This window comes from Mytilus galloprovincialis, chromosome 9, assembly GCF_965363235.1.
Source record: "Mytilus galloprovincialis chromosome 9, xbMytGall1.hap1.1, whole genome shotgun sequence".
Classification (NCBI taxonomy): Eukaryota; Metazoa; Mollusca; class Bivalvia; order Mytilida; family Mytilidae; genus Mytilus; species Mytilus galloprovincialis.
Genome location: NC_134846.1, coordinates 14655610 through 14727698, shown reverse-complemented (window position 1 = coordinate 14727698; position 72089 = coordinate 14655610). Strand labels below are relative to the sequence as shown.

The following is a 72089-nucleotide window of genomic DNA, read 5'->3' as shown; positions in this document are numbered from 1 at the left end:
GATAGCTAAACAAAGACCAATGAACCATGAAATGAGGTCAAGGTCAGATGAACCATGCCAGGCAGACATGTACAGCTAACAAAGCTTCCATACAACAAATATAGTTGACCTATTACTTCTATTTAAAGAAAAATAGACCAAAACACAAAAACTTAACACTGTGCAATGAACCGTGCAATTGAGGTCATGGTCAAATAAAACCTGCGGGACTGACATATAGATCATAATATATTCCTATACACCAAATGTAGTTGACTTTTGGCATATAATATTAGATAAAAAGACCAAAACTTAAAAACTTAACTTTGACCACTGAACCATGAAAATGAGGTCAAGGTCAGATGACATCTGCCCGCTAGACATGTACACATTACAATCATTCCATACAACAAATATAGTAGACCTATTGCATAAAGTATGAGAAAAACAGACCAAAACACAAAAACTTAACTATAACCACTGAACCATTAAAATGAGGTCAAGGTCAGATGACACCTGCCAGTTGGACATGTACACCTTCCAGTCCTTCCATACACCAAATATACTAGCCCTATTGCTTATAGTATCTGAGATATGGACTTGACCACCAAAACTTAACCTTGTTCACTGATCCATGAAATGAGGTCGAGGTCAAGTGAAAACTGTCTGACGGGCTTGAGGACCTTGCAAGGTACGCACATAACAAATATAGTTATCCTATTACTTATAATAAGAGAGAATTCAACATTACAAAAATTCTGAACTTTTTTTTCAAGTGGTCACTGAACCATGAAAATGAGGTCAAGGACATTGGACATGTGACAGACGGAAACTTCGTAACACGAGGCATCTATATACAAAGTATGAAGCATCCAGGTCTTTCACCTTCTAAAATATAAACCTTTTAAGAAGTTAGCTAACGCCGCTGCCGGATCACTATCCCTATGTCGAGCTTTCTGCAACAAAAGTTGAAGGCTGGACAAAAAACGAGAAACACTTATAAATTACTTAAACAAACGACAACTACTGTACATCAGATTCCTGACTTAGGACAGGTGCAAACATTTGCAGAGGGATACATACATGTATAATAAGCAAAAGTTTAAAAGTCAATGACCATGAGTCGACCATGATGACTGAGGGGGCAGGGCCAAATAATCTCCACAGAAATGAGATGTGCCAACTCTAATACAGCTGCATACCAATTATGATTGGACTACCACTTGTAGTTGACCATAACCTAACTAGACCTTATCACTAGATGCCCTGCTCCCCCACTTTTTGTGGGAAACATTTAGAACTACTCTAGTGAGGTGTACATATACTGGTTGATATTTAAGTCTGGTTGTTTTGTAAGTTTATCCTATCTGTTCTTTGTTTTGTACATAAATCAGGCCATTAGTTTTCTCTTTTGATTGTTTTACATTTGCCATTTAAGGTCTATTCATAGCTGACTGTGAGGTATATACAGGTAGGTTTTGCTCAGTGTTAAAGGCTGTATGGTTACCTAAAGTTTAAGCTATGCCATTTGATATTTCTGGAGGAGAGTTGGCTCATTGGCAATCATACATTTTATTGTACCACATCTTCTTATTTTCATACACAGGAGTATAAGGACCAACCATGTTTCACTGGGACTAGTAGATTTGTAGTCTTTGCAGGCACTAAGACAGATACAGAATCCTGATAATGTTCATGAACAAATTTACCAAAATCTCAGGAATAATTTACTGGACAATGGACATGCTTTTGAAGTTATATTAATGAAAGTTTCATAAATGATAATAAATATTTCAATTTAGCAATGTTTTGCAGTAAGAATCATGAATGCAGGATACATTCTGCAGTATAGCCTCAATGATGATATAAGGTGTATAAAAGATACAACATGCTTTTTAAGTAACTTTCATATAAGATTTCAGACTTATCTACTATCATGACTATATCATATATATTTCTACATACAATATAATAACATGCTATATAAAGAACTTGAGTAAGGCCATTGAAAAGTAATATTTGATTCTCATGTCTGTCATAGGTTTTAGAATGTGTGACACCAATTCACCTTGTTGCATCTGTAAACACTGCCCTCCCCCCCCCCAAAAAAAAAAATAACAAGTCCTCCCCAATGAATCATCCAATCAAAAACAAGAGACAGTTGAGCATCAAAATAGTGGTAGTGGTTGCTGCTACGTAGTCAGTGAACTGTTTATTTACAAAGGGGTGGCTAAAAGGTGCCTGGTCATGCTGGTAGTAATATAAACAATAAGCAAAATGACTGAAAAACACCCAATGTTTTACCCATTTGAGTTGATAAGAACTTTGCTAGCCTATTAATGTTTACTCCACATCCTTTTTAATCATTTGTTCTTAATGTATATTAATTATGATTGGAGAAGGGATGAATCCTTTTTAGTGGTTTGAGTGTGATGTCTGGTGACACAGGTGATTTACAGCTATCTATACTTTTTAATGGTATAGGGACTGTGACTTTCATTGGAGGGAGGAATTTCAGTGAATCACCACTTAAATTTCTGGAAGGGAGATTGTACAGACAGAGAATCAAAATATTAATTTTTGTAGCCTTATTCAAAGTTTCAGAATCTAAAGCAGTATGGGTAAATAATTATTTAAACACAAAAATAGTATATTATATCAGAATGGCCAGTGGCCAGCTGTTTAGAATGTTGGCTATAGATCAAAAATTTTCTTCAAAATTATACCCATAATGCATTAGATTTTGAAGCCTTGATTTAAGCAAGCAGGATAGTTTACCTTGTGTGTCATATTTCCCATTCATCCATAGGGTTATATAGGGGAGTAGTACTGGTACCATGCTCCTGGTCCTGGTCGGTATTATGAGAGAAGGAGTAGAAAGATACATTCTTATTAGTGTTAGATGAACGATTAGAGAGGATATGTTTTACATAAGAATGCGCAGCAGCTCCAAGCGGACTCTTTGGACTTTTAGTAGAAGCCAGAGCTCCAAGTGGACTCTTTGGACTTTTAGTAGAAGCCAGAGCCCCAAGTGGACTGTTCTTTACCTCAGAGTCTGATAAGTTAGATGTATTAATTTTTCTTCCTGATTTTCCACTCCGATTAGCATCATTTTTTGAGTCATTATGAATTTCACTGTCTTGACTAGAGGAGTCTTGTTCCATAGTCCAATCTGGGAAATCAATGGACTCTCTAGGAGATATGTCACTACTACGGACCCGGCCCACTAGTTCATCTCCAATGTAGTCATCCCATTCAAAACTGTCTATGAAAGGATCAGACATATTGTATTCCTCTAAAGGTTCAACAAACTTAAGTTCCGAGGCTTTAGTCTGAGGTTCTTCCTCACACAGAAGTTCATCTTCCAGGATTGTATTTAGACTACGAGTTGATGTATATTTAGAAGGAGGAGCAGACATGCCCTTTGAAATGTAAATTTCACGTGCAATATCCATGTCATCTGATGTTGGACTAGATATACCACTATTTTCATCTACAGAACTTTTCACGTCTGTCGATAATAATACACCTGATAGAGTAAGTTTTAACAGTCTTAATTTCTCAGCCTCATCCTCTTCATTCTCATCTGACAAATCGTCAATGTTGTCTGTTTTACTATTCGTTTCAGAATGGATATCTTCAACATTGTCACTCTTTGGCAAGTTATCTAACATTTCTTGTTTATGAACACTATTAGGAGTTTCGCCATATTTTTCTTCAAAATCTATAATACTATCAACACTATTAAATTGTCCTGAAGGATCTCGTGAATTTGTAACTTCATTATTAACAAAACTAACGCTATTCTCGTTTTTATGTTTTTTCTCTTCGTTTCTATCTGTACCACCGGGAATGACACTTTGGGATTCTTTACTTTTTTTATCTACCGTTAAATCTAATTGTGTCTCACAAAAGCTACTGTATGAACAAGGGTCGTTCTCTATTTTTGTACCATTCAAACAAATGTCAGGTATACTGTTATTAAGTTTTACCGGGTCCTTGTCAGTAGAAGCAATAACTTGGTCATTGTTTGTAGCTTTAGGAAGTTTAATATCAGTTTGGTCCTTGTTTGTAAGGGTTTGAGCACTAATAGATGACTTGTCCTCACCTGTGGTGGACTGAGAATTTCTGACTTTATTCCTGTCATTAGTTGATTTGTCAGTATTTTTCTGTGAAAAAGAATTACTGTCTTTATTTTCATCTTTGGCAAACACTTGAGGAGTAGAAGGTTGAGAATTATTGACTTTGTTTTTATCCTTGTCTGACACTTGAGGAGTACTAGGTTGAGATCTGGTGACTTTGTTCGTATCTTTTACTGACGATAAAGGAGTACTAGGTTGAGATCTAGTGACTTTGTTCGTATCTTTATTAGACCCAACAGGTGTACTGGTAGACCGATGGACCGTAGGTCTGTTAGGAGTACTAATAGGACTGTCGTGTCCTATACTTCCACTGACAATTTCACAATTAAAGTTATCCCCCTTTTCATCAGCATTGATGTGAGTAGGCAAGGAATTGGAATTAAAATCTGCTGCACAAATGTCATCCACAACATTATGTTTTATTCCCGAAATATCACTGGCATGAACTTCTACTTTAACAACTCTAGCTTCCCGTGTGGACATCTTGGCCCACTTCCTCTCAAACTCTGCTTCATCTGCAGCCTCTTTTTCAGATTGAATCTTCTGAAGCTGAGCATGAATCTCCTCTATCTGTGGACGATGTGATGAATCCTGCCAACACAACTGCATCATCTGGTACCTACAATGTATAAGTTACAAACAAATATTAAAGTATATAGTTACATTCCAGTTAAAATGCTTCAGAGTGTTATCAGAGCAAAGACATTCAGGATGTTTATATTTTAGACACAGTATGCAAGTTTAATGTCCTATCAAAATTGTTAGACTGGTTGTTCATATATCTCTTCTTATTTAAAGTAATACACACTTTATTAGCTCAGTTGTAATGGCTTCTTAACTTTTTTTTTAAATAAAATATTATGTGAAAGGGGAGGGGGTAAGGATGGGATGGCATAATGAGTTCCTTGAAAATAAAAGCTGAATCCCTGCAAAAAAATAAAGCTTTCTTTCTAGGATCTGAAAAAAAATAATCATTATTCCTGTCTCCAGAAAAGGGGTAACCACAAATTCCAACAAAATTAAAGACCCTATCCAGACATCCCTTGATAGATAATTTGGGACATATATATTTTTATTGATTATAATGTGTGTTTAATTTTCTATCTGGAGTATTAATTTTTGTGTAAGTTTTGGGGGAACAATTATCATAAATATCATTACAGATACCTACCTGATTTTTTTTTTTTGGGGGGGGGAGCAAATAAATTAGTATACTGAAAAAATGGGACTTTCACAAAACAACAAGAGTTGTCATGATTAAACTTGTTGTTTTGTAATCTCATTTACAAAATTATAATATACAGTATATGTGTATAACTTTTGATAGATCTATTCAAACATTCTTCAATATAATAATTGTCACATCCCCTATGACTACCTTAACATATCTATCAGTGTATACATTTAAAAATGTTGTTAATGATAGATTTTTAACCCTGAATTTATTGAGAAAAATTTTTTCCCTAAACAAATTCTGTTTTTAAATGTGAGGCTTGGCAATCATTTAGAATATCGTAAATTAAGTTGTCAAATATTATTAAAAAACAAGAATGTGTCCAAAGTACACGGATGCCCCGCTCAATCATTTTCCATGTTCCATGGACCGTGAAATAGGGTAAAAATCTAATTTGGCATTAAAATTAGAAAGATCATATCATAGGGCACATGTATACTAAGTTTCAAGTTGATTGGACTTCAACTTCATCAAAAACTACCTTGACCAAAAACTTTAACCTGAAGCCAAAAACTTTAACCTGAAATTTGCACTATCATTTTCTATGTTCAGTGAACCGTAAAATTGGGGTCAAAACTCTAATTTGGCATTTAAATTAGAAAGATCATATCATAGGGCACATGTATACTAAGTTTCAAGTTGATTGGACTTCAACTTCATCAAAAACTACCTTGACCAAAAACTTTAACCTGAAGCCAAAAACTTTAACCTGAAATTTGCACTATCATTTTCTATGTTCAGTGAACCGTAAAATTGGGGTCAAAACTCTAATTTGGCATTTAAATTAGAAAGATCATATCATAGGGCACATGTATACTAAGTTTCAAGTTGACTGGACTTCAACTTCATCAAAAACTACCTTGACCAAAAACTTTAACCTGAAGCCAAAAACTTTAACCTGAAATTTGCACTATCATTTTCTATGTTCAGTGAACCGTAAAATTGGGGTCAAATCTCTAATTTGGCATTAAAATTAGAAAGATCATATCATAGGGAACATGTGTACCAAGTTTGAAGTCGATTGGACTTCAACTTCATCAAAAACTACCTCGACCAAAAACTTTAACCTGAAGCGGGACAGACGAACGAACGGACGAACGAACGGACGAACGAACGGACGAACGAACGGACGAACGGACGCACAGACCAGAAAACATAATGCCCCTCTACTATCGTAGGTGGGGCATAAAAAAGATTTACAAGAGATGTAGTTGTTAAATCTAGTTCTTAAATCGTTTTTTCAAATAATCTCATAAATTACAGCTAATTATAACAACTTATTGAGAATGTTAAGGAAATATGATATAAAAACTCAATTTCAATCAATTACATTAATTATGAGCTGAGAACTAAGTAACACAAACTGATCATAAAAAAATTTAAAACTCAGTCTAAAATAGTTATCACAATATGTTAAGTATTAAAATAAATATGTTTCATACACAAAACTGACCATATTAATTCCACAATTACTTGGAGTAAGTAATATAAACCTTTGATTAATTCCATGTTTCATACTTTATTGCTTTTGACATTATAAGATATACTTGTTTGTAAAATCATACTCCAGTGGCATTAAACTATACTATCTACTTTTCAAGGGTATAATTCAATGCCTTCAAGCTTAAATAAATATGATAAACTGTCATAATCATTTGTATTGTTTAAATACATGTTTAACTTATAGCTGTAAGCTTCTATTATAAAAAATATAACCTACAGTTATTCTAAAGTTCATCTTTTTCTTCTTCATATTATTAAGATTATAACATATTAAAGACTGTTTGTTCAAAGGACCTGTTGTTAATTTCCATTTTTCTTTCTTAATAAAATTAATATATAACTAAGACATATGTCTTTTCTAAATTATTTTCTAAGAAATAAACATCAGCATTTACTGTTAATTGAGTTCCAATGTCCCCCGTGTTGCACATATTTAATCTGTCCAAGGGCAATATCTAAAATAATAACTTTTTTTGTTCTTTAAAACTTGTTATAAATATCTATCAGAACTGAAATCTTGAGAGCAAATGCATTGCAACTTCTGACATAATTAATATTACCAAGGGACATAACACTCTTTAAACTATTTATTCAGCACTGATTTTTTATACTGTTCAAAACATTGCTGATATAATGCTATACATGCTATAATATAAGTTTCATAAAGTTCAGTCAAGAATTGTACACATGAGAGCGCTAACAATACAATTTAACATCTCAGTAATATTTTCAAGAAGCATAACTCTTTAAAAGTAGTTCATCTGCACTGATTTTCCAACTTGATAGAGATATAGATATATTGCTGATAAATACTTTGATATTAGTTTTTGAAAAATCTTTGAAAAATTGTATATGTGAGAGAGCTAACCAGACCTGACGAATGGATGCTTGATATTTCAAAACAATAAACATTAACTTATAATGACTTACAACTGTGATTTGATAGGATCGTCTGTGTGGGGTAACTCTATACATGTTGGATAAGCTTTAATCATATTCTGTAAGACCATTTCATCTGTGAGATCTTTATAGGGTTGGTGTCCATATTCTGTTACTTCAAACATGGCTACTCCAAAACTCCTTCAATCAATAAGAAAAACATGTATCATCTTTATTATTAACCTTCATGTGTTAACTGCAAAGTTTATACTAAAGATTAATTTATTTTCCTATGTACCAATTTTCATAGATTGATGAAATCTTACATTTTTCAAGGACATTCAATGTCATGGGTTTTCAAAAGCATGCATTCAACCAAATAGAAAATTTGAATTTGTGGTTCACCTTTACCATGTTTACCCATCAATCCATGAAAATTAGTATCCCCAGAATAATGAATGTACAGTATGAAGTATGCAAAATATCTAGATGTATCAAATGGTTCGCTAAATGTTTGTATTTCATAATGATTGTCAGTCAAAATTGCAATTTTTCAGATTCATTCGTAGTGTCTTTCTTATTTATTTATACTCCAAAATCATTTTTAACACTTTCACTAAAATTAATTTGGCTCATTTAATTTTCATAAAATTTTTTGACAAAGTATTTACTTTGATCCTTTAACAAAAATATAAAAATCAAAGAGCTGAAAGCTCTGAAGAAAAATGACGCCACTGTCTCTAATATTGGGATAGTTTTTATGTGTCTTGATTTTCACATACCGTAGGAGTTTAACAATGCAACATGTCTCGTAAGCATATAATTGATATTCGTATATGTGTGTGTGTGAAGTGAAGGTGACAACTGGCTGTTTTTTAAGACAAATGAATAGGTCAAGACTACCTGAATTGTACAAATAAATACCGTAGAAAGGCTTGTATATTTCTCACTGGTACATAGTCTGAATCCGGGTACGTTCGCGCCCACTCATGTTCGCCCCTTTCACTTTCACACCCTACATGTTCGCACCCAATCTTAATTGGTTTTGTGCTTAATAACTCTGTAAGCAAGTGTTTTCTTATAAGTATAATTGTTGTCATTGTCTCAAAATAAAGTGAGGCAGCATTTTTTTTTGTGTTGAATAAATCTTAATCATGTTTTAGATAGCGTATTGTTAAAAATTATAATAATCCTTTCTAAATAAAGTGGTATTTTGTCAACGTTTTATTTTGTGTTGAATAACTCTTAATCATGTTTTGGTTAGTGTATTGCTATAACTTTGTTTCATTGACTTCTTTCAAAATGAAGTGAGATTCTGACTGTTTTTTTCTGTGTGTTGAATAGATTTTATCATGTTTTGGTTATAATAGTGGATTGCTATATTTTGGTTCCTATATTTTATTGTTTCGTTGTTTCAGATCAAAGGGACCAAGCTGTTAAAAACAATTATCTTTTGTGTTTTTCCTTTAAAATCTTCAATGTTTTACTCATCCCAAGCTATAAATACATTCAGTATTTACACCAAAGCAATTTAAAATAACAATCATGATTTTCCAATTATTCAACTTGAATTTGAATTAAAATTGGACGCGAATGAGTAGAGTGCAAACAGACCTTGGGTGCGAACGTGCGAGGTGCGAACGTGTAGGGTGCGAAAGTGTATTGGGCGCGAACAGACCTGATACCACATAGTCTGAACCCCCTTCTCCCACAAAATATTAAGTAAATAATCTTTTTGTTACTGTTTATATCAAAGGTCTAATGAAACTCAGGTAATTTCAAACATTTGTCACAGAATTCTAGTCAAACCGGCACCTGATTAAATTGGCACCTGGTTAAATCGACACCTGATATAGTCAATTCGTCACCCATGTTAAATATAAATTTTAACAGTATTTTAAGCAAAAAGAGTAAAAATAAGTAAGGGGTTGCCAGAATTTTTTTCAGTATTTAAGCAAAAAGAGTTAAATACTAACTTTCACATTTTTGGGTGTTCATGTACATTTTGTATATATTTATTTTTCTCAACTTAATGACTTTTTTGGTGTATTTTTAATGATATATATATGAGTAGTCAAAATAATTATTACGTCTGGCAAGGCTTTTTTAATTTTATTCTGGGACACCTTTCTATGACCCCAAGGCTATGTTAATTTTTTTCTTGGACGCCTTCCAACAAAGCCTTCCTACGAACTTCGTAGGAAGACATCACAGAAAAAAAATAAAATAGCCTTGCCAGACGTCATAATTTTTTGGACTAATACATGAGATATTCGATATTTTTATGCATTATTTAAACCAGTTGAGCATTTTACAGGATTGTTTGCTTAATGCTTTTTAAACTTTACTGACAAAAACACCTTAAATTTGCTTATTATTTGGCATGAAAGTTTGATTTATTGAAAGGGACTCATAGTTTTCCATTTTATTTTAATAATTGTCTAATTGTTAAAACAACAGCTTGGGTAAGGGCTTCGTTGTTTACCTTTATACACAACAACATAATTTCACTTTGGTTTCGTTGTTTACCTAAATATACAACAACATATTCACTATGTACTTGGTAACAGTTATTAATTAATTGAACAGAAAATATTATAACAAATATTATTGGATGCCGAATTGACGTCAAATAGGTGCCGATTTGACTAGATGCCAATTTAACCAGGTGCCGACTTGACTTGTACGTTTCAATTCCTCTGCGATCGTTTGCGGTATTTTCTTGAGAAAAACCTATTTTCCATCATCAAAGAGAAGAAGTAACTGCTTGAAAATGATTCTGGAACGCTTCATGATTGTTAAAATAAGTTAAATTCACTCAAAAAACAATTTTATAACTTGCGATGTTTAAACAGGAAGTTTCAAAAGCACGTGTAAAAGAAGAAATTAACCGTGAGAGTGGAAATCTGTACATAACAGATATCACTGTAGTACAACTTTGAAAGCAAAACAGTTCCATCCTTTTGTAAAACAGTCTTTAATATACCTATCACATTAATGTTTGAAGGGTCTTAAGCTTATTTAAACCATAAAAGTCGGTATGAAACACCAAAACGGAATGAACAATAACCGATTACATTTTGTAGTTTACAAATTCTAAACTGGTTCCCGTCAAACTACAACACTTTGTTCGAGTGTAGTGGAATACAAGCAGAAACCAGTTAGTTTGTAAACTGGTTCCTGGCTGATTACTACACAATGACCTCTCATGCATAATGATAACACAAGCAAATTCCAGTTTGTATAGAAAATAGTAAATACGAAACCAAGCGCGGTAGGCAGAGAAATGTAATGAAGTTCAGGTCGCCAGTAATGGAACAATGACTGCGTTATTTTCCAAAAATCAGAAATTTTTAACCAACCGTTTTGTCAGAAAAATTACACTGGTTATATAGCAGTTTGAAAAACACCAATTTTGATCATTGAGAAGCTTAATATTCCCTTAACAACACAACGTAATTAAAACGTCAGGCTGACTTTAAAGAGTTATCTCCCTGTAGTGTTACGTACCACCTTAACAGGCAATCGATTTATCATTTCTTTCCATAACATTTGAAAATTGTTGTTTTTGTTTCCATGATTTTTTCTTCAGAAAATTTTTACTTTTAAAAATTAGCTACTTTTTTCAAGCTGTCCTGGTTTTTTGTATGCTTTTTTTCATTAAAAGAAACAGAATTAAATTTCATATTTCCAGTTTAAACAAATGAAAACTTCTAAAAGTGAGACTAACATACCACATATTGGACTGTTTAGTGAACTCTGTAACCTGCCAAATAGAATTAGTTAATGATATACTCTCTGGAGCCATCCATCTGATTGGTAAAAGATCCTGGCCATTGTCATAATAATCCTCCTGCAAAAATACATTTTGTTAATAACTCCAGGTACTCCAAAAGAAATCAATGAATACATATCTTATTTATGAACTACAATTTTTACTTTTTGCTTTAATTTCCAGGGCCTACTTCACTTCGTCCAACTTGGGTTGACTAAAGTTAAAAGATCAATGCTAATGTGCCCAACCTTTCTGAATGGAAGTCAAAACTCTTCAATCGAGTTGACTATCAAAAAGGAAGTGAAAACTTGAGTATAAAAATGAAAGGAGTAGGTTCAGTAAGACCCCTTTTTGGCCCCAAAATTAAGCAGTTTTGCAAAATTGTGAAAATGTAATCTGTTAGCTATTTTTTGGAAAGTAGAATGCTTCTGCTACATAAATATGTGCTGTTTTTTACAATACAATGCACATATATCGTGTACTAGCATCATAAAGTCATGCTAAATTACTGAAATCTTCACAATTATAGCATTTTAGTTAAATTTTAGACAGTTTCCGTCTTAAATGGAAGTGGCCGCATTCGTGTTCATTCATAACATTGAAATGTAAGTTGTATTTGATGATAATACATAACATATATAAAGGTTGAGGATGAACACGGATGCGGCCACTTTCATTTTTGACGAAAAACCATCTGAAAAGTGACGTTTTTGGCATATTTGATAGTTTTTTCATATTTAAGCTTCAATGGGAGCGTTTTTAATGACTGAATCAGTTAAAATCTTTTACATAAACTAATCGAATCAATTGAAATAGACACTTAAGTGTTTAAAAAGTGTCCTAAATATCTCGTTAGATGAAACTGAAATTTGGGGCCAAAATCGGCCCTTACCGGACCTACTCCTTTAAAAAATCATTATGTTTCAGAAAGAAAATTCCTGATTCTGTATGTTTTTCAAAGAAAAGTTTGTTAATAAAAAAAATTGTGAGAAAAAAAAATGATTTCTGTTTTATTTATAAACATCACCGTAGTGTTTCCTGCAGCTTTTAAAAAGGGCAGGGTAATTGTTAGCTCAGAGGGCACATTAAGCGCGATGGACCACAATTTTAGGGCACTTACTTAACATAAACAGGCAATTTCTATAAAATGGATTCATTTAAAACATACTAGTTTAATACTATAAAAAGGACATATACATCTGTAATCAATCATTAAAACAAATTGTTAAACAAGAAAAAGTGTTTAAAACATATATATATATGAAATATTTAAAACAATAAACACAATTAAAAACAAAATCAGTTCTTTAAAAACAAGAAAGCACTATGTCATATACATGTATATAAAAATATTGCTTTGGTCATATCAATTGTCATTGACAATCCTCCTTTTTTTCCCTATAAAAAACAGGTTGACACATTCCCTGATATCCAGGGTCATTTTTAGTAACCAAAATTTATTAAATTACAAAAAAAAATAACTTTACAAATTAACCCCTTCCCCTCTACACCCTTTTCCAAATTAAATTAATATAAATACAACAATTTTTACTACTTTCATGGCACTACCATATCAGCTGTTTATTTTAAATGTCTATAAATAGCCAGACATAGTTGTCTGTTACTTAGGTGTTTTCCCCAAGTATTTTTCCCGCCTAAAATGATCATGTGACATGTTTGTAAACAAAAGAAAACATTTGATCAAGGAATTCATTTATTTTCTGGATTATTCTGCTTTTAATAATTTAGTTTGGAATTTTATTCATTTCATTTAAGGTACAGTCAAGCATTTGTATTTAAAAAATAGTTTGCAAAGAATTTTTACTTTTCAATTTGACAAATGTCTCATGATCGCCGTTCATTGGCTTGTTCAACCATGCAAACAATGTAAATTATGTAAATTAGAAATCTATCAGCTGTAAAAAAAAAATATCTAAGCATCACATCGATGTTTTATCATTAATCTTCTAGGCAAAACGATGTTTCTGGGACTTGGGGGATACAATCAGGACCCGTGATTAGTATCTGTATTCACCATTCAATCTATTGCAGTTTGCTAATCAGCTGATTACGAAATCGATTACAAAATGGCGACCTAGTGAACTTTTGTTTTGAAGGGAAATAACTCGAGCGGTATTCATAAAATATGTCTTTCAGTACCGGTTGTTAATTACGACGATAAAGGCATGGCGTGAAGAATTTCGACAAAAATAGGGCAGGGCGCCAATTTTTTTTCCCAAAAAGGGCAGGGCGTCGAGAAATCGCGGCAGGGCGCCATTACACGCCAAAACCACTTGTAGGAAACACTACACCGGCAGTTGATACACACATAAACAATATTTGTTGATTTCAAAATACAGGCAAACAAAATTCCCCTTGTCAGCCCCTTTCTTCGGCTGTATTTTGTCAAAAAAACAGTTATCTAGTATCAATTTTTGTTGTTGCAATTATTTGACGCCATCTTGAAACTCTGCTAAACCTGCCCGGACCCAGGGTTGATGTCGAATTAACTCAGGTAGGTTCAAATGGTCAAACTCGGGGGGTTTCAGTTGTCAGTTCTAACCTGAGTTGGGACGAATCAAAGTAGGCCCAGCATTTCTATTGAGTTAAAATAATAATTGACAGGGGTCAGCTAATTTCTATATCTTTTGAACAAGTGACCACTCCGTGGCAGCTGAACAGGGACAAGTGAAAACCCAAAAGAAAATCTCCTATGCATTAAATTTTCCAGCAACCATACCTTCTTATTTTTACAAGCCTTTTATTTGAAAAATATTTAGATTCTATAAATTTACTAACATGTTGTCTGAATGAATAAGGAATATATTTATTCTTTTAAATGCCCATGACTTTCATTTGTATTTTTCAGGTCTATAGATGTATGAATAACCAGATTAGATTTTTTTTGATTTTTTCAGGCAAAATAACTGGAGAGTATAATCAAATGTAAATTTGTAGATTTGAACATGTTTTGCAAGATTATTTCTTTAATAAATCTTTTTATTAATATTTAGTTTGTAGGTACAGTCAAGCATTTAGTTTTGTATAGAAAGAATGCTATCAAATATGGTCTAAACTTTAACTAGAAACTAGGTCATGTGTGTCCGGTGAAAAATCCCTTGAAATTTACCTACCTGACAGGTAATAAACAATATTAAACATGCATCTATAATGATACAAATTAGAACTTTGAGGAGGTAGGAAATGGGTTATAAGAAATGGCCATTTTAACTTCAAAATCTTCATTTTTATTTCCAAACTGTATTTCAATATCTCATGATTTGTGGTGTCCAGCTTTCCATTGTATATACTTACCCTAAAGTGGTCTTCAGCTACACCATAATCCCCAATCTTTACAGTCATATTTGACATCACCACACAATTACGACACGCAAAGTCACTGTAATTAAATAATAAATTGTGGATATATACCTTCATTGTTTTACTTAAGTTAAACACAACTATATTTAACATTTTTTTTCTCCTTTGGTTAACATCACAAACGTCCAAAACTACATCAACAGTTGAACAGAAAAAGATAAATAAGGGGAGATAATACAATTTGATTCCACATATCTTATCTAGATGGGATTTAAGTTTCTGTATAAATTCTGTCTCGTTTTATATCTTTGCAACATTGAATTGATAAGTTCAGTAATATAAAAACTATAGAAAGTTAGTTTTTTTTGTTTTTTAGGCATATTCTTTAGCTAGCTTGTTCAATGAGGCTGGTGCAAAGAAGAGTGATAATACATCACTTGGAGAAAGAATAGGCCAAACAGGCCCCCAGTCTGTATACAGCTAAATTACCCTTTAGCAAGTATTGTTCTTTAGATACTCACTGATGAAAATATCCATTTACATGTAAACACTGCAATCCTGATGCCATGTCTGTTAAGACCTTAGTCAGTATAGTAAGTGTATAAGTACTATAGATACTCACTGATGAAGATATCCATTGACATGTAAACATTGTAGTCCTGACGCCATGTCTGTTAAGACCTTAGTCAGTATAGTAAGTGTATAAGTACTATAGATACTTACTGATGGAGATATCCATTGACATGTAAACATTGTAGTCCTGATGCCATGTCTGTTAAGAACTGCATCCTCACTATACCATCCTTCATCGTTTTTACAATCTGTCGTTCTTTCCTCAGATAACTCTTCAGATCTCCCTAAAAATAAGAAATATAGCTTATCATACATGTATCTTTAAACAGGAGACTCCAAAGAGCCTGAAATGCTAACCTCCAATGCAAATCAGGTATCAATTTTTAACTTTTCTGTTTCAGGAAGGAATTACTTATGTGCAGACTAATGGCTGACAACAGTACCAAAATATGCCCTTTACAGCTGTAAATAAACTGGTGGTCTTAAAATATAGACAAGACAGCTGAAAATATCAGACATATAGGTTGACCCATTCACTACTGATAATAACAAAGTATATTAAGACAACATATTTTTGAGATGTCCTTTGTTGCGTATTTTTCAAAGTTTAGTCAGATACTATAATTGATCTGTATATATTTTAAATTACACTGTTTTAATTGATGCTGTGATTTGTATGTTGTTACAACAGGGTCTGTCTTAGATTATTGGTTTCAGGTGGATGGAAAAAGTTGTATTTCTGCAATATAAGTGAAACGTAATTTGAAGTTGATAGAAACTGAATCGATAAACATAGTTTCAGATTTTCTAGCTTTAAAGATATTATGGAAGGTCCACCCCAAAGATTTTTCCAAATCTCATAACCTGAAATATTTGTTTGCCCATTTTGTTAAGTGCTGATAGGGTTCATATAGTAATTTCAGGTTTGTTTTTTTAAAGAAACCCTTTCCTCACTGCTTAAAATTATTTTAGAGACTTACCATGCTAGCATACTCAACAATAGTTAAGAAAGGAGAGGCTTCTGTACATTGTCCCAGTAACTTCAACACATTGGGATGGTCCATCTCTCTGAAATAAGCAATATTCATTGTTACATATGAAAACCTTAATAACGTTAATCCTCTAAACTTCATGAACAATTTTTAAAGTAAGTGTAAAAAACATGGCTACTTAAAAATGGTTCATCAAATTCAATTCAATCAGTCACAATATATATTGGCATATATGATAAACTCATGAATGGTTTGTTCTAAACAGACTACTGATGGGAGAAAAAAGAATTTAACATCTGAAATATTGTACTGTTCAATCTTCGGGAAATGGTGGGAGTTGTCTCCTCTATTATCTTGTTTACAAGGTATGAAATGTAAATCTTCTTTGGAGTGAGTCTGGTGCATAAATGACATAGTTATATCTTTTATTATATTCTGAATACAATATCAACAATAAATAGTTTTTTAGCAATAAGACATGTATTTAATTTCCATTGCATTCATATTTCATTGGAAAAAAACATGTTTATGATTGTGCCATTGTCTCACCACAAAACACAACCAGATGCTCCGCAGGGCGTAGCTTTATACGACCGCAGAGGTTGAGCCCTGAACGGTTGGGGCAAGTATGGACACAACATTCAAGCTGGATTCAGCTCTAAATTTGGATTGTGATTAAATAGTTGACACAGCATAGGTTTCTGACACAGAATGAATGTGTTCTAATGAACTTAAAATTTTTGTTTTCTCTTAGAGCAATTCACTATGCTGTTGAATATTAATCCTCTCAAAAAAATGTTTGAAGAAATTTTCTTTTTTATTTATGAAATTTCAAATGAGAAAAATTGAACCCAATTTTTTTAATCACTTCCCCCTTTCCCTTATTCCAAAACTAATCTTAATTAAAATTTCTAATGGAGTTTGCAACAATAACTACTCATTTAAATACATCATTAAATATTAAGATGTAAAAAAACTGCTTGTTATCACTGAATGGTAAAGATTATTTTAATTTATCAGTTGGTAGTAAAAAGTGAATATACATTGTATATTGTATATAACAAAGATTTAAGTTGATTCTGGACAAAGAAAGATAACTCCAATTAAAAAAAATCTTGCTATTGCACAATATTTTGCAATTAGATATTTCTTGCTTACTATTCTGGACAAAGAAAGATAACTCTAATTAAAAAAAAATTTGCTATTTCACAATATTGTGCAATTAGATATTTCTTGCCATTGCGCAATACTGTGCAATTGAAAAGACTTGCTATTGCACAATACTTAATATAATAATTTTAGATCCTGATTTGGACCAACTTGAAAACTGGGCCCATAATAAAAAATCTAAGTACATTTTTGGATTCAGCATATCGTAGAACCCCAAGATTTCAATTTTTGTTAAAATCAGACTAAGTTTAATTTTGGACCCTTTGGACTTTAGTGTAGACCAATTTGAAAACAAGACCAAAATGAAGAATCTACATACACAGTTAGATTTGGTATATCAAAGAACCCCATTTATTCAATTTTTGATGAAATCAAACAAAGTTTAATTTTGGACCCCGATTTGGACCAACTTGAAAACTGGGCCAATAATCAAGAATCTAAGTACATTTTTAGATTCAGCATATCAAAGAACCAAACTGATTCATTTTTTGTCAAAATCAAACTAAGTTTAATTTTGGACCCTTTGGACCTTAATGTAGACCAATTGAAAACGGGACCAAAAGTTAAGAATCTACATACACAGTCATGACAGTTAGATAAGGGCAGATTTTACAATAAGAAGGAATTATTGTTTTTTGTATCCATCAAAAAAGCAATTGCTGAAACTGTGAAACAGACTGTGTAATGGAGTAATGCATTATGTTATTGAATAAAATGTGTCTTTCTGAGTAAATAAAAATAAAAATTACTCTGTGTTTGTGTTTTATGTTAGAATTAGAGGGTTTTCAATTTCAAAATATTGGACATGGAATAGACATCATGACCTACTTTACTGACATCCAGCTTATTTGGAGTGGAATTTTGAAGTATTATTTATAAGTGGAGCCTAATAACATGGACTTATATTTTAATAAAAAGTCTTCTTTTGTGTTTTAATAATAACTTTAAGGCAGATTTTTATTGGTAAAGGCTAAAAAAGGTAATTTAATAATATTGTTGCTAACGTCACGTCTTTTCCGTCCATTGTGGTATGTCACGATCGCAATTTTCTTGTTAGTTCTCAGACAGCCCATTGTAGTTATTTTTATCCCGGGTTTTATAAATAATTGAAAATAGCAATCATATTAAATTTGGATGACGTAAGGGGGTCAAAGGACTTGAGGAATCAATATCATTGGCTGTTTTATTTTTTGCGAACGTTACTGTTCGAGGTTTCCGTCCAAATCAGTGTCACGTGAGCAACATATATTTATATCTGTAACTCTCCTGTATAGGAGTTACGATATCGCCCTTTGCAGAAATAGATTCGGAGTCAGTTCCTTCACATGATGGGGAAGCAAAGAAGGTAAGTTGTATGTAATATCGTTACAAGAGGACCTTAAATGTATTCCGTCCATCAAAAAGACGTTCGCAACAAAACATAATGTCATGATAGTAGATGTTGCTAATGTTACTATTACGAATTGGTTTCTTGTGTATTCATTTGATATAAAGTACACCTGCAAATGACATTCTGTATATTTAGAAATTCTAAACCAGACTGTACAATTTTATTACTCCAGGCATATATTAAACATCACTGTGTGCATACATTTTAACTTTTAAAGATGTTGTTGCTCATGTGACATGTCCAAATGTCGCTAACGTTACTCATTTTTGTCTCCGTCACATTAGCAACATGAAAGTAGGAGACAGAACACAATACTGTAAAATCGGCCTAAGGCATATCAAAGAACCCCAATTATTCAATTTTGATGAAATCAAACAAAGTTTAATTTTGGACCCTTTGGGCCCCTTATTCTGTTGGGACCAAAACTCCCAAAATCAATACCAACCTTCCTTTTATGGTCATAAACCTTGTGTTTAAATTTCATAGATTTCTATTTACTTATACTAACGTTATGGTGGGAAAACCAAGAAAAATGCTTATTTGGGTCCCTTTTTGGCCCCATATTCCTAAACTGTTGGGACCTAAACTCCCAAAATCAATACCAACCTTCCTTTTGTAGTCATTAACATTGTGTTTAAATTTCATTGATTTCTATTTACTTAAACTAAAGTTATTGTGCGAAAACCAAGAATAATGCTTATTTGGGCCCTTTTTTGGCCCCTAATTCCTAAACTGTTGAAACCAAAACTCCCAAAATCAATCCCAACCGTTCTTTTGTGGTCATAAACCTTGTGTCAAAATTTCATAGATTTCTATTAACTTAAACTAAAGTTATAGTGCGAAAACCAAGAAAATGCTTATTTGGGCCCTTTTTGGCCCCTAATTCCTAAAATGTTGGGACCAAAACTCCCAAAATCAATACCAACCTTCCTTTTGTGGTCATAAACCTTGTGTTAAAATTTCATAGATTTCCATTCACTTTTACTAAAGTTAGAGTGCGAAAACTAAAAGTATTCGGACGACGACGACGCAGACGCCAACGTGATAGCAATATACGACGAAAAATTTTTCAAATTTTGCGGTCGTATAAAAACATACAGGCTTATCAAAATGTGCAGTTTTAATGTCCAAATCCGTTACACAATAATCAAGGACCTTGTATAAATAAGAATAAATACGCCAAGGCTTTTTATTAACAAATAAATTTTCATAAAAAGAATTATGTTCTTTAACAAAATAATATCTCCTGCATTACAATGTAGGTTGTTACCTGTAGACAGAGAGATCCTGAAGGAATAGTTGTATGCGTTACCTGTAGACAGAGAGATCCTGAAGGATTAGTTGTATGCGTTACCTGTAGACGGAAAGATCCTGAAGGAATAGTTGTTGTTCTGTAGAGTTAGCATCATCCTTCATCATTTTAACAACAACACGTGTACTCCTACTACTCGTCACCATGTTGTACGCTTCACTTACAAGCACCTACAATTAATATATCAAAATTTCATTATCTTTTATTGAAATTGACATCAAAAGTTACAGACGATACTTCATAAAACTAATGATGGAATTATTATAATTATTATAATCAAATGCTAATTTATATGAAATTTATTGGTGTTCAAACCTTTCAAACTCACTCAAGCACTGAATAAAATACATCATTTTAACCCAGATTAAGCTTTATTCTAAAACCATACCAAAATATAATCAAAGTGCTTGTGAGGGCTATCGATTGTTTTGATTTTGGATTGTACTTCAATTTGAATTAAAAATTTTTACTTATGCAACATTTTTGATAGAGTTATCTTCCTTTGTCCATAATTGTAGGAATAACAGGTGGATCCATAAGCCATGCAATATGTTTTGCACATTTTTCAAAACTGTACAGACTTTGACATGGATAAGATCTAAAACTGATCTTCTTGTGTCACTGTTTTTTATATTTTGTTTAATTTAAACTAAAAATAGCAGAGAAAAGGCTTGGGTAGCAAAATTTAGATCTCAAAGCAGAGACAAAAGGGTTTTGATTGTGCTTTGTGCTATCTTTGCCTACACCATCATGCCCTTTAAAAAAATTTTTTTTTTTTTAAATACGATAATAAATGATTTGATTTGGCGGATGCTAGGCTTTGTTTAACCAGAGCAAATAGCATATCAATCTACATTTGTGAACAATATAATAACCATGGAAGGATAATTCATTGAAGGTCATAACATGTGACAATATAATAAACTTGGAAGGATAATTCATTGAAGGTCATAACATGTGACAATATAATAACCTTGGAATGATAATTCATTGAAGGTCATAACATGTGACAATATAATAACCTTGGAAGGATAATTCATTGAAGGTCATAACATGTGACAATATAATAACCTTGGAAGGATAATTCATTGAAGGTCATAACATGTGACAATATAATAACCTTGGAAGGATAATTCATTGAAGGTCATAACATGTGACAATATAATAACCTTGGAATGATAATTCATTGAAGGTCATAACATGTGACAATATAATAACCTTGGAAGGATAATTCATTGAAGGTCATAACATGTGACAATATAATAACCTTGGAAGGATAATTCATTGAAGGTCATATTACACTTTATTTTCTACTACTAACCTGACCAAACCAGCCAACACCCATTTCTTTTATGTAGGTCAGATGACTTCTAGGAAAAGCTTTAAAGGATGCTGAAATAAAATACATAAACTTCTGTTAATACACTTTATGAACACAAATGTATACCGGTTTGTTGTTTTGTTGTTCATAAGTGTTTCTCGTTTCTTGGGTTTTTTTTATATAGATTAACCCATAGGGTTTCCCTTTTGAATAGTTTGACACTAGTCATTTTGGGGGCCTTTTATAGCTCGCTGTTCAGTGTGAGTCAAGGCTCCTTGTTTTAGACCATACTTTGACCTATAACTGTTAACTTGTTACAATTGTTACTTAGATTGACAAGTGTCTCAATGGCACTCATACCACATCTTCTTACATCTATGTAAGTGCTTAACCTCAATTGCATAAAAGTTATGTACAGTGTGTTAAAAAGTAATAAGAACCTTTTTCATTGCAAGGTTTTGTAGTTATATTAAAAAAAAATGTTTAAAAATATTCTTGACCCTTATTGTTCCTTGCTTATAAGGTTTGTATTTTTCAATTCTGAAAATGAAGATTTTCTTTTGAAGAGGAATCTTCCAATTATTTTTCACGTCCTCATTTAATCCCAGACAATATATTTTATGCACAAGTATTGATATCAAGTATAAATTTATGGTGATGCCCTAATTTAACACCCACAATAAGTAAAGAGTTGATGCAGTGAAACTGCAAAATAGCAACCAGGGAAGAATATAATATATTCTAAAATAGTTAGATGAAGGCCTCAATGTATTTATCAAACATGATCCAATATTTTAGCATTCATCTGTGTTGGAATACAGAAAGTCTCTGAGTATTCAGCAATTATTGCAGCTAACATACAGACGTGCATGTCAGTTTTTTCTTTCATAATAAAGGCCTCACTATTGTTACAAAAGATTGCATTGAGTGTGTAGCCTAGGTAAAGGTAATATCTTTGGTTAGCTTGCTAAAATGTAGCTGAACCCTGAAGTCATTATTAGGTGAGGTCTGTATACGACCCTCCTTTTGACGAAGCCTAGTCCTACAGACAGATAGATTGGTTATCTATTGGACTAAAATTGAGAATGGAAATGGGGAATGTGTCAAAGAGACAACAACCCGACCAAATAAAAAACAACAACAGCAGAGGGTCACCAACAGGTCTTCAATGTAGCGAGAAATTCCCGCACCCGGAGGCGTCCTTCAGCTGGCCCCTAAACAAATATATGCTAGTCCAGTGATAATGAACGCCATACTAATTTCCAAATTGTACACAAGAAACTAAAATTAAAATAATACAAGACTAACAAAGGCCAGAGGCTCCTGACTTGGGACAGGCGGAAAAATGCGGCGGGGTTAAACATGTTTGTGAGATCTCAACCCTCCCCCTATACCTCTAACCAATGTAGTAAAGTAAACGCATAACAATACGCACATTAAAATTCAGTTCAAGAGAAATCCGAGTCTGATGTCAGAAGATGTAACCAAAGAAAATAAACAAAATGACAATAATACATAAATAACAACAGACTACTAGCAGTTAACTGACATGCCAGCTCCAGACTTCAAATTAACTGACTGAAAGATTATGATTTCATCATATGAACATCAGGCACAATCCTTCCCGTTAGGGGTTTAGTATCATACCATCATAACATATATGAGAAGAACATAACCCGTGTCATGCCAACAACTGTATTTTAGAATAAATGTGTTTAGTTCCGATGCAAAGACCTTATCAGTGACTCAATATTAACGCCAAAATATGCAATCTTTAATGACTTGACAACAGTATCGTAATTATATCCCTTCTTAATAAGTCTATTCAAAGGTTTTGTAAGTTTCTGAGGTGAATACTGACACCTTTGTGCTTTATAAAGAATAGTACCATAAAAAATTGGATGTGAAATACCTGAACGTATTAGAAGTCTGCATGTTGAGCTATATTTACGAATGATGTCTTTATGCCGATGATAAAATTTAGTAAATGTTTTGACTAGTTTGTGATATCGAAAACCCTGGTGTAATAATTTTTCAGTAATACATAAATTTCTCTCGTTAAAATCGAAAACATTGTTACATACACGAGCGAATCGTACAAGTTGAGATATATAAACACCGTAAGATGGTGACAAGGGAACTAGTCAACTCTTAAAAGGAGGGTAGCAGGCGCTGATCCAGCCATTTTATAAAGGGGGGTTTCCAACCCAGGACTTAGGGGGAGTTCCAACTATATGTCCCCATTCAAATGCATTGATCGGCCAAAAAAAAGGGGGGGTTCCATGGTTGGAACCCCCTCCCAGGATCGCCAATGGGTAGATTAACTAACCTTATGACTTCACGGTTCAGCTAGCAAGCAAGCTAAACGAAGATATTACCTTTACCTACACACCAATGCAATCAGCTGAAGTAGAAAACAAACACAATGACCACTCCATTTCTGTTTGCTTGTAATCTGGTAAAGGAAGCCAGTGAAATTAAACGTTATTTCTGCCTTTTGTAGAAACTTAATTTACCAAATTATTTAGAACTTTGTTCATTTAATTTGTGATGGTTTCACTTACCAACTTGTTTACCACTTTGGTAATTTGTGATGGTTTCACTTACCAACTTGTTTACAACTTTGGTAATTTCTGATGGTTTCACTTACCAACTTGTTTACCACTTTGGTAATTTGTGATGGTTTCACTTACCAAATTGTTTACCACTTGGTAATTTGTGATGGTTTCACTTACCAACTTGTTTACCACTTTGGTTAAATTGTGATGGTATTACAGACTTACCAACTCGTTTAGCACTCTGTTTCTGTATTTCTGTATTGGTACAGGATATTCTAGGCCTCAATGCTGTAGCAGTTACTGTCTTGGCTAGTATATCTGGGATGGTCTCAAATGTAACTTGTGATATATCAGAGGTATCTTGGGAAAAGACTGTGTTTCCAAAGCCACCCTCCAAATCATTTTCAAACGTCTGAACAAAATAAAGATTGTATTCAAGAAAAAGAACATTTACAAATTTCTTGCAAACAAGCAACTTTCATGCTTCTGTAATTGTTCGTCTACAGCATATTTAGCAAGCAAAAGTATTTTTAAAATTTTTATTCAAGTTTAACAAAATATTTGTTATATATGAATACACTTCATAATTGTTAATTTCTGTATCATTCTACTCTCTTGTGGAGAGTTGTCTCATTGGCAATCATACCACATCTTTTTTCTTTTATATTCATGCTAAACATGTTTTTATATAGATGTGCCATGTAACGGGTTTGCAGCTATTGCATTTATACTTTCAAAATATACCTATTTATTTTGGCTATTTAAGAACCATTATCAGATTTTGTTGCATGTCACGACAGCTGCCTATTGTGAGTTAAGATACTGACAGATACCATCAAAATCTTTGAAAAATCAATTAGCTTCTTTGCATATATTTAAATTTCCATCATCAACATTTTTATACTAAAATTTTAAAGAATTAGTTGAATGCTTTTTGAAAAGATAACATTGAGATTTTCCATAACTTTCTGGCTATTTTTATCTTGATTAAGCTGACAAGTATGGGTTAAAACAGGAGTTGTTTCTTTTTGTCTATTTTGTAAAATTAATAGAGTTCCTTGTGTAATGCTCATGTTGTGATCTGATACTGTATAGAAATCAAAGGAAAAGTTGTAATTTGGTGATTACTACATAATGTTCATGATACAAATTCTTAATAGTGCTTTTTATTGCTATATCTATCTGTCTCTTAAAAAAAATGCATGACAAAGGTCATTTGTGGGTCATAGCTTTTTTACAAAAACTTACTGTAAATCCTGATCCTCTCTTAAAGAGATGACAAACACATCCAAACACCAACAAAACAGAGGAAATGACAATAGCCACTCCTGCCAGTAGAGCTATGTCTATCATCCTGCTATGTTAGTCTGAAAAAAAATAACATTTAATTACAATTTACAACACCTTATCTTAGATCATTGATGATTAAAAGAGGTTCAAAATGTTGAAATAAACGATTACTGTTTTTTGGTTCATTTGACATGTTTGATTTTATATTTTGAAAGCAGTGATTCAACTTTAATAACTATCAATGTGATAAATACATAAACACAGAATGGTTTTCCTGATCTTTTTTCAACAATCAAACAATTTAAATTGTTATCATGTCACCAAATGAAAATTGTGTGTTATCAATCATGGTTTTTACATTAATGATACAGGTATTGATGCTCAAATAATAAGTTAATTAACTTCAGGTATAGTTTTTTTGTGAAAGGAACCAAAATTAATCTAATCGAATATTTCACTTGTAAAATTTTACGTGTATATGTAACGGTTTATTTCTTCCTCTGTGATATTTTATCCTGAGGATAATTTGTCCCGGTATTTTTTTTCCAGGCATGGTATTTCACAGGTTAATTTTTTCCTGGGGAGTGAAAATCTATCTGTGTTATGCGGATAGTATGTACCGGTATACATTTGCCGTACTCTATTTCACAGAACCGTGTGAAATAGAATCCCATTAACTACTATATAAGTTACTCACAATCAATATATACCTGACTATAATTATAAAATGTTTCACAAAGGTAAAACAAATTTGCATAATTTATCAAAGGGAGGTAACTATGAGCAATTTATATTTTAAAGATAATATATTTCTGAATCTATTTTATAGTGAAATTTTTCCTTGAATCTTATTTTTTATATATTCATTTATATAAAAAGATGACTTACAACATGATTTAATAAGATAGATAACATTTCACAGGTAAAAACTATGCAGCTGTTAAACATGCTTTTGTTCCAATATATTGTTATGCTATGATTTATCTGATTTCCATATAATCAACAACTACATCTCTGTCCCCAGACAAAACTATTTATATAGTTAAAAATATCATCATAATCAAATTCTTCTATTACTGTTAACAGTAGTAATGCAACTATATTTCTACCTTACTTTTAGATTTATATTTGTACTGAGATCTGAAAACAACTCACTTTTACATGTATTACACTAACCTTATTTGATCATGATATTATTTTCACGATTACGATCTTTGAAATTACTTCTGGTTTTCTTCCCTATGTTTCATGATAATTTTCTTTTTAAAAGGATGATATTGACTTGAATATTTCAGTTAATTTTTTCAAGGATAATTTGTGAAATATTTCCCATTATAAATCTTTTTTTTTTTATTTTTAACAATTTCGCTTTATTTCAAATACACTATTGATATTTCATAGTATTTTTAAAGGATAAGTTTTTTTCTAATAATTATTTAATAAGTTACCTACCCAGATAGAATTTCACGGCACAGGAAAAAATATCCCTGGGAAATATTTTCCTCCGGATAAAAATATGACAACAACTACTGTGACATTTTTTCCTCCGGATCAAATTTCACCTGGATATAATTTTGCTTTACATATATATCATGTATATCATGTATATGGTGGAAGCAGGTTGTTCCTGGTATTTATCACATGTCATGCATGTTGGGCATACAAATTTGATTGCATACTTCTGAGAAAAATAAAGTATTTCATATCTGTTTCTTTTTTTTTTGGTTCATAATCAGCATGATTGATAATACTGAAAATCAGCAAATAAGTATTGTGTTTTTTTTCATCTAGATACAACATAACAGGCTATTATTTAAACTTGGAATTATTTTTAATTATGGAATTTGCTTGATTTCTTGTTATTGTAATTTTCAATAAACTCCATGTTTATTCTGTACTGAAATGTTCTGTGCTGCGCACAACACTTTCTATTACAAAGAAAATAGTATATTTTCAATAGAATGTATACGTACTGTGCCGCGCACAACACTATCTAACCAAAATATATTGTATGAAAGTGTTATTAACCGCTCAAAAGATTATAATAACAAATAAACATGGAATTTATTAAAAATTTTAAACACAAGAAATTATGCAAATTCCATAATTAAAAATAATTCCAAGTTCAAATAATAGCCTGTTACATACATGTACAATGTTATAGTTTTTGTTATATATATGGTTATGTATACATTAGGTACATTTTTTTCTTAAATTAAACCATGTGTTTGCTTGATTGGATTTATTCACACTACCATCATTGATGATTAACCAATAAAAGAGATTCAAAATGTTGAAATAAATGGTTACTGTTAGGGCTATCTACTTTTTACTATATATATATATGGTACAATTATTGCTATTTTTTTAAGGCCATAAGTGATCCATGTGATCTATAGTTCCTATATATATCCACATCGTTTGTTTGTTGACAGATTTCTATCTTATGAGCAATCTTTCTTATTTTTGTATTAAATATGTCTGGAGAGCATGATTCTACATAAATGAACAAAATCATCTTTGTCTCCATCAGGACTCAAACCTGGGACCTGTGTTAAAAGGAAGTGTGTCAACCAATTGAGCTAAAGAACCATTCACAACTGACTTAATGTAAGTAACTACTAATGTCAGTATGAAAGGGAAGCAATCCCATCACAATATATTTTAGACGACAGATTATATTCGGTCTAATCACAATAGTACAGATTTTTATATTTATGCAATTTGGGCAATTTTTCTATCATCCCTGTTTTCCTGCGACAAAAATAAATCATCTCTAACTGATTATAATCTATAGAATTAGTTTGAATTATGTATAAATTGACTAATTTCTGAATATTTTTGGATGACTACCCAATCAAATCAGATTTCAAACACGCCTCTGGCTCTGTTTATAATTCTTTTAACAATATCATTATGTGTTCATTTTATCAGTTAATAAAACGGTTGGAAAATAAACGTACTGTATACTCTCTGCATTCACATAACAAGAAGGTGTGCCTTAATATTTTGTTTAACTTTAATTCTCCCCTTTCGTCTTTCCATTTTTAATCTTCTTTCGGAATACCTTTAGACTGGTCATTGTTGACTCATCTTTCTCGAATTGGTTATCTCGTTCCTTGAACTAGCTCGACCCAAGTATTTGACTCAATCTTGACTTTAACATTTTATTGTGGTACCTCATTAGAATATATAACATCTTATTCCTTTAAACAAAAATAGATATTGAACCGTTTTATTGAACTGATGCACCATTTTTTTTAATTACTTATAATAATAAAGAAAAATGGTGCATTGCATATGTCATGGAATAGAGGTTCATTTTACGGGATATAATCTATATGTTTTGCAAATGTTGTTATATTATTTGATTTTCCTCTGAAAGAATATAACAACATGTTTTCCATAACGGAAAAAAATGTTTAGAATAATTAGTCAGTTCTAAAATAATTACATTTTTATAAGAAATTTTCTTTAGAAACTTCTTTAACTTAATAGAAGAAACCAATAAATATACAGGCACATGGACATACCTTAGTCCTTTTTTTTATATATATATATATATATATATTTACCTTCCAGCATTTTCAAATATTTTCCAATAAATTGACACAGCTTAGTAACTGTATTCAAATCTGTACGTTCTAATTTTGCATGATGACCATGTTTTTGCATATAATGATATCATTTGATAACTTCAACACTGTTGTCGAAAATGTGTCCCCAGGCTGGTGAATCACAAAATACGACTAACCTTTATAGAAAATGACCCATTGCATAGGATATATAAACCTCTTAAAATATATCATCTTTAAATCACAATTAACAATAATTTTCAAATGAAATTTATCTACCTAAATTTGCTGTTACTACCCTAGATTCAACATTAAGATGACTGTTGTCCATTTTTTGGACCTTGATTAAAAGGGGGCGAAAGATACCAGAGAGACATTCAAACTCGAAAATAAACTGACAAATCTATGGCTAAAGAAGGAAAAGACAAACAGACAAATATATAATAGTACACAAAACACAACTAAGAAAACTAAAGACATTGCAACACGTAACCCACCAAGAACTTGGGGTGATCTAGAGTGGTCCGGAAGGGAAAGCAGATCCTGCTTCACATGTGGCACCCAGTTATTACAAACTCGATAAATAGTCTAATTCGGTAGATCACATTCGTGAAAAGGGAACGCGATTAAAATCTCCCCTAGTTTTGGCTTACCAAAATTTATGATAGTCGGGATGACTTTCCATTTTCTTTTCAAAATTTCCTTTTCTCAATATTCAGTTTGGAATAATATTAAGAGTGTTAATTGTGATTTAATTTTTATATGTGAGTGTTTACAAGGATGTCTCAGTCTTAAGTTCACTTTTAGAAACGTTTTGAAATTATAAGATATATTATGACAAAATTGGCTACAGTACATGATTTACCAAGTTCAAAGCATGAAATACATGATGACAAAACGTGTCTATCGTATATATAGTTTACCTAGGCCAACGTATACAATATATCAATATTCTTTTGCCTTATTCATGTATGCTCTGTATGCCCCTTGTGGGCCCTTAATTTGAAATAAAATATGTTCTGTTCTATACAAGATGCAATACCTAACGAAAAACTTGCCTCCCGCACATGTTCTTAACTTATGCAAATGTATAAGATATATTTCAAAATTACCTACCATACAGTTTACCCAGGCCAAAGTATAAAATACATTAAGACAAAACTTGCATACCACACAGTTTACCTAGACCAAAGCATAATATGTATTATGACAAAACTTGCCTACCACACAGTTTACTTAGACCAACGGATAATATGTATTATGACAAAACTTGTCTACGATGCAGTTTACTTAGGCCAATGCATAAAAGAGATATAAGAAAAACATTGTAGTTAGTCTACTGTAGTTTATGCCAAAGTATATATATAAGTTACATGCAGATAAGGCCAAAGTTATACATTATGACAAGTTTGACAACCGTATTATAGTTTTCTTAGTCTAAAGTTATGTTTTATTTGATTTATGTGGAAAACAAAGACTCAAGTATTTCAGATAATCTTTTGAAAAACTAGGAAATAAGCGAATAATGTAAGAATGGCAACGTATTTGATTACTATATCATATCATTAAATTGGGCATATTAATCGATGCAATGTAAAACCATTATAACTACTAGTAATCGATACAATTTATCATTTATTTTGCTTTATTTTATGAACTTATTACTTCTATAAACTATAAAGGCCCTCTGTATTTCTAATGACTAGAAATATAATGATGAAATTTGAATTTGAATACGAGTTTAAATTTGAAATGAGTTTGAATTTGAATTGAAATGAAATTTGTATTTGAATTGAAATGAAATAAATATGCCGGTAAGTTTAAATTTAAATTTAAAATAAGTTTGAAATTCGAATTGAAATCAAAATTGAATTTGAATTGAAATGAAATTTGAATTTGAATTTGAATTGAAATGAAATTTGAATTTATATTGAAATGAAATTTGATGTTGAATAGAAATGAAATTCGAATTTGAATTAAAATGAAATTCGGATCGGAGTTGAAATGAAATTCGAATTTAAATGAAATTCGAATTTGATTGGAAATGAAATTTGAATTTGAATTTGAATTTGAATTTGAATTTGAAATTGAAATTGAAATTGAAATTGAAATTGAAATTGAAATTGAATTTGAATTTGAATTTGAAATTCAGTACTATACAAATCCTTGCTTGATCTAAATCTTGATCTTGATCTGAATCTTGATCTTGATCTGAATCTTGATCTTGATCTGAATCTTGATCTTGATCTAAATCTGATGAATTTGACTGAATTTGAATTTCTTTTAAATTGTATATAGTCTAATCGCAAATAGCATAATTTGTGAGTAACGAAAATTTGTGTAAATGAATTTGTTTCGTAGATAGCACGTTCTGGTTGGTACATCCTTTTTGAGGGACGAGAAAACGTAGAATCACCTTCACATTCGGAATTACTTGGATAATTTCTTTGTGTAATGGCCGCTGCTGTGTAGGCGGAGGAGGAAGTTGGATTGGCTACTGTTTTGGTTATACAGTCAGATAATATTTACAGAAGATAATATTAAATGGTGATCCAAGTGACAATGAGTTCAGAAACTTGCAACTCGTTTGATCTATCAGGTCAGTACTAATGCAATTCTTGTTTTAAAATAGGCTGCTTTGTCCGCGAACTATGTTTATCAACAATTAAATAATTTATAAAGGTCAATAAATACATACATGTATACATCCATTAAAATAATTATTATTGAGGCAAAAGTCATGTCGGATATAAAGTTATATTTTAGTTTTTTGTTTAAATTCATACTCAGATGCTGTTGTTAGCCGATTCAAGCTGCATTAATCTGTCACTGTTATGATTCATAAAAAAATAAACAACTCACTCAATAATTCCTATAGGCCAGCTAGCGCTACAGCCATACTTTTCACATGACATTGATTAAAACTACCATTTTCTTATAAAGGTATATCAAGTTTTGTTGCACATATTATTGTTAATTACTCATTTGAATAAATGCAAACTTTAAAGACATTTCAGAGAGTTTTGTTTGGTTTAAAAACATTTGATTTTAGTATTTGGTTCCATTTCATTTATTTTATTGATTCCATAGTTGAGTCAGACATCATTGAAATTATGTAAGGTGATTGTTGCTGTGGTGGAATTGTAAGGACCAGGGGATGTAGATGTACTGTTGAAATAATTGGTCCAATAACAAACCAGTCAAATTTTGTATTTTTATTTACAAATATTATGTTAACTGTCAAAAGCTAAACTTACTGAATACAAATGACTGGGGATTGTAAATTAGTTTTATCTTACCTGTAGTAACAGTGCCAGTGATTTTCCTGGTGATTAGGGGAAGGGTCCTGGGGCCCATGCAATTGGGAAAAAAATTATGGTTTGGGAAAAATATGATTGGTCTTTACGACGGCGGGCACAAGGCGTAAGCCGTGTGCGCCTCGCTAGGGGGGTTTGGGGGCATGCCCCCCCAAGAAAATTTTGAAAATTAGGTGCAAAATCCTGCATTCTGAGAAGGATTAACTGCATGAATTGCCTACAAAATATGCTATCTTTTTAAGGAAAAGGATTAAAAATAAAATTTGAATGTGTCTGAGGACACATTTGCATGCACTCAAGCTTTGTAACTTTACTCTTGAAAGGTAAAATTCAACCTATCCCTTCTGATTCTATTTATAATGATGAGAATCTATAGAAATTCTAAAAAGACACATTTGAAATCTGAAGCATTTATTTTTTAGTTTTATTTAAAATTCCAAGTTTTCCTTCATGTTTATTTTTAAACATGTCAACTAGTTGTTCCAGTTCTGTATCTGAGAGTCGGTCTTTTCCTTCTTTCACTTGTTTCATCAGAAGGAAGTAGAAACGACTTTTTGAATCCAAAAGCTTCCAGCTTCTGGCATTTACTACCGTCCGCCGCCTTTAGCTTCTTTGTGTAATATTTGGAATTGTGAGACATGATCTACGTTCATTTTGTTTACATTATGTCTTATTTTTTTGCTTTGTCATTGAATTATTCATTCGGATGTTTCAAGCGCAAACGTGACCAGAATATCGTAGATTGCAATGCAATCCAAAAAAGATTGCAAACCAATGAACGATAATGATAACTCCCGAAATACCCCGAACGCTCAGAGATTTGTCAACAAAATAATGCACGATACGGAGATACGACAATAACAAAATCTCGCGACGATGTCCATATACGATTGGGAATTTTAGAGCTGAAAATTGGGAAAAAAAGAGCATATTTCTCTTTGGGAATGGGGTCGAAATTCGGCCCCAAAATGAGGGTTGGAAAATCACTGAGTGCCAGATACACATATAATTGAAGGAGGGGAACACACATAATTTGAGTATGATAAAATCAGGATGTGTTTTTTTGGCAGTCTGCACCATTAGCCACTATGACATGGCGTACCATGCCCCAGACTAGTAAAATTTCATACAGACTAGTGAGTTTTTGCAAAACTTTGTTTAGACACCTGAGAAAAATGTTGGAATATTGGTCTTCAGACAAGTAGTCAGAAAAGATTTTGATGCAGACTGCTTTAGGGTGAAATGTCTTTCAGCAAACAGTGTCTTGCAATTGTAAACTAGCTATTCAAACATCAAAATCATTGTTTGGTCTTCACTAATTCAAAACAAGTGTGAGGCAATCTTAAGGAAACATGAACTATTATCAATGATTATTGTTCTAAATATGATTGTAATGATTGCCACTGGACATTCAGTCTTGGAATTACATAGAAAGAAAGATGTGAAGTTGACAACCTATCATTAAAAGGTAAAGGTTAACAAAACTAGTTCACTTGAAAAGATTGGTCAGGCGCATTTTGAAATACAGGACACAAAATATCAATACAAATTTACAATACACACACATGCATGACATACATTGTACTGATACAAATCATGTTTATTTACTTACATGTAAATATAGATTAGAAGTTATGTTTACTTGTACATGTATATCATGTATATATGTAAATATGTAAAAATTCTATTTTATTTTGAAGGTTTGAATAATTATAATCCTTATTATCTTCTCCTCTAAAAAAGTTTAATCTAGTATTTTTTCACAACCCCTTTTTGTTCTGGTTTGATATATTTACCTTTTGATAAGAGTTCAACCTATTATCTCTAAAGCTAAACAAGCAATCAGTTGTGTTAAGTAAATGAGTAAGGCCTTCAAAAATTTCTACCTAGAGTCTTGGTATTGAGCTGTATATTGAAGATTACAGACAAAGAAGATTTATATTGTCCATGAAAATTTTTATGAACAGTAATTAAGACAACTATAATTGATGGATAATGAAACAAACTGTAAGAGCATTGTAGTCAATAGAAATTCAAAAAAAGAAGAATGACTTTTTTTACAAAAATAACACTTGGTAAAGACCCCTCAGGCCTGACTGACATACCAAAAGTAGACAAAAGAGCACCATGTTTATTAGAGGTAGGCATGTATGTAGATGATCTCAGCAAAATTTATTTTGATAAATATACTTTCCTTTTAACTTGGTTCTAAATCAGTATGTTTCATGAGTTATCTCCGTGTTTATAAAAACAAACTATAACTTGAATGAGCAAAGTCAATTACTGAATTAGTCATGTTAGTGTTGGGGGGAAAAAAAAAAATTGATACATGAATCAAAATGTTTCAAATCTTGCCTTGTTCAAATCTGTGCAAATCTATAACTCCTACAATTTATTGTAAAACTTCAAGACAAAAATGTTTGAATAGAAAAAGCTGTGACATCATTTATTATTAGCCAATGATTTGTCTACAAAAGGAAAAAATGAATGAAAGTCTAAATATTTGAAAATATGTTAAAAGATCATTCGTCAAGTTCATTAACATGTTTTAGTGTTTAAATTATACTATTGACATTTTAATGCATTCAAATTCCAAATATTTGGATACCCTAAGTTTATGTGTGTATGGTTTTTTAATGCCCCCGATGTTACGTAGTGGAGGTGCATTAAGTTTTACCTTTGTCTGTGTGTTTGTACACACGTCCCTACATCCCGAAATTGGTTTTGGTTCTCTAACTGGAGTTTTGCCTCAACCAAACTTATGAAACTTATACACAATGTTTATTACCACAATATACAGACCAAATTGGAATTTTGGTAGTGTCACTCTAAATTTTCTCGAGTTATGCCCCTTAATAAATACAACAATTACAACATTTTTAGCTTCTGTTCTCTAACTTGAGTTTGCCTCAACCAAATGTTATGAAACTTATATACACACTGTTTATTACAACGTGCACATAACATAGATCCAGTTTTGTTTATACCAACTGAACTGTGCTAGACTGTCGAGGGTACCGTATCAAAGGTTGTAAAACCGCCTTCGTCTGCTTCTTTTCTGAACTAATTATGTGATCACACGAAGACCAGGATGTCAGTGAAATAAATGTTGTAACTTACATTGTATGTAAACTTTGATACTTTTTGAAAAACTTTGGAAATCTGTATTTGAAATTTTGGTGGTTAAGCCCACTAGCATATCATAATTAAAAAAAAAGGATATTCATGATAGTCACAGGTGTGTGGATCAAGGATATTTAGGCTATATGAAGTGCAAAAAAACGATGCCAGAGGTGACATGTCTGCTTATTATAAATCCTAACTGGTCTGGGCATTGCTGTATGTAAAGAGGTGTGTGTGGCGTTAGCTGAGTGGCCCCCATCCCTTTTGAAATAGCCTCTGATTTATTCATAGAACTATTTCCTTCATTAACTATAACGGTTGAATTAACTTAAAATGTAGCAAAGTATAATTTATTTACTTTGATGTAATACTTTTATCTTAACTTGGTGAACATAGTGAAGATAGAGCTTGTAATCCATGGGGTTAAAGGTTTTCTCTACCACAAAAAGTTAAATTAGCCGTAATATAATAGTTGGAAAATACAGTGTCAAAGATTAAAAATCAGACGTTCAAAGTTCATATGCTTGATACTTTTAGAGTCAAGATCACTATTTCTTTAAAAACAGAAATTTTTAAACAACTGCCATCTATTTGAATCATGAGTTTCATGAGTGGATTGCAACAAACCTAAAACAAATTAAAGACATAGCGAAAGGAAAAAAGATATGGCTTTTCTATTTTCAAGAAAATAAATATAGAGCAAATAACATCTTAAAGGGGCACTAGCTAAGAGATATTTAAAAAATCTAAAGTTTGATTTTTTTCTGTTCAATCAATAATGAAAGTGAAATAGTGAAAAAATAATTTGCTTTTTGCACCCTAAAAAGGTTCAATTTTGTCAAATTACGGTAAGAAACACTGATAATTAGTTATTCGCTTGCAAGTGAATGAGTCGACCTCTTTAAATCCGTATTCATGTGAACTTCAATTTAACTCCTAGCTAGAGATTGACAATGCATGCATTGTACGTGTACTGGTTATTTAAAGAAAAAGAATGTCAACAATGAAAGTGAAACTACGGTAAATCATTTGATTACTTATTCGATGCACATAAAATCATTCTTATACGGTTAAAACCAATGAGAAACATCTATTTTTAATCTATAAAATAAAATCAAAAAGACCTATAAAAATCCAATTGCAGGTGTTGGTTTAATCTATTCATATCTTTATTATGTTTACATCGCTTATATGGTCATCTGAGGTTAAATGGATAGTTAATTAGATGGTGTCTGGACTAAAATACACACGAAACGAACCTATATATTATCTACCCCATGCTCTGTAAACTGTTTATTTTAAACTTTTGATAGTTTGGATAAATGTTTTACATTGTTATAAATCATATATATTTGAGTCAAATCGGTGACCATGAATTTGACAGCTAGTGCCCCTGAAGAGGGCTCGCGGGTATAAATCATTTTTGTTTAAATAGAGCATTTCACTATGTTTTTCTATAAAGCAACTTTATCATATACTTAATAGAAAAAAGAAATAAGAAAATGGGGTCACTGCTCATTTAAATTGATAATCTGCCTTCGAAAGAAGCATACATTTTTGTTCAGGTACTTTTTTTTTCTGTTGAACCAATAGGAGAATTAGAGTTAATATCGAAATAAAAAGATATTACAGAAATCACTTTAATTTTAAAATAGTTAAATTTGAGTACAGCTTATTTGAAAATGATAATAAAGAATACAAGGCACCGATGAGTTAAAAAAGATATTTAAATTTTAATGCCAAAAAAATGTAATTTTTGCACCAAAGGGAGATAATTTGGAGCTTTTCCAATGACATATACACATTTTAAAAGTCATCTGGGGCCAAAAAGAATTGATTTTTTGGGTAAATTTTTGTGTACCACATAATAAAGTACCGTAACAACTAATAAAGTAATAAATTAAATTTGTAATGAAAAAAAAATGTTTAGATTTTTGCTGAAATATTTGTACCCTAAATCCTGGCCTTAACCATGCTAACCTGAATGGTAAGACAGGGTCAATGTTACCTCTGTCAAATATTTTATTGGGTTCTCAAGAGCTCTTCAGTCTATTCCAGTTCTGAAGAAACAATTTGAATACATTTGTACTAAATTTCTCTTGACAAATAAATTTTTTTATATTGCATCAATATCATATTACATGGTATCATCATCAATGCTGCATTTATGTGCAGTTCAGGAGCAATGGGTAACTCTGTCAAATTTCTACTTTTCCTGAAAACGTTCACTTAAAAGAATTTGTTGTAATAAAAATACTCGGGAAAACAAAACTTCATCTGAAGTGTTGGCAAAAAATAACTACAACTGTTTGATTCTGACGCATCCTGCACAGATCTCCAGGGTCCACTTTGAATTGTCCTTTAACCCTAATTTACCTTACACAGTTTATACTTATCAGTGTGTGTACATATTATGTATGGAAATTTATGAATGGAAAGTTTAAAGATATTCAGTAAGCAAGAAAATGAAAATATCCAGCTATTACAAACTGATATATACATATATAAATAGCCGAAGTAATTAATTTTATGTATAGATTGTACCATATGGTGGTTACAAATATCTCTGTTATAAAACATGTTCATTTCGTACCATGTTTCATTTCATGCATGGTTAGAAAACTCTAGACAGGAATTTGATTAGTTGAAAACAGATGGATTAAAGTGTTCAAAAAAGCTGGTCAAGGTTTTTGTGTGAAAATACAAAAATAAAAACACAGATGCTGTTTTTAAGTTGAAACAGTTTTTGCATATTTATTTTCATGTGTTGCTCCACATAAAAGTGTTTATCTTTAGACATTGATATAAATTCAACATGTTGGATGTGTAATAAATTGGATTATATAAATCTTTGTTAACCATGTGAAATCTAAAGATTTGTGTATTCAAAGTTCAACATCAAAAGGGAAGTTTGTTGTTAGTTCATTAATTAATGAAGATAAATCTCCCTTGTGACTTTGATTTGAGATCTACACAACAAAACTGCAGTGAGAACTTTTTTCTTTATGATAATTACATGGATTATAACTTAATGGATTCTTATCTATTCTTTCTTTTGTTCTTCCTTCCTCTTTGTTCTTGATTCTGTTGAATGCATACATTTTATTTGATATAACAAAGGATAATGAATACACCACGTTTTGGACAAACTGGTTTCACTGTAGAGTGCTATGAGTTAACTTTTAATGCAAAACTTTAAATTTTAAAATCCATTTGCAAACTTTAAATTTTAAAATCCATTCTTTCTGTTTTCTTTGTTATTTCTCTCTTCTGTTGCTATTTTTGTCACAAAATTTGCAAAACAAACTGTAATGTATAAGAATTACACCTGATAATTTGCCTTATTTTTTCTTTGTTTTTTTTCTCCAAATGTTTCTATTTTTTGCCACAAAGTTTTATAAAACAAACTGCACAACGATTACACCAGATAATTACAGAAATTCACCTGACAGTTTATTTTATCGTGATTTATTGTAAGAAAAAAACGTTGCCAGTTTGTTTTTGCAATATTTAGACTTAAGTAGCCACATGTATACAGTGAATCATTAGCGATGTTGATATACTTAATTGTTCGGCATTTGTTTTAGATTTGACGCCTGAGGAAAAACTGCTACTAGATAGCATTAGAAAGAGAAAGCTTCAGCTTCTACAGGAAATACAGGTATGTGTAGTCAAATTATCATATGGTTTAATGTGCATATTATATTGCTGCATGCTGAAGTTTAATGGAATTAATGTTTTTGTACAGACAACTGCCTAAGTGCTGAAAGAGGCATTTTTTGTCCTGTGTAAATGAAAGAGAAATATAAATAGAAGTATGGTACATATAATGGCAATAATGGGTATATAAACTTTCTATAGATATATTGGTTTACTGTAATTGCTACTATTGCCACACTTTGATCGAAATTACAGTCATCTTATATATTGCACCTAATTTTCTGCATATGTTTTACTGGCAAACTGGAAGTTTTATAGCTACTAAACAGTTTCATTTGACTATATGGTTACATTTGTAACCTTCTAGTGTTAGAAGGGACAGGGTGGGTTAAGACTCTAAGTTGTTACTACTAGGCAGTCATGAGAGTTCGAAACCTCTGACACTGGTGTAGATGCACTAGACTCTTATCTTAATTGACTAGGGTTGTCAGTTTCCCTATTGAAGGTTTGTGGTTTTCTCCAGGTACTTCGTCTTCCTCCACCAATAAAAACTGGCTGCCATGAAATAGCCCAAAAATGGTGCTCAAAAGTGGAGTTAAAATACCAATAATCAATCAATCTAGTACTAAATGTCTAGATGTTTAAACTATGTATACCATAGTGACTCAATCTCCATCGAAAAAAACATCCTTTTAAAACTTGGTACATGTACTTAGTACTTATTGGCAATTTTAACTGGAGTATAAGAGAATTGGTAAAATATAACAAAAAATTAGATCAATTTTATTTAATTAGAATATTTGTATAACTGGGTAAATCCAGCTTTGAAAAAAATTGTGCCAATGTTTATAAGAGTAAAAGCTGTGTCTTTTTTTTCTTCATTCCATTACTTTATAGATAAAAGTCTAGTAGCCCTGACCAGAATATAGGGAGCATGCATGCATGGACTGTGTTACCCAGGTTCCATTACTTTATAGACAAAAGTCTAGTAGCCCTGACCAGAATATAGGGAGCATGCATGCATGGACTGTGTTACACAGGTTTTGATTGCCATCTTCTGTTCTATATTTCCATTTACAGTACACTTGTTCTTAGACTTTCCAAGCGTGTATAAATAGTCTAAGAAGTCTTTACATGTTTACAATCATGACTCCTGCCAATGACAGAATCGTGCAGATGGCAAAGTTTTAGAAAATCATACAAAAGAAAGATCTGAAACATAATTATCAGGAATTGATTGGTCAGGTGATGATACTGGGAAGAAATCTTGTTAGGATTAGATATCAGATCAATCGGTCATTGGCAGTCTAGGGTACCAGTAAATACATCCAAAACACCTGTCATTAGGTGAAAAGTACAATAAAAAAATTATGATTTATAATGAGTACTATCCTGATAGGCATAGTAATGGCATACTGAGCAGCTAACTAACAAGCTATTTTTATTCACTTGCAAGGTCAGTTTTTAGATTTTGTGGAAGCTTTAAAAAAAAAAAACACCAAAAAACGTTAACAGGATGGAAGTAAATCTAGTGATCTATACATTTGTATTATTATTATCTCCCTTATGACAATTACTGTCTTTGTGTTTGTTTGTTTTTATTATTAAAGGCTTTAAGCAGCTTATATATATATATATATATATATATAGTGTCTAAAAATAGCAACAATCAACATTCAATCTATCTAGGTGTGGATCAGTTTGTAAATAAACTGATGCAGTTACTAAATTAAATTATATAAGTGTCTAAGAATGTAACTTTAACACACTAATGAGTGTTATAAAATTAGTTGTTATATTTTATATATTATTCACGCAATATTTCGCTAAACAAATTAGCTTCATCGCACGCCCGATGAAGCTAATTTGTTTAGCGAAATATTGCGTGAATAATATATAAAATATAACACTCATTAGTGTGTTAAAGTTACATTCTTAGACACTTATATATATATATATATATATATAATTGGGTTATGGTGTTGTATACCTATTTTTGGTCTCCTGGTTATCAGGACGGCCTCACACAATATTTCCGTTATGTTTCTGTTATGTCCCGAAAAGATCATCAGGAACATGTTTTAGCAATATATTATTGAGTTGGTTCTTACCATAGTTACCAAAGCCAAGTACACTATAATGGATGGGTCAAATTATTTTTATCTTTAAAATAAAAATATATGTTTGGGACAAATGCATGCATTCAAAATTGCATGCACACAATTTATACATACATGACATACAGTGTATTTGAGAAACATCCTAAAATGACAAATCAAGTCTATATGTACCCGTAGTTGATCCCACATTCCCAATACACACTACATTAGTAAGTAGAAAATCTTCCCGTGAGAAGATATCAGTCTTAAAATATATAACTTCGTTACTAAAACTGAAGTTGCTATTTCCTAAAATGTTAAAAGGCTATAATGTCATTCATATATGTACATGTATAATATGTGTGTTACTAACTCTTTTGTGAATCATTATGCTGCACAATATATTAACAATAGGTAATGTTATAAAGCACTTCAAAGCTATAAGGACTGACTGGCTTGTATGTTTCCTGTTGTTTGGTTTTTGGCTTTTTTTCGTTATTCCCCCTTTGTGAATTATTACACAGTGATAAGTTTGAAACGGATTAAAAAAGGAGACCTTGGAGTGAAAAATGTATACTTTCCTTCTATTATAGTATATTTTGTGGATGTAATAGGTATTTTTGAAGTGGTTCAAAAATGTAAAAGAAAAATGGATGCTCATATAGTCTGCTGGCGATTTGATAATGTTACATGTGGAATACAACAGAGTTGATGTGATGTGCTGTTTAATAATATCTCAATTGTTCAAAAGGATTACTAATTCGTGTCTTTTGAGGATGCCTGAGTAAAACTGAAGAAAATTTTCACAATATTTATATTTCTACCAAATTGCAAATCATTAAGGAAGTTGTTCACTATAAATAATAGAAAATTTCCATCTGTGTGGTTAGACAAATTTAAGCATGGTCTCTGTGGCTGGAAAGGAGCACATGTCCACCCTGTTTCTGGCAGAATATAATGATACCTGGAAATTAGTGATGAAATCTTTAGTTGAAGATGCTAAAATGAAAAAAACTGTTACGTCTAAATTGAAAAGAAAGGATGCTTATGTCAGGGTTAAATATAAAAAAAAGAAAAGAGCTTGTTTGGGAAAGGCTTTCACACCCCCTGATAAAAAGGTGAGATTGTATAAGAGAAGTTATTGTCACATTTCACTAGCTCAGGCCAGGTCTGTGATTGTGGTTGCAACATACCTTCTTTTATAGGCTACCCTCCATACTTTATCCCCCTGCTCACAAGACATTGGGGAATGGGACAAAAAATTTGGGGTGTCAGTCTGTCTGTCCACTCTTGTTAGTGCTCTCACATGTCCAGTCTGTCTGTCCACTAATTGTTAGTGCTCTCACATGTCCAGTCTGTCTGTCCACTCTTGTTAGAGCTCTCACATGTCCAATTTTTATGAAACTTATAGCATAGGTTTATATCATTAATGTCTTCAGTCTTAGAGGAGTTCGAATAATCAGTTTCAATCAATTATTTTGCAGATACAAAATATATGTGCAACGTAGAGGACCTTGAAACTTATTGGTTTAGGTCATAGGTATTTAATATTATCCTACATGTATGGGTAGTTAGTTCATATGTATTGAAATAATAAAATCAGCCGAAAATGACAAATTTTAAATGGATGGGTTTGATACCACTTGTCAAATGGCATAAGCCACTAGTTATCACCATGTGGCCTTAAACAATGAGCATAAGTCAGCTGTAAAAGCCAGGGTTATGACAAAATGCCAAACAATTCAAACAAGAAAACCAAGGATTTATGTGCTAAACAATAAAGGAAAGAAACAAATATGATACACGGTTCAGGCCCCTGACAAGCATATACAGTTTGCTTGAGGGTTGAACAAGATTTGTGTGCACTCAACCAAAGTACACAAAAGGTTCATTCAAACTCTTGTTTGTATGTGTGTAAAATCCATTTGTCCATCCATCCATTCTAATGCTGTTAAAGTAATCAGTCACACTTCTTTACCATGACATTTTGTTAATCAAGGAAGGAAGTCTTGTATTACACTTTATCACTGATATATGTACTGCAGATGTTGGTATCTCATTGCTGAATGTAACATAGATAAACGTTTAATTAAAAATCGTCATAAAAAGCAATGTGTTTTATCATAATGATAAAGTATCTGGGGGATAAAGATAAAAAGAGTAACCTGCAGTCAGGTACAGCCATAAAGTAGTACTGGTTACAGGATGTTTGTCTTCCCAATGTCAACTAAATCACACAAGTAGTACTTCCTGTTGCTGATAAGATTAGGTTTGAGATTGGTACCAGTATGGTACCAGATTGACACAATGAAAAGACACATTTGTACCAGTTTGACAAATACAAAGAGACAGTTTTAATGGGATGTGTTTGTGATAAAAGGGTTGTTGAACATAATGCATCGGTTTGCAAAATGTTAAAGGACAAGCAAAAAAGTCAATTCCTTGAGAACCAGCTGTCTTAATCAAGCTAATGTTTGGTACCTACTTTTATTGTTGGTGCTTTACCAAATACTGTTAAGAAAATTTAAAGAGATCAAAAGTAAAATATTGCTTTTGTCTTAATTTATCTTTTAAAGATAAAACCTGCACACATTCCATTCTAATTTTAATACTGCTGATGTAAAACACACACTTATAATGTTTGGCCTAATTGGTCTTAGGATACTCAGTATTGGCAATTTAATTATCTGATAAACTCATTACCTATCTCTCCATTCAGATAGTATAGTGCATTTTTTATGTAATTTGGATGTGGAGTATTAATCTTTGTAGATTTTGTGATTATTTATGAGGCAAGCCAGTAATTTAATTCTAAATTAAGTCCCTATTTTTTATTTGCTATACATTTCTTTTAAAAAACCATTAATCCTCTTACATAAGGTTTGTTTTAAGCTGGTTTTATAAATAAGGCCAACTCTTGTCATTTAAACAGCTTGACTTTTATGTGAATGTTTATAACTAAATAGTTGGAGTGTGTCTGTACAACAAATATTTTCTCCAACTTTCTCTGAAACTATGTCACAGAACACTTTTCATTTTTGGTCAGCAGCTTGAATTGATATGATCTTTCTAATTTTAATGCCAAGTTTTCAATAAATAATTTCAAGTTCCGCTAAACATAGAAAATGATGGAGCAAGTGGGGAATCCATGTATTATTAACATTTCTTGTTCATATCTGTACAACACTTGCTTCTTTATACTTTGAATTTTTCTATATTATGAATGAAAATTGAAAAAAATCTCACTTTTTTCCCAGAAACTACTGAACAGGATGATACATGGTCAGCCACTTGACAATGATAAGTTATATTATATCGGAGCTTTTTTGCATTTGTTTGACTTTTCTTTCCTGTTTTCCCATACTTTGAAGTATGCGTTGGGATATGTTTTAAACGGTAGATTTGCTCCTATGGTATTGAACCTCAGAGTTTAATGCTAATGCAGCTTTTGCCTTCTATTTTAAGTTGTAGCAATGGAAACAGTTAAGGTCTGTTCATTCTTATAGTTCATTAAAAAATTGGGATTACATGACTTCTTCTGTTATTTTAAATCTGATTGAACAATTGTACATTGCAACAAAGATTTATCAAAATTACTGGAGTACAAAAGGATAGAAATTATAAAGTTCAAATGAAGCTAGGTTTAGCATGGATATGTAATTCAAATTGGAACTACAACTGCTAATATCTGTTTGGATATGTAATTTAAAATGGAACTACAACTGCTAATGTCTGTTACAAATTTATACATGTCATGTATCATACTAATAAGGACATGCAGAAATTGCATAAGTGTAATGCCTTAATACAATGTTAAAATATCTAACTGTAAATTTTATTATTTCAGGAACTTAAAGATGAGATAGCAGACGTCCAATCTGAAATGGACATGATAGATGTCTCTGATGGCAGGTAAGATCAGATCAAAATATTTGTATGCTCCCTCCGTATAGTGGACAGGGGAATTAAGTTTTACCCTTTTTGTCCATCTACATCTTTCTGTACGTCCCAAAATTGGTTTCCATTCTCAAACTTTAGTGTATCTCATCCAAATATTATGAATCTTTGCAGATCGGGGATTAAGTTTTACCCTTGTGTCCGTTTGCACGTACCGTTGTATGTTCTGAAATTGGTTTCTGTTCTTCAACTTTAGTTTGTCTAGACCGAATGTTATGAATCTTATACATAATACTTATTACCTTAAAACACAGATCATTTATGAATTTGGGTGGCATCACTTTTTCTGTTCTAGAGTTATGCCCCTTTACAGTGGAAATGTTTGCATCATCCAAATGATATGAAACTTGTACATTTGTACATAATGCTTTTTACCACTAAACACAGATCAAGTACATAATGCTTATTACCACTAAACACAGATCAAGTAGGAATTTGGGTAGTGCCACTATTTATTTTTGTGAATTATGTTCCTTTAAAACATTGTATGTAAGATATATGTTTGTTTACTTTTCCAAAAAAATATAGAGATTTTAGTTCATTTTGGAAATAGAGGAATATCCAGGACATTCCTTGCTTAAAGTGTACAATTTGTCCTTTCCACTTACTCCAATGAATGTAAATAGGCTCATTCTCATTGCAATCAATGCCTATAACATGTATAATGCCCACTTACTCCAATGAATGTAAATAGGCTCACTCTCATTGCAATCAATGCCTATAACATGTATAATGCCCACTTACTCCAATGAATGTAAATAGGCTCACTCTCATTGCAATCAATGCCTATAACATGTATAATGTCCACTTACTCCAATGAATGTAAATAGGCTCACTCTCATTGCAATCAATGCCCATAACATGTATAATGCCCACTTACTCCAATGAATGTAAATAGGCTCATTCTCATTGCAATCAATGCCTATAACATGTATAATGTCCACTTACTCCAATGAATGTAAATAGGCTCACTCTCATTGCAATCAATGCCCATAACATGTATAATGCCCACTTACTCCAATGAATGTAAATAGGCTCATTCTCATTGCAATCAATGCCTATAACATGTATAATGCTCACTTACTCCAATGAATGTAAATAGGCTCATTCTCATTGCAATCAATGCCTATAACATGTATAATGCCCACTTACTCCAATGAATGTAAATAGGCTCACTCTCATTGCAATCAATGCCCATAACATGTATAATGCCCACTTACTCCAATGAATGTAAATAGGCTCACTCTCATTGCAATCAATGCCTATAACATGTATAATGCCCACTTACTCTAATGAATGTAAATAGGCTCATTCTCATAGCAATCAATGCCTATAACATGTATAATGCCCACTTACTCTAATGAATGTAAATATGCTCATTCTCATTGCAATCAATGCCTATAACATGTATAATGCCCACTTACTCTAATGAATGTAAATAGGCTCATTCTCATTGCAATCAATGCCTATAACATGTATAATGCCCACTTACTCCAATGAATGTAAATAGGCTCACTCTCATAGCAATCAATGCCTATAACATGTATAATGTCTACTTACTCCAATGAATGTAAATAGGCTCATTCTCATTGCAATCAATGCCCATAACATGTATAATGCCCACTTACTCCAATGAATGTAAATAGGCTCATTCTCATTGCAATCAATGCCCATAACATGTATAATGCCCACTTACTCCAATGAATGTAAATAGGCTCATTCTCATTGCAATCAATGCCCATAACATGTATAATGCCCACTTACTCCAATGAATGTAAATAGGCTCATTCTCATAGCAATCAATGCCTATAACATGTATAATGCCCACTTACTCTAATGAATGTACATTTTTAAATAGGCTCATTCTCATAGCAATCAATGCCTATAACATGTATAATGCCCACTTACTCTAATGAATGTAAATAGGCTCACTCTCATAGCAATCAATGCCTATAACATGTATACAGTGGCGTAGCTAGGCTATTTTTAAGTGTACGCCCCAACCACGGCGAAGGGTTTGAGAGCCCAATCAGACCCAGGTAATAACACCTTCTAGCAGTGGGTTTCGAAAAGGGGGCATTTCTTTTATAAAAAAAAACTTATCAATAGCAAGTTGAACATACCTTATAGACTACCTTTTTTTTTATCTATTCATTGTGTTGATTTGAAATCTAATGGTCATTGGTGTTAGGGTAAATATCCAAACCGGTTACTTTAAGATATGTTTAAAGGAACCGTGGGATAAGGCCCATTGTTGTGCAAATGTCGTTAACGGATATGAAATGATTAATTTGCAGAGATGTTTAGATGCATTATGAAAATTCGTAAAGGGTTCCGTGAAACCGTGGTTCTCGCTAGGTTGCCGCTTCCCGCGAAAATTGAATCTTTTTATCAGTCTATAATAGGATTTTAAATAATAAAACATTTTCTTTAGATTTTTTTTTCTTGATCTGGTATATTAACTTCTACCCTAGTCTCATGACAACATCTAAAGGTTTTCAAAATCATCATGTAAAAAATAATAATCACAGAGCGTCTGCTAACTGCTAAAAGATAAGTACGTAGGTCAATTGAAAAATGAAAAAAAAAAAATATACTTTCAAAATTTTGCTTCAGACATTAATCACAAAAAAAACCAAAAGTTTCATAAAATTCAATGAAGGGTTAACAAAGTAATTGAAGTGTAACAAACTTCAACCACAGACTGTATATATGCAAACAGAAATTCCTTTTATCAGTAGAATAAGGGAAAATTCAAAATATAAAGGGGAAGGATTGTGCCTGATGTTCATATGATGAAATCATAATCTTTCAGTCAGTTTAATTGAAGTCTGGAGCTGTCATGTCAGTTAACTGCTAGTAGTCTGTTGTTATTTATGTATTATTGTCATTTTGTTTATTTTCTTTGGTTACATCTTCTGACATCAGACTCGGACTTCTCTTGGACTGAATTTTAATGTGCGTATTGTTATGCGTTTACTTTTCTACATTGGCTAGAGGTATAGGGGGAGGGTTGAGATCTCACAAACATGTTTAACCCCGCCGCATTTTTGCGCCTGTCCCAAGTCAGGAGCCTCTGGCCTTTGTTAGTCTTGTATTATTTTAATTTTAGTTTCTTGTGTACAATTTGGAAATTAGTATGGCGTTCATTATCACTGAACTAGTATATATTTGTTTAGGGGCCAGCTGAAGGACGCCTCCGGGTACGGGAATTTCTCGCTACATTGAAGACCTGTTGGTGACCTTCTGCTGTTGTTTTTTTCTATGGTCGGGTTGTTGTCTCTTTGGCACATTCCCCATTTCCATTCTCAATTTTATCATTTATATGGTCTGGATAATCTTTTGAGAATAAAAAGCTTCTCTCCAACTTTCGTAAAATTTCATTAAGGTTTGACAAAATCATTTATATTAAAAAAAAAAAAAAAAAACTTTTATGCCATATTGAGCCTAAATGGTTTCGCCTCAAATGAAATCTAGGTTCTCTTATATTTCTTGTTTTCGCGTCATAAATGTAGGCTCGACTGAAATTCAAACCATATAGCGAATCCCAGCTGATTATGAAATGCTTTAAACGAAAGGAAAGTAAGAAATGTACCCAGAAGATTCAGACTTCGACAGACAGAAAAATGAACAAATATATGGTATATGGTACCATTTGATCGATAGAAAAAAATGTCGCTTTTATTAACAATTACAAGGAATTGAGGAACGATTTAAAAGACTGAATAGCTTTAAACCAGATCTTTTTAATTTATTGAGATTTAAATAAATATTTTTTTTTACCAAAATTCAAGTGTACGCACGGGCGTTTTGACGTAAACGTAGCTACGCGCCTGGTATAATGTCTGTTGGCATATTCACAAGTTCTCATTGAATTCTGAAGACCATTGTTTTTGTATCTTATCACCTTAAAGATTGTTACACAAAATCTACACTTTTTTGTCTTATGGCCTTTGTACCTCAGTGTACTGTAATACTGCAATCACTTAACATGTATGTAAGAGGATGCATTCAACTTCAGATCAGTAACTTCCTCTACACCTCACTTAAAAAATGAAACTTGAATACAGTCATCCTTCTAGAGACAGGATGTACAGAGACATCTTATGTAATCTGTCCATTAAAATAATACAAAAAATTACATTTTGCTTATTGCTTATTTTATTGATAAGAAAACTTAAAATTCTTTTATCATTCAACATATATCACAACAGAATGTCTTCTTCTGTAAAGTTTTATGGTTTGACAGAAGCTGCTGTTAGTCATGTTATAGAAATTAACTTCATAAAAACTGTCATGACAGTGTGTTATTGTAACTCAGGCATATTCTTGCAAGTTTTTTTCTCTGTTTCTAAAATGAATAGGCATAAAACCTGAAGACATCTTAACTTTGTAAATTTAATACTTGAGACTTACTGAAATGTAATTTCACATAATGTTTCTGTTTTTAGTCAGAACAACCCAAAGACTAAACAGATGTCCATTGGGAAGAAGAAATTTAATATGGACCCTAAAAAGGTAGGTGATTATTATAAAAGAAGGGAGAAAGATACCAGAGGGACATTCAAATTCATATAAATTAAAAATAAACTGACCATGTCTAAAACAAACCCCACAAAAAACTTGGACTGAAATTAAGACTAAACTATTTTTGTAAACGATTGATATTCTGTGACCCTGTGGAAACTTTTAAATAGAGATGTTGAAATCAGGTGAAAACTTGTGGGAAATTCACTGCTACAGATGTAATGATTCATTCCATCCATTTAGAAGGAGTTTGAGATTGTATAAAATAATTGATGAGGAAGGAAATTGAGTTTCTAAATTTGTCGTTATAAAATGAAATAACATACATAGTATACATGGTATAGATATGAACATACGGAAGAATATTGTGGGTTTCTCAGTGAAGCAGTATTTTAAAAATAGATTGCAATTAGAAAAGACTCTGATGAATTCTGTAATTACAACCAGGTAATTGAGAGATAATATACTATGAAATTTTGTATATGAATTAAAAGAAAAAAATAAGGTATATGTCAATATGACAGCAGCTTTTTATACCCCTGCTGTAGGCAAAACAGAATTCAAATGTTAATGTCTTTCTGTCTCCATTTCTGTACTTTCTTTGTCCATTTTCATGGGGGACAATTATCTTTAATTTAAACAGCTCTACATTGACTTATAATGGTTTACTTTTATAAATTGTTATTTGGATGGAGAGTTGTCTCATTGGCACTCACACCACATCTTCTTATATCTAAACCTTGTAAGTGAGCTTCATCGTCCTGAATATGCATGAAATATTTGCCACTGGACATTAAGCAACCAACAATCAATCATGTAAGTGAGCTTCAAAAATTTTCTTTTTTAATGTTATTCTTGATATAATTGATTTATCATATGTGATGCCATTCTGATTTTTACCGGTAATCTGAAATGTATCATTTTTCAATTGACCTTTTTGGAATCTAAAGGTCTGGATCACAATATTTTCATGTCGCTATGGAAAAAACTGGTTTTTCTAAAGATTCATTAGCTTTTGAATTACTCATCATTATCATGATTATGTAGGACCATGTTATAAAGGGTTATAAATTTTTTAGGGTATAGAATATTTGATTGAACATCAGCTTCTACCCAACACACCAGAAGAGGTTGCTAAATTCCTGTTCCAAGGTGAAGGACTAAATAAGACTGCCATCGGAGACTATCTTGGCGAAGCGTAAGTATCCAGTTTCATTTTGTAAAGGTTCTGACTATAGGATAAAGGCCAGAAAATAATTTCATAAAATTTTATTAACCATTTATTTATTAGCATCATGTTTTTGTTCAATACAGTTTTAATTTATTTGTCGTGGCTCTTGCTTGTCTATATTTAACATGCAATATCAAATCAATTTGGATATGCATCTTTCAGTTTCTAAAAGTAGCTTGCCCAAAATGCAAGAGGTCCTTGGTTTGATCCACATTTTTATCCAATCCTAAAGTAATTTTTCACCTGCAAATATAAACCACTATACAGTAAACACTACTGATTTTCCTTATATATTTTGGGCACTGCATTAATATAATATTTTATTTTTTACAGAAAAGATTTCAATATATCGGTACTGAAGGCATTTGTGAACCTGCATGAGTTTTCTGATATGATACTGGTACAAGCTTTACGGCAGTTCCTATGGAGTTTCCGTCTGCCAGGAGAGGCACAGAAAATCGACAGAATGATGGAATGCTTCGCTGAAAGATATTGTGAATTAAACCCAGGAATGTTTACCAGTACAGGTATAATATTTGCTGAAAATCTATACCAAAAAACTTACTTTATAAAATACTGATAAATCACAATTTGCTGTTGGAAAGAAAGAAACTGTCATGGTTTTTTATTGGTTTGGTACATATTGGTGTTTTCATTTAAACCATGGTTAGCTGCCAGTCTGTACCACAATCTTTTCTGACTACAAGTCTGTTGACAAATATAAATACATTTTTCTTATATGTCTAAACAAAATTTTGAACTTACTAGTTCAAACAAAATTTTACCAGTCAGGGGCATCAAACTAGTGGCTAACAGTGCAGAACGAGTATGACCAGAAGGGACCTAAAAAGTATTGGTAATTCGTCAACAGTCAACTGCATCTAAGGGACTTTAACCTAATTTTCTTCATTATAACAATTAGAAATAAGATAGCAAAATTTGTGACTTCAATGTAAAAAAAGCTCTCAATACAAACAACTATTGATGGTAGTAATAAATATATATTTCAGATACCTGCTATATCCTGTCTTTTGCTATCATTATGCTGAATACAACTTTACACAACCCTGCAGTAAAAGACAAACCATCTGTTGAAAGATTTATAACTATGAACCGGGGGATAAATGATGGTGTGAACCTGCCTGATGAACTTCTTAAGGTGAGGTCAGCTCTGTGAAGAAAATGAATAGATATTCTTTCCATTTTCAATTTTATTGAATTATTTTTTTTTCTACTGATTCAAAAATCTTAATGCCTATTGTTTTTCATATAGGTCATTGTGATAATATATTAGTAGAGTTGGAAAAGTTATGAGTTTGTCTCTATTTTTATACCCCACGCAACGAAGTTGCGGAGGGTATAATGTTTTTGACCCGTCCGTCCGTCAGTCCGTCCGTCAGTCCGTCTGTCCGTCCGTCAGTCCTGTTTCTTGTCATCGCAACTCCTCTCAAACCACACAACAGAATTTCACGAAACCTTTTCAGATGAAAAGGACATACTATGTAGTTGTGCATATCGACAGGAAATTGCGATTCAATTTTTTTTATAAGAGTTACGCCCCTTTGAACTTATTTGCATAATGTACTACTGCAACAGTTTGTCATCGCAACTCCTCTGAAACTACACAACAGAATTTCATGAAACCTTTTAAGATAATAAGGACATACTATGTAGATGTGCATATCGACAGGAAATTACGATTCAATTTTTTTTCTAGGAGTTACATCTCTTTGAACTTATTTGCTTTAAGGTACTACTTCAACAGTTTGTCATCTCAACTCCTCTGAAACCACACAACAGAATTTCATGAACATTTGTAGATAATAAGGACATACTATGTAGATGTGCATATCGACAGGAAATTACGATTCAATTTTTTTTTCTAGGAGTTACGCCCCTTTGAACTTATTTGCTTCAATGTACTTCTGCAACAGTTTGTCATCTCAACTCCTCTGAAACCACACAACAGAATTTCATGAAATTTTGTAGATAATAAGGACATACTATGTTGATGTGCATATTGACAGGAAATTATTATTCAATATTTTTTCTTATACAATTTTTTTTTCTTACACTTATTTAATTTCTCCAATGACAATGTGGGGACGTGGGGTATGTGAGCGTGCTCACTAAGGTTCTTTAATTTTTGCTATTTTCGCATTTCTTGATTGGTGAGTGTAGTGAAATATCTGTTCTCAGCAAATGATTGGTTGAAATTATAATAATAAATTCTTTATTTAAAGAGGGTAAACTCAGTTAGTTATAATAAACCAATCTTCCCTGAGGCCCTCACATACAAATTACAATACAATCAAAACAGATATTTACACATAGTTAATTTACAGTCATGTAGTCCAATGTATTGTTATTAACATAAGATATAATGCTGTTTAAGATGTATACATGTAGTTAAAAATACAAACGAAAATAAAAAATATACAAATACATTGTATCAAACATTTCTTATCAGGATTGTGTTAGGTACTTCTTGATACTTTGCTTAAAAGTAAAAGTGTTTTGAGCTTTACGCATTTTGTGTGGTAGTCCATTCCATAACACTGATCCAGAATAAGCAAAGGATTTCTTATAAAGCTCAGCTTTTGGCTTAGGAACTATCAGATTACCTTGAGTGACACCTCTTAAGGAGTAAGGATTATTATCTGATTTCAGTTTAAACTTTTGAACTAGGTACATTGGTGCTTCCATAAGCATACATTTATATAGAAGTAAATATTTGTGATATTTTATTCTATTGTCAACTGTCATCCACCCAAGTTTTTTTAATAAGGGGGCTGAGGGGGATAAAGGATCTGAATTAGATTAAATTATGACGTCAAATTTTCTTGGTTTCTTCTGAATTTCCTATTGCAACATCATGAAAAAAGACAACTATGCCTGATGACGTCACATATATAGAACACAACTTTCTGCAAATCTTTGAATAAGAATGATAAAAATCATTAGAGAAACAGATTCCACCACTGTTACTTCTGTATTACGATATTTCTCCACTCTCAACAGTTAAATTTTAATTATTTAAAAAGCTCTGCAAGCCTCACACATTAAATATTAAAATTTAACTGTCTTGAGTTGAGAAATATTATAACATACTTGTTGCAGTGTTATAATCCATATGTCTACATTGTTGATTTTACACACCAGAATGTAAAATTAAGTGAAATACAGTTTGTACAATTAGCATCTGAGATGGAATAAAACCATTGTAAATACTAGGCTTTATTATAAAGGCTTGTAACAAAAGGCAAAATTTGAAACCTAACTGCACATTTTTACCAAATTGTTAAAAAAAATATTGGTTTAACAATATGCTAGTGTATACGTAATGAACATCCTAAATAATCTAAAATAGTACAGATGTACCATAACAATCTATGCTGATGTATATAAGTACTGATTAAATGCTGATACATCATTTATTGATAAATGAAGTTTCTTATTTGTAGAGTCTGTATGAGAGTATCAAGAATGAACCTTTCAAAATCCCAGAAGACGATGGCAATGATCTCATGCATACATTCTTCAATCCAGACAAGGAAGGCTGGCTATGGAAACAAGGTTAGTTGTTATAATTAGATATTAAATGTCATCTACAGACTACAGTTACCAGTGTCAGATAATATATTTTCTAAATTTAGCAGTGTCAGATACTATTTTAACTACAGATACCAGTATCAAATACTTCATAGACTATTTGTTCTGAATCTTAAAGAAATATCTTTGCATCTATATATAGCTTTTCATTTTTGAAATTATACCCAATGAGAAGATAAAACACCCTGATAATTTTTGAGGAATTGTTAATGTTATCAAGATGAAGTACAGCAATAAAAGTCCTAATCCTTTTTTAAAAAAACAGGAAATTTCCTAGTAAATCTTCATATTTATGTCTCGTCTATATCTTCTTATATCCATTCTTTTCTTAAGATTGTTATCTAAAACAAAATTATCCTGGACAGCTTATGGTAAACATAAGGGAAAGTCCCCTCGATAACTTTGTTTTCCTACGATGTTATGAACATTTCTAATTTTATAATTTTTGAATAGCTTTTTATAAACTTTACTTAATCTCCTCAGTTGTAAGAAGATATGGATTAATTTAGTGTTTTCATGAAAAGTGAAAATCTCCAGAACCATCTCTACAAATATACCAAATATTTTTCCTCGTCAATCTTTATAAAATATTGACCTTAAGTCCTTAACCTTATGAATAATTTTCATAAACTTAAGATTCTACTAGGAACAATTAATCAGAAATAAGGACTTCATTTCTATTGAAACACTTATCTCATCTCCAAGTTGTTAAAAAAGAATGAAAAGATTTATCCTGATCTAATTTGCTTTGAATTAATAATTTCCTGTTTAAAATCATAGTTTGTACTGAAAGTGTAAAAAACAACCTTCTTATAGACAGGGAAGGTAGATATGTACTATTGTGAAAGTTCATCAATGTACGTATATCCTTAATTGTTGGCTAAAAATAGAACTAATATAAACAGGAAGTTGAATATATTATTTGGTTTTCATATGAAACTCCTGAATCACTTTTCTTATAACCGCAAATTTGTAATTTATAGTACATAATTATATGTGTATGGCATATACTTGTTAAATTGCATATTTAAATGTAACTTTGTTATTGACTTAAATTGGAGTGCCATCTTAGAAATATTGGAACAGCTCAAAACCTCTAGGAATAAAATTTAAATTGGATCGACGAAAAAGTAGATAAATTTTTGCCCCAATTTTAATGTATAAAATCTAGACCATAGGAGTGAACACTATTTGTGATAACAAAAGGTGTTGATGTGGCATCTTTAATTTCCCAAAAAATTTCCAGACCCCCTTCTCTCTATAGACAATCAAAAAGTAATCTGACCAACAGTTATTTCTTGAAACAAAACTTTTGTATATTACAACTTAAAGAGCTACAACTTAAAGTGTATATACAGTCAATGACAGTAATTTTGCACAAGACAAAATAAAATTGAAAAGCCAAAATAGAATTGAACAAGACAACATAAAATAGAACAAAACAAAACAAATAAAATTGAAAAAGACAATTTATGCAATTAATTCTTTAATACTAACACTGTTTATCAATCTTGCATGAGAAGATAGGTTAACAAGAGGGTTTGACTAAAAGCATGAATTTATACAATTTTTGAAACAGTAGCCTAAGTCATTTGCTAGACTTTGAGCTCTGCCACACAGACATCTTGACTTTTACAAAGCTTATATTCAACTGTCTATAATCCACTCAAAATCATTAGCTGTGATATGTCAGGATTTTCTATTTCTGTGTGTCAGAGACGATCGACCTCTGTTTCAGAGATTGTAGCTTATAAGCATGAGGAGAACTAACTACACTTAACAGATTAATAGTTGTTTTTAGGGGGCACCTATGTAAAAAAATTGGTTCACCTCGAATATTTATACCTAGTTTTCTTGAAATTCTCAATTGAATTTTCTTTGCCAAAAATAAACGGTGAAAGTGTTTGAATTCTAATAGAAGATCATAGTTAAGTTTTAAAAGTAATTATTAGGGTCCCGCCAAAGGCGGTCCCCTATAGTGATCAGTCTGTCCGTCCGTCCGTCCGTCTGTCCGTCCGTCCGTAACACTTTGTGTCCGCTCCATATCTAGAGAACCATTATGATTTCATACTTTATACTTTACATGTTTATTAACCACCACCAGAGGGCGTGTCATGATGTATGTACAACTTCCTAGGTCAAAGGTCAAGGTCAAAAAACTTTGGTTTCAGTTGACAACCCTGTGTCCTGTGGTGAAGATCGTGTCCGCTCTATATCTTGAGAACCGTTATGATTTCAAAGTTTATACTTGACATGTATATGAACCAACACCAGAGGGTGTGTCATAATTTATGAACGACTGCCTAGGGCATAGTTCAAGGTCAAAAACTTTGGTTTCAGTTGACAACCCCATGTCCTATGGTAAAGATTGAGTCCGCTCTATATCTTGAGAACCGTTATCATTTCAAAGTTTATACTTGACATGTATATAAACCAACACCAAAGGGTGTGTCATAATTTATGTGCAACTGCCTAGGGCATAGTTCAAGGTCAAAAACTTTGGTTTCAGTTGACAACCCCATGTCCTATGGTAAAGATTGTGTCCGCTCTATATCTTGAGAACCTTTATCATTTCAAAGTTTATACTTGACATGTTTATAAACCAACACCAAAGGGTGTGTCATAATTTATTTACAACTTCATAGGTCAAAGGTCAAGGTCAAAAATTTTGATTTCAGTTGACAAACCCATGTCCTATGGTAAAGATACAATTTTTTAATGCACATTATTCACAGCGGGGCCCACAGAGATGGCTCCCATCTCAATGATATCTAGTTGTATCAGTATTCCTTATTATATGTTTTGTAAACTTAGAGTCACAACTATTATTAAAATTACAGGGTCATAGACCAATAGATCAGTCAGGCAAGTTTTTATTTAAAATGCTACATGTTTTTCAAAATATAAGAAGATACCAAGGGGTTATAAAAAATACCTTAGTCTGAGAAATACTTTTCTATGACACAGAAACTAAACAAAACCATAAAAACATATGATGGTACAGGGCCTTAAGGTCTTTTAAAACATACAAGTATCCTGACAGTAGGTAAAGGTATTTAAATTACCTGACCTCTAAGCAAGTTTTGATTCAATGAAAAAGGCCTTAAAAAGTTCAACAAAGGCTATGGAAGATCTGCAATCATCAACATTTAAATAAATTTTACTTTGATACTATTTGATTCTGTGTAACCACCGAAAACATTGGGCACCTTGTGTATTTCCAAATCTACATGTATACAGCAGACTGCAAACCAAATTATTCCCAGATTATACAGATAATATTGACATGTTGTTCTTTTATCAGGAGGTAAGGCGGGTGTAAGTGGTGAATGACTTTTGACCTTTTGTTTTATTTTGAACTTGTTCAGCTATTGCTGGGTATTACTGGGTTGCATGTTTTATAGTAGGAGTTTTGTTTTTTAGCATGTTGTTATTTGAATTTTAACCTAAATCACCTGCATCTCACATTTTCATTGATCTAGAATCATTTTTGAAAAGGGGTTATTTAAAATTTAATGGAGTACCATGACAATGTTGCATCATATGGGAACAAGCTTATTATGATTGTCCCTGATTATACCAGGAAACTGAAATTAAATTTGGAATTGGTCCTCCCAACACCAAATTTTGCTTGCTTTTGCTTTTCATGATGGTGCAATTTTGAAATTAAAATGGGTGAAAACTTCAGAGTGTCTGTGATCTTTCAAAGAGTTATTTATTTATCATTTTCTAGGCCATTTTTTTTTTTTTTTTTATTTGTGTATGATAACTAGTTGCAGAAAATCTAATTATGGAAACTTTTAATTTCCAGGATTTTTCATGTATTTTTAGAAGAATATTATTTTTTATGTTTTATGTTATTACTGATGTTATGAGCACGATAATTAAGTGATTATCTAAGAAGGGTTTTATCTGTATAGCTATTTAGAATGTGCTGTGATTTTTGAACAAAGTCACTTTGTACCATATTGTTCAGACTTTAATAATAAAAAGAAGATCTGATGATTCATTCAAAATGACTTTGTAATTCTGTACTTATCAGTATGTTTATTCTTTAAAATTCCAAAAGTTGTCTCTTATTAGCTCACCTGGCCCGAAGGGCCAAGTGAGCTTTTCTCATCACTTGGCGTCCGTCGTCGTCCTGCGTCCGTCGTCGTTAACTTTTACAAAAATCTTCTCCTCTGAAACTGTTGGGCCAAATTAATCCAAACTTGGCCATAATCATCATTGGGGTATCTAGTTTAGAAATTGTGTGGCGTGACCCCGCCAACCAACCAAGATGGCCGCCACGGCTAAAAATAGAACATAGGGGTAAAATGCAGTTTTTGGCTTATAACTCAAAAACCAAAGCATTTAGAGCAAATCTGACATGGGGTAAAAATGTTCATCAGGTCAAGATCTATCTGCCCTGAAATTTTCAGATGAATCAGACAACCAGTTGTTGGGTTGCTGCTCCTAAATTGGTAATTTTAAGGAAATTTTGCTGTTTTTGGTTATTATCTTGAATATTATTATAGATAGAGATAAACTGTAAACAGCAATAATGTTCAGCAAAGTAAGATTTACAAATAAGTTAACATGACGGAAATGGTCAAATGACCCCTTTAAGAGTTATTGCCCTTTATAGTCAATTTTTAACCATTTTTTGTAGATCTTAGTTATCTTTTACAAAAATCTTCTCCTCTGAAACTGCTGGGCCAAATTTAACCAAACTTGGCCATAATCATCATTGGGGTATCTAGTTTAGAAATTGTGTGGCGTGACCCCGCCAACCAACCAAGATGGCCGCCACGGCTAAAAATAGACGATGGGGTAAAATGCAGTTTTTGGCCTATAACTCAAAAACCAAAGCATTTAGAACAAATCTGACAGGGGTAAAAATGTTCATCAGGTCAAGATCTATCTGCCCTGAATTTTTCAGGTGAATCGGACAACCTGTTGTTGGGTTGCTGCCCCTAAATAGGTAATTTTAAGGAAATTTTCCCGTTTTTGGTTATTATCTTGAATATTATTATAGATAGAGATAAACTGTAAACATCAATAATGTTCAGCAAAGTAAGATTTACAAATAAGTTAACATGACCGAAATGGTCAGTTGACCCCTTTAGGAGTTATTTCCTTTTATAGTCAATTTTTAACAATTTTTTGTAAATCTTAGTTATCTTTTACAAAAATCTTCTCCTCTGATAATACGTGGCCAAATTAAACCAAACTTGGCCACAATCATCATTTGGGTATTTAGTTTTAAAAATGTGTGGCGTGACCCGGTCAACTTACCATGATGGCCGCCATGGCTAAAAGTAGAACATAGGGGTAAAATTCAGTTTTTGGCTTATAACTCAAAAACCAAAGCATTTAGAGCAAATCTGACATGGGGTAAATGTTCATCAGGTCCAGATCTATCTGCCCTGAATTTTTCAGGTGAATCGGACAACCTGTTGTTGGGTTTTACAAAAATCTTCTCTGAAACTACTAAGCCAAGTTAATTATAGATAGAGATAATTGTAAGCAGTTAGAATGTTCAGTAAAGTAAGATGAACAAACACATCACCATCACCAAAACACAATTTTGTCATGAATCCATCTACGTCCTTTGTTTAATATTCACAAAAACCAAGGTGAGCGACACAGGCTCTTTAGAGACTCTAGTTTTTATATCTTTCGAGACATTTTTGCTGCAAATTTAGATTAGTATTTTTTTTTTGATTGATTGATTGTTGGTATGTTATATATCAAGACCTGATTTTAACGTCATAAAGTTGTAACGTCTTCCTTGTCCCAAGTTTGTAATGTGGCACTCTTCACTCACATCACACATGGTCCACAACTAAGCTTCCATTATCACATTCTACACTTTTTCAAGTTATTGTCATAGAAATAATATCAAACAGAATTAAAATAAGTACAATTGGTAATTTTGAGTATTTTAGATAAAAATTAATTTTTATTATTGTCAATATGATGTTTGATTTATATCAGAATAAGTTGTTTAAAGTTGTTGTTGTTTATCAAACTATATTCCCTCAAGGGAAGAAACTCTTGCTGATAAGATAAAAAGTAGATCTTCATCAAGGCTCATTGCTTTGACATGCTTAATCATATGTCTTCATTTGTGAAATTAGTCACCACTGCCTGCAACAATCATATAACAAGTGAAAATAATAAATTTAAACCAGACTAAAAAACTGTGTAATTATTGAAGTTTCATTTAAGTTGTATCGTGTTGCAAGTATTTTTTTTTTAATTTAATTTATTTAATTAAATAGCATGACGATGATATGGTGGAGGAAAATTAATCAAAATTAACCTAAACTCACTAAACTCTTTAAATGACTGATTGATTGCTGAATTTTAATACCACTTTATACAATTAAGCTTATATCTTACAGTCAATTTAAACACAGTTAGTAACTTCTATGAAATTCTTTGGTTTACTAGAATGTTGATCCATGTGGGGTTCTCAGGTTGGAAACCCCCCTTTTAAAAATGACTGGATCGGCCCCTGTATTCAATCTGCACAAATCTTGCATGAGTACATGGTAAAATTAGAATGAATAATAATTTATGCAAGCACTTGACCGCTTAATTCTTTAAAAAAAAAACCTTTTTGTATCTTTGCATAAAGACAGTAGTGTATTATCAATTAAGTTAAGCTTTTCCCTGCCACTGAAAGCTTCAATATATATGCATTAATAAAGGGTTTCCTTCTCCATCAGTAGTTTGGTGTATTTACATAAATTCATTTAAATTCTAGACATTTGATTTTAAACATGTTGTAGTAGTCATGCAGCTGTGATGGAAGATATATTGAAATCAGATTTAAAACTCTAAAATCGACTTGCGTCAGTCATTCTAATGGATATAAAATATGCATGAAATTTAGATTTGCTTCTATTATTGCAATTTATCCATATTTAAACTTTTTTGCATAAAAATGATTAAAGATAGAAATAATATTAAAGATTCTGTGTCCATTTTGAATTAACCTTGCATGTTAATATAAGAAAATGATAGATGTAGGTGCAGTGAAAATTTGTATTGTCAATGGTATTGCAAGCTATATATAATGGTTGGATTCTTGGCGATCTTAATTTGTCAATAGTTGTTATGTAATATAAGAAAAAAAGCATAAAAAACGAAGTATTGGAAAAAGTTTTACTGGAATTCTATTCCGTCAAACCATTTTGATAATAATTGAAGATTGATTGTATTTCTATTTTCAGGTGGGCGTGTTAAGAACTGGAAGAGGAGGTGGTTTATACTCAATGACAATTGTCTGTACTATTTCCAGTTTACAACCGTAAGTGATGGGTATCTGCTTCTACTCATTACCTGATGACCGAATTTTTGTGCCTCATATGTGCTTTTGCCTAAACCATGTCATTTCTTCTAAAAATATTTTTTGGATATACTTTTGAATTATATGGACTTTTTCATATCTCAATGTATTTGTACACTTCAGTACACATTTGTAGTTGCTTTTTTTTTTTAAATCCCATACCAAAATTTAATTATATTTATATAATGCAATTGTGCACTTATTAATATTTTTCTTGAGTTTCCCTTAGCCAATCATGGACTGTAACATGTTAAAGGGACTGGGTTATTATTTTGTGAGTTTTACTGGCAGTAGTACTGCTACAGATTTGAGTATTCCCTTAACAAATCATGGACTGCAAGGGACAGGGTTATTATTTGTCAGTTTTAGTGGCAGTAATACTGCTACAGATTTGAGTATTCCCTTAACAAATCATGGACTGCAAGGGACAGGGTTATTATTTGTCAGTTTTAGTGGCAGTAATACTGCTACAGATTTGAGTATTCCCTTAAAGAATCATGGACTGTAAGGGACAGGGTTATTATTTGTCAGTTTTAGTGGCAGTAATACTGCTACAGATTTGAGTATTCCCTTAAAGAATCATGGACTGTAAGGGACAGGGTTATTATTTGTCAGTTTTAGTGGCAGTAGGTCTGCTACAGATTTGAGTATTCCCTTAAAGTTTCTGAAGTCTGAACAATAACTTTACTGAGTATTCTTTTTACAGCATTAGCTATTGATCTGCTATCATTTTTGGTCAATTCTTTTTGAATTTTTCAATAGCTTTTACCAACATTTTATGTGTTTTAATATATTTTTTATGTGTTTGCAGGACAAAGAGCCTAAAGGAATTATACCTCTAGAGAATATCCAGGTCCGTGAGGTACCAACAGAGAAAGCTAACAAACCTAACTGTTTTGAGCTGTACACACCAGTACAAGACATCATCAAAGCATGTAAAATGGACAAAGAAGGCAAAGTGGTAGAAGGTATATACAATATTCATCTTTTAACTATTTACCATTTTTTCACAAATTCTTCATAGCAGTCCTTTATAGCAGGCTTCATATTCATGACATATTGATAAAGGGAACAATCAAACCCAATGACAAACAAGGAAAGGTAATGTAATGGTTTCGTGTTGTGTATGAACAGAACCTAGAATGACAAAAGCGGTCAGAAACAAACAATTCTTGATTTTGGACAGGTTTATGAGGATAAGACAGCATTATATTCAACCTTACTGATATCATCTTGATATATTGAAGAAACACAAGTTTGGAAAAAACCTGCAATAAAAATGTTTCCAACTAAATCCTCACAGAATGAAGACTAAAAAACAGAACAAACCTATTGTTATTACGGTAAGAATCTGTAAATAAACACATTAAAAAAAGTGGCCCTTCTTTGGAATATTTTGGAAATAAGTAAAACATTTTGGCTAAATTTTAATTTTATGAAATAAAAATGAGGCAATGACATTGAAATGAAAATGTTTATATTCTTTTTCGTTTGTAGTTAAGCATGTTTTATTAGTTTATAAGTATCAACATTATCTTTGTAGGTAAACATAGTGTATACAGGATGTCTGCCGCCACTAAAGATGACAAAGATGAATGGATCAGATGTATTAAGTAAGTATAATCATTTATAACAATGTGTTGAACCAGTTTTGGCTGAGCCAGAATTTTTGTATACTACTGTGAAAGTACTTTAATTCGTGGGTATGAATTTTCGTGGTTTGAGCAATATTTACATGTTCGTGGGTTTTTAAATTCGTGGATTTTAGCTTTCTAAAAAAAAATGAAAAATTAAAACCTTTATAGTTAGGATTGAAGAAAATTGCAAAGTAAACATTGACGATGTAAATCGTAGTGATAACACTAATTAACCCGTTAAGTGATCAACAGATTAAAGACCATCAAATGTGTTAATTAGGTCATAAACATGTCACCTAAAGAAAACAGTAACATAAACAAATGCTATAAACGTATCTTGAATTGTCAAATAATTCTTATCAAAATCAAGCCCAGCATGAAATTATTATTTCCCATATGTACGAGAACTGTGAAGATATAAAATGAACACTTTATCATACTAGCATATCAATACCGGAAATCTGACTTTCATCGTTCAAAAATATTTTTTTTATGAGAATTAAAAGATCAAAAAGTTGTACAGTTTAGGTTATTAAAGATTAAATGGGTATAATCCTGCATGGCGTTGTAGTTCTATTACTGCTATTAAAGACGTATTCCCAGATTTGGCGTTATTCAATATATTCTCTAGATCATATCAATAGTCAAACCTACCGATGGGGATCGTTCCATGTCTTGATTTGGACAATGGTTGTTTTATTTCGTTGAACACTTGAATTCGTGGATAAAGTCATCCACGAAAACCACGAAAATTGGTACCCAACGAATAAAAGTACTTTCACAGTAGTTCAAATAGTAACAGTCTGTAGGAAGACATGTAACCTGACCAAGACACATTATGCTCACTCAGAGCTGACCAAGACACATTATGCTCACTTAGAGCTGACCAAGACACATAATGCTCACTCAGAGCTGACCAAGACACATTATGCTCACTCAGAGCTGACCAAGACACATTATGCTCACTCAGAGCTGACCATGACATATTATGCTCACTCAGAGCTGACCAAGACACATTATGCTCACTCAGAGCTGACCAAGACACATTATGCTCACTCAGCGCTGACCAAGACACATTATGCTCACTCAGAGCTGACCAAGACACATTATGCTCACTCAGCGCCGACCAAGACACTCAGAGCCGACCAAGACACATTATGCTCACTCAGAGCCGACCAAGACACATTATGCTCACTCAGGGCTGACCATGTGCTAAATAGAGAAGCAGCAGATGCTTAATTTCAAGTAATTTGTTTAACGAAGCTTGGGATCTATTATTTCTGTTCTTGACCTTGACAGTTGCTTGAAGGTCACTGAAACACACCCAGTAATTTGTTTAACGAAGCTTGGGATCTATTATTTCTGTTCTTGACCTTGACAATTGCTTGAAGGTCACTGAAACACACACTACAGCAAGATCAAAATAGCTTGTATTTGATCCAAATAGACCTGTGTTAAGGGAGACAATTTTTTAAATCGTTAATTTGGGTGTAATATCAATTTCATAAATGCTTTTTCAAGCATTCTTGTGAAACAGAATTCATAGAATCTGTATTACTTAGACACTTAAAATATATTTAGGAAAAAAGTGGACACAAATGCACAAGAAAGATTTAAGAGCTATAATATTTTCCATAGGTCAATCTCCAGTAAATAGTTAATTGGTTATAAAACTGGTGTATATTCTATTTCAGAGCTAGTATAAGTGAAAATCCATTCTATGACATGCTGGCAGCTAGAAGGAAGAAGGTGCTACACCAAAAATAGAAAGGACGTCTTATGTATAAGCACATGTATATAGTGTAAATATAGGTGTATATTTATCTTACTCGCAGTTCTATATCAGGTTTATTGTTCAGAAGCTTTTTAAAGCTGAATAGTCATGTACAGCTTTTTATAACAGCAAATATTCAAATCAGATTATAAACTTATGGGGGGAAAACTTTCATCGTGATACAAGTTGCCTTTAAATTCTAATAAATTTTTGATAAATGACCAAAATATAAAAAGGATAAAGTTTTTTCAGGTTTCTCTAGCAGTGATATGTATTATTATCCTGAGCATGTGTTGACATTTTTGGGAAAGTGTTTTCAAAAAGTTAATTTTTCGTGAATAAGAAAAATACTACAACTTTTATGTATTCAAGCTAGGAAAGAAAGGCAAAATATATACCTCCATATTATTTTAAAACTGAAATCTGAAACACACTTTTTTGTCATTTATACATTCTGAGTTAGTTTTATTAAAAAAAATAACAGGGAAACTCAGGAATCAAGCTTTCATATATTTGTTATCTTATGTTAAGATGAATGTCATATAAATTTTATGTTCATGGAAGAGTAATTTTTTTTTTTAATTCTGAATGTTTCATAAAAAGCAGTTATTAAACTGTGCAGTTATTTTATTTTTGATTTTGTACTAACCATGAATATTATATCATTGTATTTGGAATAAGACATAGATTTTTTTTTTTACATTACATGTACAAAAAAAAATGATGTATTAGACAAGACATTAGATTTAACCAACACACAAAAACAATAATTGACTAAAGAAACAAGTTGACCACTGCACTTAATTGCCATTAAGCATTTCACTTTGGTCAGTTAACATTTTTCAATATTTATCTGTCTCATTGTAGAGATTTATTACATCTTACACAATGAATCAAATTTGGTAGGTAGTTTTGTAGAGAGGTAGGAATTCTTGTAGATAAGTTTCTGTGATTATTTTGATGTAGAATCAGTGTAGATATTATTTATCAGGGTAACAACCTCATTGTTAATTATCTTCAGTGGAAGCAAATTGTGTTTGAATCTATTTTTTTGTGTAATTGGTCAGTTCAATATCTATCGCAAATTGGTTTATATTTCTATTTAACTAAACCAAATTACACATGTGATAATGGTTTAAATGTCTAAAAATAAGTCTTCATATAATAGGGCCATGATATAAAGGCATGATAGAAAATCTCGCCAAAAACATTGTTTATCACATTTAAAAAACATTGCAGTATTCATCTTAAGCATGGGAATTGTTTGGAGATTGTATATAATTCACTGTTTAGCTCATGGAAAGAGGGGAAAGTAGATATAGTATTCAAACTAGTATCAAATTCAAACTAGTATCAAAACCCTCATAGTTAGTTTTTTGAGATTTTCTGATTTTCTTATGTTTCCGCTCCATTTCATTCAAGTATTAGCATGTCAATGATTTGCTCACAATGTAATATACTCATATATATAACCTAGTCATAGATGTAATAATATATATTGTGTACTTTTGTATGTGTATTTTGTAAGCATCTGTGTGTGTATTTTGTAAACGTCTGTTAAGCTTTTATTATATGATGAAAGTTTTTATGTATATATGTGAACTGTTTGAGTGTATGTCAGTATGTCTATGATATGAATGTGTAAATGTCTTGATAAAGAGAGAAATAATGCTATTAAGTGAACATGAGCGTTTGATAGTTTATAGAAAAGTATGTATGAATGTAAAATTGTAAGTGTATGTCATGGATTGATACTAACATTGTAAAAGACTGGTAGGAATATTTACATTGCAACACCATTATTTTAAAATTTTCAATGAAAATAAGCTATTTAGATAAAGTTTAAGTTATCTTTTAAATTTTTATATTAGATTTCAACACAATATATAAATATTGATAGAAAATATGTTTTTTCTCTATTTTGGTGATTTACTAAAGAGTCATTTTGAAGTTTTAGACTTCGATAATAAAAAGCAGTTTGGAAATTTTAAAATCTGTATAATAAAGACTAAATGGTAAAAAGGAGAAATTTTTCCGTAACAAGTTTTAACTGACATAAATTAAGTATGAAAGTTACCAGTTCCAATTAAAAACATACAAAAATAAAACAGCGTAGATCATTTCGTGAACAAAGGTAAATTAGGACAAATATATGTGTATAGATGGTTGTGCCAAGTCTCTTTGTGTATAAAGGAAAAAACATGTTTTCGTAAATGTGATAAGGTTTTGTAGTCGGAAAATAAGAGGTGAGAGTTACTGAATAAAAGTTGTGTGTTCATCGTTTGTAAATGTGATAATGTGCATTATACACAACAGAGGGTTTAATTTAATTATAACATGGATATTATAGTTGTTGTATTTTGTTTTAACTTTACTCAAGTATAAATTAATGATAAGTTATGTACCAGAAGTTAAAAATTAAAAGAACAGACCTGTGTTGACATTATATGTTGAGATCATAATATATCACTTTTGTGGTGTTTTTGCATATAGAATAATCTACATAAATTAGACTAAATCTAGAAAATTCTTAAAAAATAAAAAAATTAATAAAATCAACCCCCAAAAAACTTACACAAATTGGCTTTACAAATAGAACTTATTTAATCATAGAACTCAACAACTATAGCCACTTACAAGATATCATTATTTCATTTCATTTGTGTATTTTGATTAATATGTTTAACTAGAGAGTTAACATTACACAAGTTTTCATAATCATTTTCATTTTAATTTTAATTGTCGTAGTAATATAACTTTTAAGGCATAATTCATTATTCTTTGGATTTTATTTAATTTTTATCAGACATAATAGATGGAGACACTCTTTTATCAGGGAATAAGTATAAAGATATATGTCATTATTCTCTGAATTTTATTTTATTTTATAAGAAACAGTAACTGAAGAAATCATTTTTAAATAAGTAAATAATAAAGAAATTTGAAACGTTATGCAAATGTAATCATAAAAAATAAAGATGTTCCAATCTTAATTTTATGTGATTTTGTATTACCTGTTGATTGTCGAGCCTTCGACTTTAGTCGAAAAAGCGAGACTAAGCGATCCTACATTCCGTCGTCGTCGGCGTCGTCGGCGGCATCAACAAATATTCACTCTGTGGTTAAAGTTTTTGAAATTTTAATAACTTTCTTAAACTATACTGGATTTCTACCAAACTTTGACAGAAGCTTGTTTATGATCATAAGATAGTATCCAGAAGTAAATTTTGTAAAAATAAAATTCCATTTTTTCCGTATTTTACTATAAATGGACTTAGTTTTTTCTGCGGGGAAACATTACATTCACTCTGTGGTTAAAGTTTTTAGAATTTTAATAACTTTCTTAAACTCTCCTGGGTTTGTACCAAACTTGGACAGAAGCTTGTTTATGATCATAAGATAGTATCCAGAAGTAAATTTTGTAAATAAATAAATCCATTTTTTCCATATTTTACTTTTAAATGGACTTAGATTTTCTGCGGGGAACCATTACATTCACTCTGTGTTTAAAGTTTTTAAAATTTTAATAACTTTCTTAAACTATCCTGGATTTGTACCAAACTTGGACAGAAGCTTATTTATGATCATAAGATTGTATCCAGAAGAAAAGTTTGTAAAAAGATTACTCCGTTTTTTCTGTAATTTACTTTTAAATGGACTTAGATTTTCTTACAATCATAAAATAGTAACAAGAGGAATATTTTATTGATTTTTTTCCTCATTGTTGTTGAGTCTGCGATTTACAGCAAAAATAGGCGAGACACTGGGTTCCGCGGAACCCTTACAAATTTTTAAATATTGGCTTGCACCAGAAGGAATATTTCTTTCGACTTAAAGTTCCCATGATACTGTTTAGCTTACCTGACCCATGTGTGCTTTTGTTGTCAATTTGCCTCAGTCATCAATCCAGTCTGATAAAAAAAAAACAGCCAGGTCTAAGTGCTGGCTTAAATCACAAATGTAAGTAGACAATTGGTGTTGGCTTTAGTCAGACTGCCATCCATCTTTACATAGACAATTTACATTTTCATCTTTTCTACTTAAACCATTAGTCGTTTTGAAACCGAAATTGACAGGAATAATGCATGAAAAGTGCTTTGTACATATTTGTTATCAATTTCCAATCTAAGGAGCTATATGACTGCAAGAGGCATTATTTGATTCAGATCTGCCAATTTTGAACAATTATCAGGAGGCAGCATTGTTGACACATAAATAATAATAAGATTGTCAATGAAGCAACTATCTATCTACCAAGTTGCATTACTATCAGTTTGAATATAAAAAAAAGAAAATGTGCTATGATTGCCAACTCTCAACAAGAGAACAAATGACATACTAGTAGAAGTTAACAACTAAAGGCCACCATACAGCCTTCAACAATGAGCAAAGCAAATGAAGGCTATATTTTTGTTTTCATTGACAATCATTTATGAGTAATTCAAGGTAAAGTTTTATATCTGGTAATATCTTTTTGTTTTGGTTTAACAACTTTTTGTGTAAATCAAGGTCAAATTTTAATTCCAGTTATATCTTTTTGTTCTGGTTGACTAACTTTTCCATTCAACAAATAAATTATGCATTCCTCATTTTCACCATAGTAGCAACAGTTTTAATTCATGAACAATATTGCCAGTTTTTCTCTGCTGCAACTCTCCTTTAACTGATTTCCATTTAATTTTTTCATTTTTGTCGAGCCTGCAACTTTTGTTGCAGAAAGCTCGACATAGGGATAGTGATCCGGCGGCGGCTTTAGCTAACTTCTTAAAAACTTTATATTTTAGAAGGTGGAAGTCCTGGATGCTTCATACTTTGTATATAGATGCGTCATGTTACGAAGTTTCTGTCAGTCACATGGCCAATGTCCTTGACCTCATTTTCATGGTTCAGTGACTACTTGAAAAAAAAGTTAAAATTTTTATACGACCGCAAAAATTTTAATTTTTTGGTCGTATATTGCTATCACGTTGGCGTCGTCGTCGTCGTCCGAATACTTTTAGTTTTCGCACTCTAGCTTTAGTAAAAGTGAATAGAAATCAATGAAACACAAGGTTTATGACCACAAAAGGAAGGTTGGGATTGATTTTGGGAGTTTTGGTCCCAACATTTTAGGAATTAGGGGCCAAAAAGGGCCCAAATAAGCATTTTCTTGGTTTTCGCACTATAACTTTAGTTTAAGTGAATAGAAATCTATGAAATTTTGACACAAGGCTTATGACCACAAAAGGACGGTTGGGATTGATTTTGGGAGTTTTGGTTCCAACAGTTTAGGAATTAGGGGCCAAAAAGGGCCCAAATAAGCATTTTCTTGGTTTTTGCACCATAACTTTAGTATAAGTGGGTTTGATTTTGGGAGTTTTGGTCCCAACAGTTTAGGAATAAGGGGCCCAAAGGGTCCAAAATTGAACTTTGTGTGATTTCATAAAAAATTGAATAATTGGGGTTCTTTGATATGCCGAATCTAACTATGTATGTAGATTCTTAATTTTTGGTCCCGTTTTCAAATTGGTCTACATTAAGGTCCAAAGGGTCCAAAATTAAACTTAGTTTGATTTTAACAAAAATTGAATCCTTGGGGTTCTTTGATATGCTGAATTTAAAAATGTACTTAGATTTTTAATTATTGGCCTAGTTTTCAAGTTGGTCCAAATGGGGGTCCAAAATTAAACTTCGTTTGATTTCATCAAAAATTGAATAAATGGGTTCTTTGATATGCCAAATCTAACTGTGTATGTAGATTCTTAATTTTTGGTCCAGTTTTCAAATTGGTCTACATTAAGGTCCAAAGGGTCCAAAATTAAACTAAGTTTGATTTTAACAAAAATTAAATTCTTGGGCTTATTTGATATGCTTTATCTAAACATGTACTTAGATTTTTAATTATTGGCCTAGTTTTCAAGTTGGTCCAAATTCCATATCAAGTATTGTGCAATAGCAAGAAATTTTCAATTGCACAGTATTGCACAATAGCAAGAAATATCTAATTGCACAATATTGTGCAATAGCAATTAATTTTCAATTGGAGTTATCTTTCTTTGTATAGAATAGTAGTTGATAATATATGTTGGAAATTTGCCAGACATGACTATGATGTCATTTTCTATTTTTATTTGCCAATAACTTTATGTAAATAACTTCATTGGAAATTTGCCAATATAAAATGTTGCTGATGAAGCTTTTTTTCCTTATCTTATCTAAAATGTTTTTAGATAATGTATGTTGGACATTTGCCAGACATGACTATGATGTCATTTTCTATTTTTATTTACCAAGAACTTTATGTAAATAACTTCATTGGAAATTTTCCAATATAAAATGTTGCTGATGAAGTTTTTTTTATTGTTTTATACAATAAACAATGTATATTCACTTTTACTACAAACCAATCTTTACCATTCAGTGATAACAAGCACTTTATTTTACATTTTAATATTTTATGATGTATTTAAAAGAGAAGTTTATTTAAAGGGAAACGGGAATGTGAAAAAAAAAATGGGGGGGGGGGGGGGGTTAAATTTTTCTCATTTCAGATTTCATAAATGAAAAGAAAATTTCTTCAAATATTTTTTTTAGAGGATTAATATTCAACAGCATAGTGAATTGCTCAAAGGCAAAAAAAAATTTTTAAGTTCATTAGACCACATTCATTCTGTGTCAGAAACCTATGCTGTGTCAACTATTTAATTTTAGATTTAAATAAGTTTGAAGAAGAAATCTTTAATTGATTTGTAAAATCTTGACATTTGTTTTGTGTAAAAAAAAACATGTAATGTCAAAAATTTGATCACAATCCAAATTC

At 31.8% G+C, this 72089-nt stretch overlaps 2 protein-coding genes across 7 annotated transcripts in view; one reads left to right on the top strand and one right to left on the bottom strand.

Annotated features, from left to right (window-relative positions):
* LOC143044486 (uncharacterized) overlaps positions 1–28515 on the bottom strand; it is a 37135-nt gene extending 8620 nt beyond the window's left edge. The window contains exons 1-11 of one of the 3 annotated variants that reach the window (XM_076216529.1): positions 28403–28515; positions 25398–25516; positions 24375–24561; positions 21592–21662; positions 20313–20440; positions 16387–16474; positions 15557–15690; positions 14828–14912; positions 11472–11590; positions 7789–7938; positions 2758–4740 (exon numbers count right to left, since the gene is read on the bottom strand). In XM_076216529.1, the coding sequence (XP_076072644.1) occupies positions 2766–4740; positions 7789–7938; positions 11472–11590; positions 14828–14912; positions 15557–15690; positions 16387–16474; positions 20313–20440; positions 21592–21662; positions 24375–24561; positions 25398–25502 (3042 nt within the window). In that variant the 5' untranslated portion in view covers positions 25503–25516; positions 28403–28515 and the 3' untranslated portion in view covers positions 2758–2765. Of the gene's footprint in view, positions 1–2757; positions 4741–7788; positions 7939–11471; positions 11591–14827; positions 14913–15556; positions 15691–16386; positions 16475–20228; positions 20441–21591; positions 21663–24374; positions 24562–25397; positions 25517–28402 lie in introns of those variants that run through there. The other 2 variants (XM_076216531.1, XM_076216532.1) reach the window with 2 other exon arrangements.
* A 2946-nt stretch (positions 28516–31461) lies between these two features.
* LOC143044491 (cytohesin-1-like) lies at positions 31462–68283 on the top strand. 4 transcript variants are annotated; one of them, XM_076216539.1, is made up of 12 exons: positions 31462–31613; positions 39042–39115; positions 45061–45125; positions 49622–49688; positions 50777–50895; positions 51262–51455; positions 51939–52087; positions 54393–54504; positions 61764–61840; positions 62691–62847; positions 63423–63492; positions 65211–68283. In XM_076216539.1, the coding sequence occupies exons 1-12, from the start codon at positions 31559–31561 to the stop codon at positions 65281–65283; spliced, it is 1212 nt and encodes a 403-aa protein (XP_076072654.1). In that variant the 5' UTR covers positions 31462–31558; the 3' UTR covers positions 65284–68283. The 4 variants fall into 4 exon arrangements, with proteins under 4 accessions (XP_076072654.1, XP_076072655.1, XP_076072652.1 ...); XM_076216540.1 differs by lacking the exon at positions 31462–31613 and adding an exon at positions 38313–38441; XM_076216537.1 differs by lacking the exons at positions 31462–31613; positions 39042–39115 and adding an exon at positions 41728–42331.
* The last annotated feature ends 3806 nt before the right edge of the window (positions 68284–72089 follow it).

Coding starts and splice junctions, on each gene's coding strand:
- LOC143044491 (XM_076216537.1), top strand. CDS start 42,116: ATGGTCTCTGTGGCTGGAAAGGAGCACATGTCCACCCTGTTTCTGGCA. Junction 45,126..49,621: donor ATAGATGTCTCTGATGGCAG/GTAAGATCAGAT, acceptor TTCTGTTTTTAG/TCAGAACAACCCAAAGACTA. Junction 62,848..63,422: donor AGAAGGCAAAGTGGTAGAAG/GTATATACAATA, acceptor TTATCTTTGTAG/GTAAACATAGTGTATACAGG.